This window comes from Phaseolus vulgaris, chromosome 3 (genome assembly GCF_000499845.2).
Source record: "Phaseolus vulgaris cultivar G19833 chromosome 3, P. vulgaris v2.0, whole genome shotgun sequence".
Classification (NCBI taxonomy): Eukaryota; Viridiplantae; Streptophyta; class Magnoliopsida; order Fabales; family Fabaceae; genus Phaseolus; species Phaseolus vulgaris.
In genome coordinates, this window is record NC_023757.2 from 51,669,137 (window position 1) to 51,733,757 (window position 64,621).

General features: G+C 31.1%; 6 protein-coding genes across 15 annotated transcripts; 1 reads left to right on the forward strand and 5 right to left on the reverse strand.

Annotated features, from left to right (window-relative positions):
• Window positions 1–10,668: 10,668 nt before the first annotated feature.
• LOC137808619 (protein BREVIS RADIX-like) lies at window positions 10,669–17,206 on the forward strand. Of its 2 annotated transcripts, none has more exons than XM_068609823.1 (6): window positions 10,669–10,901; window positions 12,189–12,336; window positions 15,167–15,564; window positions 15,911–16,040; window positions 16,186–16,502; window positions 16,777–17,206. In XM_068609823.1, exons 2-6 carry the CDS (start codon window positions 12,226–12,228, stop codon window positions 16,853–16,855), a joined length of 1,035 nt encoding a protein of 344 aa, XP_068465924.1. In that variant the 5' UTR covers window positions 10,669–10,901; window positions 12,189–12,225; the 3' UTR covers window positions 16,856–17,206. The 2 variants fall into 2 exon arrangements, with proteins under 2 accessions (XP_068465924.1, XP_068465925.1); XM_068609824.1 differs by lacking the exon at window positions 10,669–10,901 and adding an exon at window positions 11,212–12,057.
• Window positions 17,207–20,294: 3,088 nt separating this feature from the next.
• LOC137808620 (cyclin-dependent kinase F-4-like) lies at window positions 20,295–26,734 on the reverse strand. Of its 2 annotated transcripts, XM_068609826.1 has the most exons (20): window positions 26,567–26,709; window positions 26,157–26,239; window positions 25,128–25,388; window positions 25,006–25,057; window positions 24,332–24,912; window positions 24,164–24,242; window positions 24,020–24,088; window positions 23,859–23,948; window positions 23,637–23,775; window positions 23,268–23,370; window positions 23,118–23,170; window positions 22,917–22,983; window positions 22,510–22,618; window positions 22,228–22,293; window positions 22,054–22,122; window positions 21,881–21,941; window positions 21,673–21,789; window positions 21,231–21,262; window positions 20,823–20,901; window positions 20,295–20,731 (listed from the first exon to the last, which is right to left on the reverse strand). In XM_068609826.1, exons 5-20 carry the CDS (start codon window positions 24,337–24,339, stop codon window positions 20,526–20,528), a joined length of 1,347 nt encoding a protein of 448 aa, XP_068465927.1. In that variant the 5' UTR covers window positions 24,340–24,912; window positions 25,006–25,057; window positions 25,128–25,388; window positions 26,157–26,239; window positions 26,567–26,709; the 3' UTR covers window positions 20,295–20,525. The 2 variants fall into 2 exon arrangements, with proteins under 2 accessions (XP_068465927.1, XP_068465926.1); XM_068609825.1 differs by lacking the exon at window positions 26,157–26,239 and having other exon boundaries at window positions 26,567–26,734.
• A 5,592-nt stretch (window positions 26,735–32,326) lies between these two features.
• Window positions 32,327–39,681, reverse strand: LOC137808621 (mechanosensitive ion channel protein 10-like). The gene is made up of 6 exons (XM_068609827.1): window positions 38,806–39,681; window positions 37,136–37,826; window positions 34,235–34,358; window positions 33,811–34,104; window positions 33,524–33,726; window positions 32,327–32,801 (listed from the first exon to the last, which is right to left on the reverse strand). Exons 1-6 carry the CDS (start codon window positions 39,323–39,325, stop codon window positions 32,531–32,533), a joined length of 2,103 nt encoding a protein of 700 aa, XP_068465928.1. The 5' UTR covers window positions 39,326–39,681; the 3' UTR covers window positions 32,327–32,530.
• A 3,702-nt stretch (window positions 39,682–43,383) lies between these two features.
• Window positions 43,384–47,348, reverse strand: LOC137808623 (uncharacterized). 2 transcript variants are annotated; one of them, XM_068609828.1, is made up of 3 exons: window positions 46,873–47,348; window positions 45,025–46,157; window positions 43,384–44,121 (listed from the first exon to the last, which is right to left on the reverse strand). In XM_068609828.1, exons 1-3 carry the CDS (start codon window positions 47,207–47,209, stop codon window positions 44,053–44,055), a joined length of 1,539 nt encoding a protein of 512 aa, XP_068465929.1. In that variant the 5' UTR covers window positions 47,210–47,348; the 3' UTR covers window positions 43,384–44,052. The 2 variants fall into 2 exon arrangements, with proteins under 2 accessions (XP_068465929.1, XP_068465930.1); XM_068609829.1 differs by having other exon boundaries at window positions 43,384–44,117; window positions 46,873–47,340.
• Window positions 47,349–48,613: 1,265 nt separating this feature from the next.
• Window positions 48,614–54,488, reverse strand: LOC137808624 (probable methyltransferase PMT20). 5 transcript variants are annotated; one of them, XM_068609832.1, is made up of 9 exons: window positions 54,268–54,488; window positions 53,598–53,624; window positions 53,119–53,407; window positions 52,879–53,027; window positions 52,468–52,663; window positions 51,827–52,037; window positions 50,724–51,396; window positions 49,953–50,030; window positions 48,614–49,096 (listed from the first exon to the last, which is right to left on the reverse strand). In XM_068609832.1, the coding sequence occupies exons 3-8, from the start codon at window positions 53,383–53,385 to the stop codon at window positions 49,976–49,978; spliced, it is 1,551 nt and encodes a 516-aa protein (XP_068465933.1). In that variant the 5' UTR covers window positions 53,386–53,407; window positions 53,598–53,624; window positions 54,268–54,488; the 3' UTR covers window positions 48,614–49,096; window positions 49,953–49,975. The 5 variants fall into 5 exon arrangements, with proteins under 5 accessions (XP_068465933.1, XP_068465934.1, XP_068465931.1 ...); XM_068609833.1 differs by having other exon boundaries at window positions 54,314–54,470; XM_068609830.1 differs by having other exon boundaries at window positions 54,194–54,416.
• Window positions 54,489–56,102: 1,614 nt separating this feature from the next.
• Window positions 56,103–60,667, reverse strand: LOC137808625 (probable methyltransferase PMT20). Of its 3 annotated transcripts, none has more exons than XM_068609836.1 (8): window positions 60,451–60,667; window positions 59,041–59,329; window positions 58,803–58,951; window positions 58,501–58,696; window positions 58,188–58,398; window positions 57,041–57,713; window positions 56,773–56,850; window positions 56,103–56,685 (listed from the first exon to the last, which is right to left on the reverse strand). In XM_068609836.1, exons 2-8 carry the CDS (start codon window positions 59,305–59,307, stop codon window positions 56,463–56,465), a joined length of 1,797 nt encoding a protein of 598 aa, XP_068465937.1. In that variant the 5' UTR covers window positions 59,308–59,329; window positions 60,451–60,667; the 3' UTR covers window positions 56,103–56,462. The 3 variants fall into 3 exon arrangements, with proteins under 3 accessions (XP_068465937.1, XP_068465938.1, XP_068465939.1); XM_068609837.1 differs by lacking the exon at window positions 60,451–60,667 and adding an exon at window positions 60,305–60,450; XM_068609838.1 differs by lacking the exon at window positions 60,451–60,667 and adding an exon at window positions 59,901–60,154.
• Between the last annotated feature and the right edge of the window lie 3,954 nt (window positions 60,668–64,621).

Consider the following 64,621-nt stretch of genomic DNA (forward strand, 5'->3'; position numbering starts at 1 on the left):
TATCCATTGCATAAAAATAGATTAACGTAAATGAAGTATGAATATGTTGATGAAAGTAGCATCTCTCCACGTAAAACTCCTAATATCACCCCATAACTAAGAACATGCATTGCCTACACCTAAGATCTTCTTCTTTCACTACAATGAAACAAAATCAACATCTTAATCAAATTGCACTAAAAGTTATCTTTTGTGTAAGAACTATAGTTTATGAAGGGATTGGTAGCCAATGAGTAAACATTGGAGAGGTTAACACGTGCAATTTTATGGCTATGTTCAATACCTAATGTCTTTAAGTTTCATAGCCACTTATTCATCTAATATTTCCCTTTTCCCCTTCCCTATGGCTACCCAAGAAAAAGAAGAAAAAAAAACTACAAGTACATAAACAAAATATTCGACATTTGAACATAGCCTTTGCAAAATCGATTTCCCTGTATGTACGATTTTGCAGCAATTCCGTTTCTTGTCTTTAAAGAGATTGGTACATGAACAATTTAAATGTTGTTCCTGGAAAGACAACCAACGGAACAAACATACTAAAGTGTCTTATCTGATGTTTTCCTCTTTGTTCAAAGAACAATTCAGGCACACATTTTTTTCTTTCTTCTTTTCTTCATGAGATCCATTTTCACCCTTTTCTCACATTCCCATCATCACTAACTCAAATGAACCTGAATATTCACTTTACCCTTCTTTCGATTTCCCTCTCCAACCCCTTCCCTACATGTGAGATAAATCAAGAAACAGTTTTTCTGAAAGCTAGATCCACCCCATCTCACAAAAACTTTTCCTTTTATATTTTTCATATTCATCTTCCCTTTTCAATCTTATTCTCACAAATCAGATTCCAATTTCATGTTTCTAATTCAAGTATTTAGCCGTTAATCAGCAGAGTGTTCCCTTAAGCACAAGCAAACCCCTTACAACACTTTACCTGCTTTGTTAAGGTTACTTTTCAAGGGGCCACTGCATCAATTGGGTAAGAGTTAATTCCACACACATACATGAATCATGCACTAAGGTGAGATTCTTGGTTTGAATTCCCATCATGGCACCAAAATGAGTGAGAAATGAAGTGAATTTATGTATAAATAAATGAGGGGTTTAAGTGCATAGGAAGTAAAAGTTATGATAAACAGTATTTGCACAAGACACCCCACTTGTGTCTCTTCTTTTAACATGGGTAAATAATGGTTTTATTCTGGAGCAAGAAATCAAAAGAGAACAACCTAATAACCAAAGTAATCAAACCCCAAACATTGGAAACAGGGAAAGAAACACTTGGGGATTGAGATTATGGAGATCTACCTTGGGAGAGGATTGCTGAATGGGAGCTTTATGATCACTTTTCAAAGCACATTATTATATGTATGATAATTGCCTTATGCTTGCTTATTCACTTCAGAAAAAACAGAACATTCCTAACGTTAAAAGTGGTCTAATCTACCCCATGCTTTCATGTTTTTTAGTTTTACCTTTTCTGCAGATTTTTGAATTTCATGAGCTGAACCTGAACAAATTTTTTTGAAGGGCATGTGCCAAATGGAATTTGTAACTGAGACAATAGAAGCATGAGAAAACAAAATTTGTAAGGGAAAACATGGAAGGGTGGTCTTAATAAAAAAAATGATCCTTTTAGCAAATGACAACAAGAGGAATAATTGTGTGTTTGCTTGGACTGAGCATAGGCTTTTGTTTGCTAACATTTGTGTCTTGTCTTTTATACATAGATTGAAGATAAAGAGAAGTGAAAAAAAAAATAACAAAGATGTGATTAAAGTGTGGGATATTTTTTGAATTCTCTTGAAAACGAAAAACCCAAGTTGGGAAGGAATGAATGGCTTTGGACCTTGACTATGCTTTTCTTACTTAACAAGATCTAGTGAGAACATGTCTTTAGGTAAAGCAAGGCCCCCAGATTGTGACACGTGGAGTTCCCATTTTCAGATAGGAAAAGAGAGAGAAGTGTAGAGAGGGAGAGAGAGATTGTGTTATAGTTTTTATAGTGTGGTTTTGTTGTCCCTCCATTCCAAGCATTCTTTGCTTAAAGAGAGTTTAGTCCAGGGAATAAAGCCAAGAACCAAAAACAGTAGAATGGGTTAAAGTTAAAGCACATCATCACTTGTTCCTTCACCATGACAAGGCACCAATTTCTGACACACTCTCTTCACTCCTTCATTCAGACAAAACAATCAACACAGTAACAAAATACTATACCATGTATACATCATACACCCACTTTTACTTCTTTCACAAAACTTTGTCTTTCGATTTTACAACTAATGTTTTTGTTGCCATTGTTGTATGGGCACGTAGAAACCATTCGGTGAGCAAAGAAAGCAAAGTTTGGTGGAACTGTAGTTCAGGAAACCAGCAGGCATAATAACATGTCTTTAATGAAACGTCTTATTTTCATATCTGACTATTTCCAAACACTGCACCCACTTTTCCCACTCCTACTTAAAAGATGCTTTTTTTTTATGGCTAATTCTTTCATTTTATCTTCAATCTTATGTTATACTAAATTGAGATAGTTTTAAACTTCACTTCTAAATATGTGGAATGAAAATATTTTCGAATTTATTCTAATGAGAATTTGTTAAATTTATCAGATCATTTGCTATCAGGTTGTTATCAGATCATTTATTGTATAGTCTTACACACAAGTTGATAACATCGACGTGAGTGATGTGTTGGAGATCTCACATCGCCTAACATTTAGTAATATATAAATTAGTGCAAACTTCACCTTATAAATTAATTTGACAAGGTTGAATTAAGCTTAAAGTTTACTTCTTAATAAATATTGTATGAAGTTTGGGCCATCTATTGTATAGTCTTAGACAAGATGGTAACATCGATGAGAGTAGTACGTTGGAGATCTTACATCGACTGATATTTAGTAATATATAAGTATGTGTAAACATTACTTTATAAATCAATTTGATAAGGTAGAATTAGGTTTAAAGTTCTTAATAAGTGTTGTATGTTGTTATACGAAGTTTTGACTTAATGAATGAATTCACATTTATTTCACTGAAAAACAAGCTTCAATGGACTCGAACCGAGATGCTCTAACAGTACTTTCTAAGAGAAGCGTGTCTACCAAATTCACCATAGTAGCTTACTCGAAAGCAAAATTGGAGTCAATTGTCGAGATTCAAAGAATCAATTCAAATACAATATTTGTTTACTAAACATTTAATAAAATAATTTTAAAGAATGATCTAAAATATAATTTATTTTATTTGAATTTTTAAAGTTAAAAACTAGATGATAAGACATATTATATTAATAGTCATTTTTTGTTAATTTGGAAAACTGTGTTTATATTGTTTAAAAAATTAATACTACTAAAATTTTGTATAATATTTATTTCAATAACATTTTAAATGAATTTGATATTTTATATATTAATAGTGAAATTTTGAAAATGTTTAATTGCAAATTTTGATTAATCGAAATGAATGAAAAGAAAATAAAAAATAAGTTTAAAGCGAAAAATATATTAATATAATCAAAATTAAAAATAATTAAATAAAATATATTTTTAACCAATATCATTTAAGAGATAAATTCTTCTCAACTACTACAAGAAAGCGATCCACAATAAAAGTAAAAATCGAAGCTAATTAGTCAATGATATTGAATTTGTGTTCCACATACAACAAACTCTCAAAATATAATCTTTAATTTATTAGCACGACTTTTGAAAGCTAACTTTAAGTAGTCTTAACCATTACTAAATTTTAAATTATTTTTTAATTAAAGTAGTTTAGTATTGACCAAACTCACATTAATGTGTTTTTTATTCTAAAATATATTTAATTTAACTTTGGTTTAGTCGACACTAAATAAAATATATTTTTAATATGATATTTTTAATATGATAAATATTCAATTTAGAAGAACAAGTATTACCATATTTTATTTTTAGTATAATAAGAAAAAAATTATAGTCTTAATACAAAAACTTTAATTTTGTTTGAATCTTATCCGTGATTGAGATAAATAAAAATATATTTTTTCTTTAGTAATAGTTATGAATGTCTACTTATTTATTTTTAATATTTATTTCAGTTAATATTAATTAGCTAACCCTAATCAAACACATTAACTTAAATAAATTTACTTATAAAAAATTAAAAATAATAAAATTATTTTAAAGTTGATTAATATGATTGTATTAACGTCTCCAACTTTTTATTAGCATCAACAACACTAACATTAATATTTATTTTTAAAAAATTAAAAGGATTCAACATTAACTTAGAGTTTTCTAAACTGGTTTTATGAACAATTAAATTATTTAAAAATGATTTAATATTTTTAAAAATATCAACTAAATAACACCACAATTTAACTGAAGGTAAAATTTAAAAAATAATTTAATATTATATATATATATATAAATCATTAAATAATAACTAAATTTAGAGAAAAATAATAATTTGTCACTATATTGATTAAATTAAATACTATTTTATAAACTAAAAAAAAATTAGTATCTAAAATGGTTTCTATTATTAATAAAAATTTATAAAATAGTTTCTAAATTGGTATCTAAATTAACTACCAAGGTTTTAGCTACTAATGTTTTAGATATAAATTAGTCTCTAAAAGACTAATTTAGAATAAAAAATAGTAAGTAGCTAAAACTTTAGTAGGTAATAATTATATACCAATTTATAAACTTTTTTTGTAAATTTTTATTAATAATAAAAATTACTTTAGATACCAATATTTTTTTGTAATTTATAAGATGGTCTTTAATTTAGTTAATAGTAACTAACTATTTTAGTCTCTAAAATTAGTTTCTATTTAATAATTTTCTTGTAGTATATATATAAAAGACATCGATGATCTACTAACCATTTCCATATTAGTTAATTTAAACTAATTTAAGATATAATCATTCTCATCAATGCATATTCTATTAACTTTAATTGTATTGCAAAATAAACCATGCATAAAGTAGGTCATATAATGTTATGTAGGGATTTGTAATCACATAGTATAATTTTATCTTTTAATTGTATCCTGATACAATTTTAGTTAAAATTTGATATTACTGAAATCAGGTTACCTTGATACAATTTCAGTTCAAATACATTAAAAGTCATTTTTTTTATCAGCAATGAATAAATAAAATTAAAGGAGATACTTCAGGGGTATCCCAACCCATATACATTATCCAAAAGTGGATTTCCTAAAAAAACCAACATCGGAAACCACCGACTACACCTATGGGTAACACCGTTTCATCGATCGGCGATCATGTTGACAGGACGCCACTTCATCAACCGGCGATCATGGTGACCTTTGCTTACCTACGACGACCACCGACTAAGCACATGGTGATCACCGTTTCATCGACCGGCGATCATATTGACCTTGTATAACTTCAGCAACCTCCAACTACACATAACCAACTATACATTAAAGTCATTAATACTAATTTATTGAAAATATGTGTCAGATGACCCATGAATCAAATAGTCCATTACCAAATATTATAAATAAGCATTATATGAAGGAGTAAGGTTCATTTGTATCAGTTTTATATCATATACTCTTAATACAAAGTACTTACTTGATCGTCGTCAAAGAACCTTCTACAGGTTTACTTCTGACTGAACGCTAAATAGTTGAAGAATTGAAGAGTTGAAACATCAAGAAGCGAGAGGACTGAAGTAGAAAGGAGGAACGACCGAATATAAGAGAGTGATTACAAAAAGAACGACCCACAATCTCAGATACTATCTAGGTTCACTTTGTCTATACAAGTACATCACAAATTGTAAAATTAAATTGTTTGTTAAAACTGTAAAATGGCGAATTAAACAACCCAAAATCTTAAAGAAGTCTATATATAAATTTTACGTGTAAGAGAAAGTCTTTGAAAAGAAAAAATATAGTATATATTATATAAGAGTTTAAACTATATGCATATGCATGTATTCACCACACACATTCCATACCACTAATCACATTGTGATCACGTATTAAACAACATATATACAATGTTATACAGAACTTTATAAATAAAACTTCACATCTAACAGAAAATCGATTAAGACATGATCATTTGTTGAGAGTTTCTGCATATCATCAAATGCATTCTACTTAACAAAAGTATTTTATTATTGAACACTATTCATGACTTAGACTATTAGAGAAATGATTAGATAAATGATGTTCTATGGTGTTGATGATAGCATTTTGCAGAAGCAGAACTCCATGGTGGATTGATCCAACTACCACTGCAAAATCTTGTGTTGCCAAACTTGCATTGTCCTTGACCCACCATTTCATGTACTCTTGGGCACAAAGAAACATGAATGGGTTGGCCTAAAGCCCCTTGTTGAACGCACTATGTTGCTAATTGTGGAAGCCTGAGTGAGACAGAAGGTGCATTGTGGCACACCCATGCATGCACGTTCAATCCTCCACCATAAACATCTCTCTCGTCTTGAACCCACCATGTTTCCCTTTCGCACACACTCTAACTCACTGCACCTGCTTCACACCATCCTCCATCAAACCCTTTTTCCATTCTTGCCGGAATTCCTAATACCATCTTGACCCAACCTCACCCACTCTTCACCTTCTTCTCTCTCTCTCTCTACAAAACCTACCCTTTTCATGCAAAATGTGTCTTCTCTAATGAAAATAAACTTCTGATTTCGATTGATGCAAAAGGTGTGAGATTGGTGTAATGTCATCATGGACCCTTGCAACTTCTCTTCCAAACATTTCTTCATAACAATATCCTATTTTCATTGTGAAACATCACCTCTCACACCACTTGCTTACCTATTTAACACAGAGTGAGAAAAGGAAAAATAAAGAGAAGTATAGATATAACTACACATTTTAATTTTAATTTGAGTATAGGGAGATGAGGCCTACAATTTTCTAAGTATAAAAAACTCTACCTCTTTCTTACTAATAATACCTTTTATACTATTGACTAAAATCTACTTGTACTACCATAATATACTAAGAATTTCAGTGTAGATGGCTGATTGAATACTCTTTTTCTGACGTGACCAACATACTTGTCATATACATAACAAATATCTCTTAAAAGACAAAAAGATTAACATAATTAAATTTTAAAATTAACCAATAACTTGTTATAATCTTCATCCGGTGTTAGAGTCTCATCATCATCTTATAAGTGTGCACAACAATCAAAACAAATTTACGCATTAAATAATATTTATTATCATCACGTACTTCATTTTGAACTCTAATTTAAATATTGGAGTACTTAATTTCGAATGTACTTCATCCACACGGACAAAAATCAAAGATCTCAAAGTATAATTCGTCAAAAATAGTGATAGTGCAAGGAGATAAAAGAAAAAATTAGACCTTCTAGTATTTTGTAAGAAGACTATTAAAAATTAGAAGAAAAGAAAAATCATTTAGTTGTTGATCCCCCTCTTCTTCTAACTTTTATTTCTCATTCATTTCCAATCGGTTACCTCTCTTTTCTATCAATTTTTTCATAAACACAAATGATTGCTATATTTTCTAATACAATTTTTCTTAAAATCACAAAAATGCAACATGTGGTAAAAGTGGTAAACAAGAAGTTAAGAAGATAATGATGTAATGAAACGTAAAACTAACACAATGCATGGTAAGCGACCCTGAAAATGATGAGAAGGAGGACACATCATGAACACGAAACTTGAAGAAACAATTAACCTTAATGTTTTTAAAGTACTTTTCTTTTCTTTCATTCAAGTCTTAGAACGTATAGATAAGGATTTCCATTGTTGTTTTCGTTTGCTTCTTGATCATCGTAATGTTAGATTATGAAAATGTTAGTAATTACCTATAAAAAAAACTAGCACCAAGTATAAGTTCGACCTAAGTAGACTAGAAAATTCTGACACTAAAATAATAAAATTAAATATATTATTTTATGTTTGTCAAATTAATATCAAATAAATTTATTCTTAATATTTAGTAAAGTTAGTCTCAAAAAGTTAATTTTATTAAATGTTAATATAGGTTAATGTTATTTAATTTTAATATTTATACATTTGACTACATAGAAAAGAGAGGCATTTGGACATACACGGTCAAGTTTGCATAATTTTTGTATACTAACAGTGGGGACCTGGAAGCTATTTTGGAGGATAAATGTTCCATCAAACAATTTTATAGTATTGTGAGAATCATAAGAAACAAATTACAAATTAAGAATAAATTGTTAAAGAGAAATATACAAATATGATTACAAGAATGTGCTTGCTCTTTTTGCAATCAAGAGCAAGAAATTAGTAGTCATCTATTTTTTCATGTAATTTCTCTTCTCCATATGACTTTCATGCTATTATGTATCTTAGGGTTTTTTTTTTCACAAGAGTAGTGTTCCACATTTTTTATAACAATTTAATCACATCCAAGGTTGTCAGAGAAAGGAAAACTTATGGTTCACATGGTTTGTAACAATATGGTTAATTTGATGAATAACATAATTTTAGAGAACAAGATGCAAGTACTTTGTGTAACTGATGATATAACACATTATGTAAAGTATTAGTAAGATGATTCACAAACAATCTTAAGTTAATGTTATACTTCACAAAATTCTTTATAACCTTAGTTTGAGTTGTAAGAAATGTTTCCATCTTCATGTCTACCAAAAAAATCTCATAAAGTTCTTGTCTACATCTCTTGAAAAACCCACTAAAGTTGTTTTAGCCAACAAGCATCCTAACACTCCTTATGTCAATAATCCTATAAAGACTATTTATTGTGTGCGTTCTTTTGTTTTACTCTAATTTGGATGAAAACTCTCATGCCAACTATCAACATGTTAAAGTAAAGAAGAGATAATCATTTAATGTTGTATGAAACACATTTAATGCATATTTGTGTCTTAATATACAATTCAATCTTCATTTCTTGTGTCTTCATGCTTGTAAAAAAGTACAGGAATTTTAATTTTCTTTTATGAATTGGTCATTAAATTCTTTATCATGTCTTTGCGCTCTATGATGTATAGATACAATTGTAATACATATTTATATACTCCCTTTAACTTATATTTCTTTTAAGACACACATGCACAAATACGTGTCTACAGAACTACAAAGAATTACATGCATGTCTTTCCAACTCAACTAGGAACCAACAAATTATAGTGAAAAGAAAAAGGAAGAACCCAAAGTTACAATGACTATCTTAAAAAATAACATTTATGAGATAATAACTATTTTTTATAAGCAAGCTCATACGAGGGCATGTCCTTTGATCTTTTAGCTTTCTATAAATAGCTCTCTTTAGTATTCATATTACTTTCATATTAAATGAAAGGAGCACATGTATTCATTTGTTAAAACGTTCAACTTAAACCTATATCGTATTGCTTATATTTGAATATTTGTCTTCAAAATTCTTTCTAAAAAAATTTTAATGTATAAGTCAAAGTTATTTGTCAAACAATACTTGTTATAATTCATTTCTATATAAAATTTAAAGTATTTTATAATAAAACATGTTATTTGGATAAATAATTTAAAAGAAATTAAAATTTTATAAATTTACAGAAATAATTTGATTATAATGAGATAATTTCAAATTTTACCTAAAATTTAAAAGTTTGAAAAATTTTATACTCTTTTCGCTGTTAACTATGTGTTTTTTATATTATTTTTTCGGTATGATCTCGATAAATATCGACAACCCAACTATTTCTTAATTGTTTGTTCAGTTTTGTCAACCAATATTGAGAATTTTTTTTTTATTGAAGTACGTAATCAGAGATTTTTTCTAATCGATGTTATTAGTGTCAGTGATAAATTTTATATTTGATGATAATTGAAATACTATCCTTAAATTAAAAATTAAAATTTAATAAATTCAAGTTAGGAGACAAAACAAATTTGAAATGAAACAAAAGAATTTTAAAATGAAAGTAATTTGAAATTCAATGTAATTGAATTTCTTTTTTAGAAAATAATAAATATTCAAATTGATTCTTGAAATATGAGTTGAAAATATATTATTCTTTACACTAATAAATTAAAAAAAAAATACTTCATTCCAAATATCCTTCTTTTTATTCAGAAGGAAAAGCACTTAAATGGAATAATTTTAAAGACTCATTATGAGTCTCCAAAAAAATCTTGGCATTAAAATAAATTAAACTGTGACTCATTTAAATTTTAAGAAAAAAAAAGTTTTTGGATAATGTAATTGAAAGAAGTGTTTAGGTGAAACATGAAACGGTATTTTGAAAATACAGTGACGTTCGATAATTTGAGTTGGCGAAAAGTTGAGTTATGATTTTACGATATGATTATTAAGAGGTAACGAAGGACATGAAAGGCCTGATGGGATTGTTCCCAACTCTGTCATACTAATCCCACCCACTCAACACCTCCATTACATCACTTCCAATCACGCTTCGCCACGTGTCATGTTACGTACGCACGTTAAAGATCCTTCTTCAGTGTTGCATTGCATCACCATGAACATGTGGACCCCACTGTCTTCTACGCCCTCCAACATCGTTTCCGCTGTAAAAAGACAAAATCAAAATTCCTCGTTACGTCTTCCCTACTAACGCCAAACATTTTCCGTCTAAACTAACGCCGTCACACCTCCCCCTCCGTATAAATACCGCACCCTCAACCTTCGCCATCTTCCAAATTTTCGGGCACCGATTCCAGATTCTCGCATCCCGTTTTCTCGCCGAAATAACCAACAACGCCACTCATTGCTAAGCACCGCTTCGTCGTTCTTCGCTGCTTCGGAGCTCCAAAACTGGAAAGCTAAATCGAAGGAAAAAAAAAGTGAATATCACATCACATCACATCATATCATACTCTATCGAATCCAATCGAATCGAATCCACCGTTCTTGTATATAAGGTAAGTTTTGATCTCTTTGGTGTGTGGTTAGGGAAATTAAAGCGTAGATAGCAGTAATTAATAGGTGTATGCATTGCATTAAAATGCGTTTCAGATCCCAAACGCAGCGCATTTAATTTGATTGATAGATTGTAGTAAGAGATTTTGATTTTGATTTTGATTAAAGTGAGAGAGAGAGAGCGTTGGAGATATGAAGAAGAAGAAGGTGTTGAACGTTTGCTTGCTAAGTCGTTTTCGAATAGTAATGACTGACTCTATTTAATTAATTCTGCTTTTGCAGTAAAGCTAGAATTATAATATCCCAATCAATGCACTAACAATTTCAATTCCCTTTTCTCCTTCATTCTCTTTCCCTGTCCAGTTACCTCTCTTCGCACCCTCCGACAAACATTGATTCCTCATTCAAACCCATTCTGTTTTTTTTTCCGCAATCCCAAAAACACGTACACTCTCTCTCTCTCTAGGTCACTCAGTCAGCCGCTTTTGGTTTTCGGGTGTGCCTCGGAGAACGGGGATTGATGTGATTTGCACAAAAGATAAAGAGAGAATCGAGAGAATATATTATAGTATGTCATTTGTTTTTTTATTATATCTCACTGTGCAATAGTACCTGTTTTTGTATTTGTTTTCAATTTTTCTCTTTATTTGAGGCGTGAGAAAATGTGTTTATAATCAATGGGGTTCATTTGCTTCTTTTCTTTTTAAGGGGTGTCAGAATCTTCCTTCGGCTTGGAGGTTCTTCTTTTAAAATTGAGAATTTGTGTGCGGTAAAGCAAAGCAGATAGTAGTAGTGTAGTAGTACCCCTGGCCATTCCTTGCCCCATTTTGTTTCCTTTCTCTACTTTTTATTATTGATCCCATTTTCTTCTTTTGAGATTTTGAGATCGCTTTCGATCTTGCTCTGATCCCGAGCCTCCTTCTCAAGACCGCTTTTCCTTTTTCTCTTTTCCTCTCTTCTGTTTCCCAACGAAAACGAAAGATATCATTTCTTAGACCACCAAAATTGCAAAATTTAAATACCCTTTTCTTTGTCTTCTGTTTCGCATTCTCGCCTGTGCTGTTGCTGCACTTCTTCATTCAATTGGGTGCTTCACTGGCTGGTGTTGCTCTGTCACTGTTTCATTCAATGAAAGTGATTGCCTCAAGCGCGTAACCAGTTATGTCCTTCATTACTCTTCCACGTCGTCCTCCATCCCAGTCCATCCAAACCCATTATCATTATTACTATTATTAAAAAATTGAGTGGCTCTTTAATATTTATCTAACTATTTTGGATTTGTTGTGCAGGTAAAAACCAAGGTATCATTAAAAAGAGTAAAGAAAGATGTTTACGTGCATAGCGTGTACGAAGACGGATGATAGGGATGAAGAAGGAGGAGTCCGTGAGAGTGGCACGCCGAGTACAAAAGAAGCTGTCAAAAGCCTGACCACACAGGTTCTTCATCTCTCTCACACACATTCTTTCTCTCTCTCTCTCTCTTGATTCACCCATAATCTTTGCTTTTCCATCTTGGTGAAAAACAAATAAAATCTTCACCCCACTTAGGTGCACTCATATATGAGGGGGACCACCACTATTTTACCAACACTTGAATATGGTTTTTGATAAATTTCTATTTCTATTTTAGAATAAATAGTGCAGGTATGTAATTATTTCGGTCTTACATTTGTTGATTTTAACAAGTTACCGTCAAAGCTTAAAAGCCATAATTACGTAATTTCATGAATGCTTTTGATAAATGCTTCTTTTTAATTTAAAGTAAATGGTCTATGCAATTTTTTCAATAACACGTTATTATCGATCTATGGGGACGTTACTGATTTTAACAATATTGATATTATTACCTTTTAATAGTATATCGAAATTAAATATTTTATTTTACCAATATATTTATTGATATTATTCTTCTTATTAATAATTTCTTTATTTGTTAATTTAAAAACAAAAATATTATTTGACCAAGATTGAACCGAGTGGCAATAAGTTAAGACACGCATGGTTTTGGATGACGCAGTTTTGTTTTGTTCTGTTCTGATATGGACCCTTTTGATGTTGGCGGTATGCTCCCTATCGTGTACTATTTGGTCTATTTTATTCGTTTATTTAAGTGATTTTGGGCATGTGGTGTTGCCATTTTGCTAAGCTGTGGAGGTGCAACATGGGTTCATGATTAACCAATCAACCCATGATTATCCACTTATAATTGAACATGAAAGGAGCATCAAGGTGCTCCGCAGTTTAAAATCTATAATAACCATGCAAACATCAACGGATCAATATATATTTACACGATTCCGGTGATGTCTCGTTACTTTCTAGTACTCTATATATAACTTATTTTTTAATTTAGAAAATAATAAAGAATAATACGACGAGATTTTAGATGCGGAAGCTAACTTATTATATTCATATAATCTTGTTTAATAGTGAACATTATCAATTAATTTTTTTGCTTTTATCCAAAATATTAACTTGGTTTTCCTAGAAAAGCAAATGTCTCGGTCAATTATTCTAAATGTGTAATGAGAATACCAATAGTGGGAACATGTTTCATATTCAACATTTGAGTTGATGATGAGAAAAGATTCCTATCAGAGGAAGGGTCTGCCACATTCCTATCCCTAGTGTGGCCCATCCTTGAATTCTTGTCGATACAATGTTTTTCAAAAGTTTTCTATTATTACCAATGCAGAAAAAAAAAAGCAAAAATAGATAAGTGATATAGCCGAGTATTAATTGTTTTAATGGCAGAAAAGTATATCTAATATAGCGGCCCTTAGTATTTACTTTAAGAACAATAGACATCTCTTTCTTAATGTCTGCTTATGCAAGTGATATACCTTTATTTTGATGCTCTTTATTTTTTCTTGTAAGTCAATGTAAATGCAATTTAAGCTAAACACTCAACTCTCTGTTAAGACGATCCAATATTGTTCTAATTAACAGAATAGTGAACTTCTCTCAAAAGTTAAAATTTTGGTGATAAAAACCTGGTTAGAAATGATCTGAATTTTCTTCAATTAGGAAATGTTTTCCATTAGTGGTAACAGAGTTCGTGGTAGCATATATGTAAGGATTTTGTCATCCACTTGTATCCTCAACCCAAACACATTCTCCACAAGTCCAGCTGTAAAGGTTTTTCTTTGAAAATGACCAAAGACTGAAACCTTAGCCTCCATTCAGTTTCTTTCAAATTTACTTTTAACTTATACTTCAGAACTTGCACAAATGGTTTCCATCAGTCCTTCCTTGTGTGCCATTTGACGAACACATTTCTGCTATCGTCTGTCAATGTTCAATGTGTTTATCTTTAAATTATTTAGATCTTTAATTATGGCTTTTCTCCCTCTTTTGTTTCCTCCGGTCCAATTCCAATAAAAAATAATAGTTTTTTTAATCATGGACAATTTTTATTTGCTTCTTCTAGCTAGTAGACAACTAGTTCTCTGTCTATACTTTTCTCTTTTCCATCTAGTGCATCATATTTTAGACAATAATAACATATTCATGATAAAAGGAAAGTATCAAAGCAAAATGAGTAGGTGGATAAAGCAAGATGCCACTCAGGTGTTTATGAAGGCTTGACACATTGCTGAGGTGTAATAATAGAATTTTAAACTGTATCCACTCCCCACTTAGAATACTAATTGTGTCAGTCAGTAACCGAAATCCACTTAGACACATAATATATTATTTAATATTCGACAATCCCAATTTAAAATAGAATAGAACAGTAGATGTTATGTGAACAATGAAAGGAGAGTTACTTGGGGGGTCGTTGGACCAACATACGGTACTCCTTTAAGATAAAAGGAAGTGTGATATAATTATATATTTCTGGTTGTCGTGAAATGTTTTGTTGTATTATTTCCATTACAAAGCAATGATTTAAACATATAACCACGTTACAACTTCATTTATTTTATCAATCTTCTCTCCATATTATTATCTTATTATAATATAGTTGTTAATTATTGAGTTGTTTTGGTGGTTAGAGTATTATTTTCCGTTCCGATTACTCGTGTCTCGCGTCTAAATAGCTTACTAATCAATTTTTTCAACTGAAGTTGTCTTATGTATAAATCGGTGAAAAAGATTGGTATTAAGATAAAATTGCAATATCTTTTCTTGCAATTTCACTCGTCCTGAATAATTTACCCTTGTAGTAGAAAAAGGCTCTTACATTTATTTTCTATTATTTAAAATTAAATAATTGAAGCCTCTAATGCATTGGTGTTAATACGGTTATATTCTTTATATGCAGATAAAGGATATGGCACTAAAGTTTTCAGGTGCTTACAAACAATGCAAACCCTGCACAGGGTCCAGTAGCTACAAGAAAGGACATAGACCATATCCAGACTTCGATACCATCTCAGAAGGGGTTCCATACCCTTATATTGGGGGTGCAAGCTCAAGTTCAACCCCCGCTTGGGACTTCACAACCTCTCACTACCCTAGTGGTAGATCAGACCCACGATTTGCTGGGGCATTTGGTGGTGACCGCACCCCTAGAGGACGTGACTCGGCGTCAGTTTGTGATGTAGTCTTAGAGGACGAGGATGAGCCTAAGGAGTGGATGGCAGTGGTGGAACCAGGGGTTAACATTACTTTTGTGTCTCTTCCTAATGGGGGAAATGATCTTAAAAGAATTCGCTTCAGGTATAGTAACGACTACGCCAATAATTAACAAGTGATTTCAGTTACAAGTTATTGCAAAATTGTTTAATTTTCTTGTGCTTGTCCCGAAAGTAATAATTAATGAACCAATTAAGCACTAAATAAATTTGTCCCAGACTGCGCTGGCCTAACAATGGACTATTTGCTTGGCACTGCACTTGTTGGATCAAAAGATTAGCTGAAATATGGAGTTTACATTCTGAAAAGAATGTGTACCTTAGGCCTTATTATAAATATTAAACAAAATGTATGGGATTTTTTAGTTGTTGAGAACTTAAATTATCCTGTAGGAGAAAAGACTGACAATACTTAGCATTTGAATTTGAAGCCGAGAGATGTTTAATAAATGGCAAGCGCAAAGATGGTGGGGTGAGAATTACGACAGAATCATGGAACTTTATAACGTACAGAGATTTAATCGACAGGCACTCAACACTCCTCCGAGGTCTGAGGACGAGGTAATAATCTACATTTCTTTTCTCGCACTCCCTAAACTTGTCGCTTGATAATATCTTTCCCATGAATTAAGTAAGAAGACAACTCTATTCAATGTTCAAAAACTATATCGTTTTCGAGACTAATCTGTATCATTTGTTTGAACAGCCAAGAGATTCTACCTACTCAAGATTGACATCTGCACAGGAAAGTCCCATGGCCTCAAACAAGGATTGGACCCCCAGGAGTCACTATAAACCTTCTGGGAGCAGAGGATATTACCCCTCTGAAGCGTTGGATCATGGTGAAGGTGGTGGGCCATCCATGGAACCAGCAAGGGATACCACTGCTTCTAGAGATGAGCCTTCTATTAGCAATGCCAGTGAAATGGAGGCAGAATGGGTAGAACAAGACGAGCCTGGAGTTTACATTACAATCCGGCAGTTAGCTGATGGGACAAGGGAGCTTCGACGTGTCAGATTCAGGTACTATATAGTACAATGCATCTCCAGAAACATGTTCCCCTTCTTTTCCTTCACAGGGAAATAATCCTAGGAGCATGTATTACTGTGAAATAATATTCACACAAATGAGAGCCATGAAAAGAAGAACAAATCGTAGCTAAATGTCAAAATAGTGATGATCAAGATATTTTTAAGTAAAACAATCCTTAGCATCTATGCATCATAATATAATCCTTTAAAAGTTATTATGTATACTTGGTTTTGAATTTAACAGTTATTGAACTGATGTTTGCAGCCGGGAAAGATTTGGTGAGGTGAATGCAAAAACATGGTGGGAAGAAAACAGAGAGAGAATACAAGCTCAATACCTTTGAAGTGTATTCCTAAGAAAAATGGTGGAATCCCAATTTTGTCTCCCAAGAGATTGTAACGGTATGACTCCAGATTAAGGAGTGGAGTCAGTGCGATGGTTATGGTCTCTGGTGTTAAATTCACATTACAGTGTGACAGAAGAAGATAGTGCAAATGAAATCAGGGATTTAGTTTTGTGGTGATGGTGACTCCATTTTTGCCAAGGATCAGTCGCCATTGGATTCGGAGGTCTAATCTTTATTACATATCCTCCTAATTTTCCTGCCTTGCTTTCTTTTCATCTTAAGGATTACTTTTTTTCTCATCACAGTTGCTGTTATTACATTAATTTATCACCATTTGTTTATTTTTTATCTCTGTGTTCTACCTGCTTACCAAATGCTTGCCTTTTATAACGTGAGATTAAAGAAATTAATGCATGATTTTAGGCTCCATGAACTCGGAACTCATATCCTTTATTTAACCAAATTAGATATTCTAGTATTTGGTTTTGTTTAAACAAATTTCTCTATAAATATTTGTAGAGAAATGAAATTGAGCTTTTCAATTAAATTTAGTTAACTTTGATTTTAATTTTAACTTACAAAAGACGTTTAAATTTCCGTTCTTGTATAAATGTCCGTATATGAGAGTTTGGGAGAGGTGAGTTAAAATTATTTTAAAATCAAGTATTTGATGTAAATTTGAAATATGTTTATTGCTTAAGTTTGCTTTTTGAATAGTTTTTTTAAAGAAAATCTTGATAAATTATTTTTAATTATTTTGTAAATGCTATAAAAATAGAAGATTATAAAGATAATATCTTTAAGAAAATATTAATAATTTGAAAAATAATTATTTTCAAAACTCAAATTATAATAAAATTTAAGACCACATGAAGTAGAAAATAAATCTAACATGACTCGTAATAATAAAAACTATAAAATAAAACTAAATACTCAATTTAGTTCATTAAAGATTTATCTTACATTTAAGTCATTCCATTATAACATGACATTTAAATGTCACAGTGACACCTTTATCTCTCAATTATCACTCTGAAGTTTGATGCATTATGGAATAAAACTTAAATGCATGAAACAAGTTCATAACTAATCCACTATCTTTCATCTAAATTCTTCTATAAACAACTTTTTTTCTCGATGCTCAATAATAACACTTACACTAACACTATCATCCCCTCCTCCAATAAACGTAGAGAATGGGAGATGAAGAAAAGAATGCTTGCAAGCTTTCATTATTGAAAAATAGTATCCAAAATAATCTTGAAGAAGCATATCTCAAAAGGAAGACAATGTATTTCTAATTGGAAATCATAACAAATCACAAAAGCAAGCAACCACAAAAAAATGAAAATGACGGATAAGTTTTTCCCTAAATATAGACACTCACATTGTAAAATAGAGAAAAATAAATAAAAAAATCAACTAAGGAATTTTTACTTGGATTTTAGTTTCTATATTTCATTTTTATAAAATTATCGTTTTTTAAAACTTTTTATGTTTTCGAACTATTATATGTTTTAAAATATCTGTACAAATCTTTGGAAAAATGATTACTAAAAAAGTGAATAAAATATAAAAAAATGCAAATAAATAATATAACAATGAGAAATGCAACTTACCCCATGGCTAGTGGATGGTGGTCGTTTATGAATTTTTGTTGGCACACATAACCTATAATTCTGTTATTGGGTCTAACTGCATTGTGTATCATCTTTGACACATCGCTATTTTCTTTAACACCTCTTTAGTATACGACATTCTCATACCCAGTGTTCTTCTGTCATTTCTTTATATCCTACATTATTTTAGGTTATCAAATTTAAATTTGATTCCTTTATAAGTTGTAATATGATTATAGAAATACATAAAATAAGTTTCAAATCCATATTTTAACATAGGGATCTATGTTGAATAAAGGAAGGATTTTGGTGAAATTCATATTGATGGTTGCTAAAGAAGCTCCACACTCAATATTTCAAGTTCTACAGATAATCGTACGTTTAGGAGTCCAGTGGGTCTTTAAGGGTGATTACTTCCCCACCCCTATATATTTCCTCCTGCACCTCCACAAATAGGAAAGTTTTCATTATTTTTAACTTTTGGATTGCAACTGAAAGTCATTTGACTTCCATCCTAAATTCATTTGGATTATGCAATCCATAAACTAGAATGCAAAAACATGAGTTATAAAATACTAGCTGCCGGTTTACTTCTACTAAAACTAATTGATTACCATAAATTTGAATGTATTAAATCAGCCCAAACCACATTTATGGCGTGAATCGTGATCTTCTAAGAGTGGATTTTTCAAAATCCAATTTAGATCCAATCCAAATCTTTGGATTTAAAATCCATATCCACTTTAACTAGATCAAATATATTTGAATTTTTTTTAAATCCATTTAAAGTGGATTAAATCTACATTAAATTCACTTATTTAATTATATTAAATCCACTTTCAACTAGATTAAATCCATTTTGATATAGATACAAACTAACTTGGCTTGAACTAGGCCTAAGCCAACTCAACCTCGACGCAGACACACCCGGCTCTACATCGGCCCAGACCCGGACAACTCGACATCAGCTCGGGCCCGGACAACTCAACGTCGACCAGGGCCCAGACGACTCGACATCGGCACGGGCCAAACAACTCGACATCGGCCCCGACCCGAACAACTCGACATCGACTCGGACTCGGAACCGAACGACTCGACATCAGCCCGGGCCCGAACAACTCGACATCGACTCAGAACCGAACGACTCGACATCAGCCCAGACCCGAATGACTCTACATCTGCCCGGGTCTCGGCTCGACAACAGCCCAGGCACGCTCGGGCCCACTTGACTCGACATTGACCCGGACACACTCGAGCCAACATCAACCTAGACCTGGACCTGCTCAAGTCAACATTGGGTTGGGCCCGCTCAACTCGACATTAGCCCTGGCCCAATCGCTGGATATCGACACGGGCCCGCTCGACTCAATATCAGACCTGAAAGACTCAACTCGACATTGGCTTGAACCGACTCGACTAGACAATGGCATGGGCCAGCTCGGCTCAATATCAATCCCCGTCGACTCGGGTTGATTCAATATCGGCCACTCAGCTCGAAGTGGACTTGGGTCGACTTTGCTCAACCTGGGCCCGAATTGTCTTGGCTCAACCTGGATCAGGCCAAGTCAAAATCCAACCCAAAATGCAATTTGGATAATCCAAAAATGTATCCAAATTATATCTAATCCATGTCCAATTAAATAGATTGGATTTGGATTTGAGATAAATCCAGAGTTTTTGTCCACCCTTATTCATGAGTTATATCCTAAGAGTAAGCTAGTCTCATGTAAAAATAATGTCTAAAGTTGAAGATATTGCCTCCTATTTCTCTAAATGAATACATACCATAATATCAAGTAGAAAATAATTAAAATGTGTAAACGATATAAAATGTGAATGGATTTATTTGTGTGAGATTTAGTTGGGAGTTGAAGGGTGAATCTAGTATTAATGAAGAAACTTTTACTCAAAATACTAACACATCCGCAAAGAAAAGTATATGAAAAAGCCGTAATAGTAACAAAAAAGCATCACCAAACTCAAGAGGGCAGGTGCAAACCCATAATTGAAAATATGGATCTATGAATCAAAGATTGTCGAAAGTGATCTCAGCCTGCAACTTTTCTTGTCAAACTTCTCTCAGTTGGATTTTGTTGTCCGGACCTGAGTGATTCAGATATCCAATTGGCTGTCTTCATTGGAGGCGGTGGACGGCTTTGTCCCATGGACTGTCTTCGCGTACCGATGGACATATTTGCCAACTTCTCAGCGCTTTCTGAAACCCCGCGTACACTCCTCCCCTTGTTCATACCAGCTGCCAAACACATGATTATATTAATGAGAATCAGCTTTAAGTAATGTCCTTATATGAAATTGGTTATTTATTAGAGGACTAAAACCCTTACTCGGGCTATCTTTTCCTGTAAATCGATATTTTGATTGTGGAGTAGTAGTCTTCAATGGCTTCTTGTTCTTAATTCCATCCTTCAGAAGAAACAAAAAAATATTAGCAGAACAAAAATTGACAGCAAATAATTTATGGGCGAACCACAGTCCAACATAGTAACACCAAAAAGGGGCAACTCTATAAGGCCAAAAGGAGTCAGATTTGTGAGATTTTTAACTATCTCAATGCCTGGCACCACATATTCAAAGAGTAAAAAGAGGGCGTGGGTTGGCACCAGATTTTCAACGTGTAAAAGGCATGGGTGGGAACCAGAGACTCAATGAGTAAAAAGAAGACAGCATGGGTAGGCAGGGCATGATTTAGTCAGCATAACGGGAAAGGACAAAAGTAGAAAGACAGAACTCACCTTGGTTGCCAAATCCAGCTTCCGCTGCACACCTGTAATGTTCAGAAATAAATGAGTACCAAAAAGAGGGGGCCTATTTTCTCCACTTTTCAAGAACATAAAAAATCTCAGCTGCATTTATAATTTCATCGCTTTGAGACTGGAAAGAAGAAATAAATAGGAAACTATATATTCAAAAGAGTATGACTTGTGTTTGAATAGAAGATCAAATGCGTGGAATGTAAGTTTAGTTGGTGGTACATTCGATTTAAACTTGTGAGAACTGGAGATCATACCATACCAAACATAAACGATGTAATATCTGATGGAGATTTCCCAGCTTAAACACCAACAGATATTTCTAACTATAATGAATAATAATACAACTCAAATCTACAAATACAAGAATAAAAAAGATGCAGCATGTATTAAACCTAAATATGACTGAAACCAATTATATCACCTGAAGTTACAGAAGCATGTAATTTTTGGGAAGAAAAATTGTTTGTGATTTTTGTATTAGGCAAAGCACTAGAGTATCTCTTGAGCCCCTGCCGATCCAATGAACCCCTGGTCCCAGCTGAAACAAAATAGACAACAAGGAGTTTGGTATCCCTTCCAATTGAAGCATAAGTCATTCCTTATAAAACAATCTAAATTAAACTACAAACCAGATGGAGGAGTTCTGGTCACGGCTCTTGTGCGAAGGGACGGAGGGATGTAAAAGCAACTCTAAACAAATCAAAAAGCAAAAATATTGAAGTTAACATATAGTCATGTGATTAAAAGATAGAAGACATTTTTTACAAAACTTATCTAAAGTAAGGATTGGTTAAAAAACAACCTGAAAGAAAGGATGTTGAAGAGCCTCTGATGCTGTTGGTCTCTTGCAGGGATCCCATGAACAAAGTGACTACAGAAATATAATTCAAACAGAACATGAATACATAGCACTCAATAAGTTTTAAAAAAAGGGGCCAAGACCGAACTACTGAGTGATAAAAGTAAAACTACTCACTGTAACAAGGCTAATTGCACTATCACTTCTGGATGGGATAAGAGCAGAGAGATGTACACTAGCATGCTGCAGAATTTATTTAGGGAAGAAAATATCCATCTTAATATACATAATATCAAAAGACAACAGGTTAAGGGGAAAAAAGACTAAATAAAAGACTTTAAAATTATCCAAGCAGACAAAATAGCACATTTTTAATTGCTTCACATGTCACAGTCACACATTGCATAATAATTAGTATCTAGCACTCTCAAAGTAAAACAGAAAAAGTACAAAAAGAACCTGCGGAAACTGATAGTTGATATCCCTGGCAAGCTTGAGTCCATCAGCCCAAGATTCAGTTGTTGGACTACCTATTACACTGCATATTTTGTAGATCTCATCTGCTTCACTGCATGTACAGAAATAATGGAACATGTTAATTCAAAGCTCAGTCACTAAACTTGATGATGTCTAGAAGTATGCCACTAATATGGAATTATAGATGTTAAGCCATAAACTATTAACAATTTGAAACCAAATAATTTGCCAAAAAGTATTCAGTCATGTACTTGGATTGGACATCGTAACTTGTTCAGAGTCGAACCAAGTATCACAGATTTGTGAATTCCCTAATAAATATTTATTAGCTTTATCTAACTAAAAATATCATTACGGGAAGCTGCATAACTGGAGAGAAAAGTTAATACCTGGTACCAGGGAATAGAGGACGTAGAGTGAACAACTCAGCCATAATAGCACCCATTGCCCACATATCTACAAGATGAAAGAAAATCCATAAATGTATGGTACTTGACACTTGAGTAATGTATTGTCTAGACTCTAGACCATAATATTTTTGTAAAACATAAGTCACCATAAATGACAATTATTCAATATCAGATACTTACCAACTTTAGGTCCATATAAATGGGATTGAAGTAGGACTTCAGGAGCACGATACCTAATCAGAGGTTATAATACATATTAAATTAAATGCATATGAAACAGTGCATCATACATTAACAATAACAATAAAGTATTGAGTAGAAAAAACATACCATCGTGTGGAGACATACTCTGTATAGGGTGGTTGTGAACTGATCTCTCGGGCTAGGCCAAAATCAGCAATCTTTATGACATCCTTAGTGACCAGCAAGTTCTCTGCAAAAAGAAGTGTACCTCGAGTCAAGACAGCAGAATTTTGTAGCAGAGTAATAGAAATATGTAAATCTTGTCATGATATTCAATTCAATTATCCAGCAAGCAACATTTAAAAAATATTTTTAAAATAGACAAAATGGAAAAATTGGCAATAAGAGAATAAAATTCTAACATTATATCCATTCCAAGCTGTATAATATAAACGGAACCCTATTACTCCATCATACCACATACTAACACAATGGTATAATATGATAATCATGTACCTGGTTTAAGATCACGATGAAAGTATCCACGCTGGTGCATATAAGCTAAACCTTGGAAAACTTGAAAACACCAATTTCTAACATCATTTTCAGAAAACAGCTTTTCCCTGTTTTTCATAAGTTGGTACAGGTTGAATTCCTACATTACCCAATATTGACTTAAAACAATTAGTATTAGGCTTTACATCAGCCGCCAGTATGCCACAAAATCCAGTCACTCACCATGTACTCAAAAACAAGGCACAAAGTGTCACATTCTCGAATAACTTCCTTCAGCTTCACAATATTTGAATGATTCATTTTCCGCAATGACTGCCATAGGAGAAATTAGAGAATAAATATAGGGAGAATAAAAGCAAGGAAAGATCAAAGGGATGTGATACCTTGACTTCTCTCAAGTTTACACACTCCTCCCAAGAGTAATATTTCTTCTTCATTTTCTTTATTGCAACCTGGAATTTTATGACAAATTAGATGAAACAAACACAATGCAAATTCATATATCATTCTACTCAAAACATACTTACAACTTCACCACTTTGCTTATTAATGGCTCTCCAAACACTCCCAAATGTTCCATCACCAACTTCCTTAATTAACTTGTACCTGTGTTTAGGGAAGGAGAAAAAAATTGAATATATTAAAAAGTAAAAAAGAGGGAATAACAACTTCTGGCTTGAGAAACAAATACTCACCTCTCCATTTTCCCACAGAACCCAAAGCAGCTCTTATTCAAAAAGAAATGACAAACAAACTAAAGATAGATGGCATTTATCTCTAGCAAACAATGTCAATAAAAGGGTAGAAAATGTTGACAGATATTAGATGATCCGGCAAATTTCACTGTCAATTCGCTGTCATGTCAATGAAATAAAAAACATAACTTTTTTATGCAAGGGCAGCATAGCCTTATTGATTAATAGACCCACGGCTTCGTAGTGGTAGCAGGATGCATCTGGTAGAATCAAACAAGTCCTGGAGAACATACTATCAACTCCCAGTCCAACCAAAAAAGATTGATCAAAGCAACATTAATCTTCAGCTAAACTCATCATGACCCAAGACTTGAGGACTTCAATAGTAGTCACTTCATCTAATCTAGATAGTTTTAGAATTGTCCGGTAAATAGTATTTTGTCACCACCAATGTCCATTAGAAACAACAACGCAGTGATGGTAAATAAGTACTGACTACACTTCTTCAACGCAGTTGCTTGTCTAATACTTGAGAAGCAGGCAGCATCCAAAATTCACACATTAATCTATATACTTCAGCCCTGTGAAACAAAGAAAAGGTTCAGTTAAACTTTAGTAGGTGAAAACAGGTGAAGGTGGAGAAGATAAACAACTGCTCCCTGAGAATCTCTTACCCCAGAAGTGGATTTTTCAGATGTTTCAACAGGATGTCGGGTCAGGAATGCACTGCCAAAGGAACACTTATTAAGAAACAACATTTTTTACAGGTTTCAGCAAAAGACAAATAAGTTCTTACTTGTATGTGTTCCCTAAAGATGCAGCACTGGTCTCAGAAGAAACAAGCATTAAGTACACTGTGCTGATCATCAACGTAGAACAAAAAACTAGGTGCAATTGACAAAAGAAACATGAATAAAATCTCCACGGACGAAGAATTGGTGGTCAAACACTTCTTGGAATAAAAGCAACCAATACTGGAAGCAACTTGGCAAGAAGCAAATTCTTTCCATGTCTCAAAAAATGTATCCGGAACCTCAAGATTCAAATCAAGATCACCCTGCAATCAGAAAACATGAGAAAACATCTGATTAGATTAATAATCTACAACATATTATGAAAAATGGCCAACAAAGATAGAAATCTCAACAAAAACAGAAGAAATGACAGGAAATGTGATAGACTTCAACGCTATAAGTAAATCAAAATTAAAGAGTGTGTACCATCAATGCCCAATTAAAATACACTTCATTTTTACTTTCTAATTCTAATTTGTGGCTAAAAGTTAAAATTTGAAATCCTACAGAAATTTCAATTTTTCCAGTGGTAGAAAAAATACCAGACAGTTAAACCAGCATATCAACTAAAAACTAAAACTCTGTTCAAAAATACAATCAAACAAGTTACAGTGGAGGGAACAAACATAATAACTAATTTGCAAGTCCCAAATTCAATTATGATTACAGGTAGAATGTAAAATATATAATTATTTCAAAAACCATTTCCAAACATCCGTATTAATCCAAACAGTTACACTCCAGACATCATCACACGTCAATTTACCTACAAAAAAAACATATCGTCCAGGAAATTCAAGAAGGTATCAAAATTTAAAAAACTTCACCTAAGACACAGAACTAAGCTTTCAATGCGCCTCAAAGACAAACCCACTCCGATCTTTAACCCAAAAAATTAAGCATCACAAGGATGAGGGATCCAATCATAAGAAGCCCTAAACATATCATAAAGACCAATCACATTATTGGCAAATCCTACCAACGCACGCAGAACGCAAAAAAAAAAAAAAAAAAAAAAAAACAATCAATACCATTCGAATCAAGCCCAAAGCAATAATCCAGAGAATTCAGGACCCGCCAATTCATCTAGCAAACAATGCGCCCATTAAATTCCCTAGATAATATCGAAGTTGAAAAGCATTAAAACCAACAAGAATGAAGTTTCAAAAGAGAATCCAATCTCGAATCGGAACCCTAATTAAGCCATAAAAATACATCAAGAAAACCACACTGGGCCTCCTCTACAAAATCCCACAAGAATGTTGAATCAATCCCACAGCATGAAACGAGAACCAATCTCAAACAATAGAGGGGGCTTTTATATTGATTTTTTGCTCTGGTGAATTTTGAACAGAAAATTGCAATGATAAGAACGAATGGGATGAATGCAATTAAGGTAAAATGGGATCTGAAAAGCATAGAAGAATGGAAAAGGAAGAACCTTAAGAGGTCGAAGGAAGAGGACCGTCACGAAGGACGGGAAGAGGTGGAATCCAGAGTTTCCCTCTCTCTCTCTCTCTTTCTCTCTCTCTCTCTCTCTCTCTCTCTCTCTCTCTCTCTCTCTGCCACCAAACCCAACGCAATGATGCAAATAAAGTCAATGTTTCCCAAAATTCAATATATTTCTGTGGAGTAAAGTACACTCCAATTTTACCTCATCTTAAAATATAACTTTGTAATTAATATTTCAAATATTTCTTATCTTTAGTTCAAATAATCTTTGGTCCAATTCATGATTAACAAAATCTTAAAACACTGCAGGTACAAGGACAACAAAATAATTATATTTTTCTTTGAGAAACATGAAAGAAAAGAATATATATATACATATATTTCATATAATAATTGAAAAATTGCTAAAAAACTTTTAGTATAATAATAGTATATAAAAAAAATTATAAAATACTAACACACAAAGTTTTCACTAGTTTTATCTTGTGAAGTTCAAGAACTAATTCTTCATAGGTGAAAAACACTAAATAATATTAAGAGGAAAATAGAAAAATAAGATGAAGAGACAATTTCTAAGAATGAAAAATAAGTAAACGATTAAGTGTTTTTTTTTAACACATTTAAGGTATATATATACTCTACTCTATAATTTGAAGTAAACATCATCATCAGTCTAAATATGAGCTCTAATTAGGATTATAAGTCCAATTACAAAAATTTAAACTAAAACAAGAAAAAATGAATTTGTATGGGTTTGTAAACAAAAATCCAACAAATATATCTCGACTTCAAAAAAATAATAGAAAATAGTCGAGGATTCTAAATTCAAAGAATCATATGTTCATTTTAAAGTTCCGAAAATGTGGAATCCAATGCAACTTGAATCAGCAAAAAAAATGTTGTCTACGAAAAAGTTATAGTTAAAACAATAAGCAAAGGTTAAATGAGCAGAAAATACAAAATTAAATATGTAATTTATTAGTAGTAAAAAGGAAATGAGTAAGAACTAAAAATAAAACATATGAAAAGTATTTTCAAGGTACAATAAAGTTATAAATGTGTGTTCAAAATATTTGTCGTCGGACAACAAGCAAAACATGTTTGTTACATGACATATCTAAAGTTTGGTTGAGTGTAATTGTGACACAAACTCACATTACAATAACTTATATTATAGTAAGTTGGGTTTAACAATAGGTTTTGTATCAAGATTAAGAACTTGTTCAGCTTCAAGTTGTATTAATTGTTGATCCTCTTACTTATGTCGATGGTGGGGAGAAGAATTAGATAAGTAATTATTAAATCAAATAGACTTAAATGAATAAGATGAGGAAGAATGCATTTCAATTGAGAGTGAAAATAACAATTATTTTGATGATAGTGGAATCTTTAAGGCAATTCATGCATTAAAATTGACTACCTTGTGTTAATTATATATTACATTTATATTGTGGTTTGTAATAATTATTTATAGTGAATGAGAGGTAAGATATGTGATTTTTTTTTTTGTAGAAAACATTTGTTTATTGAAAATCTATTGTTTTAAAAAAAATCTTTTTTCTTGCATGTTACATATGTAATATTTTTGTGTGTGTTGGTGGAGGTGTTAGTGGGAGATCTTCACCCACCATTAAATCTCTCACTTCTTCTATTTATGCCTTAACTTGAAGTCTACATTTATTATCCCTTAAATGAGTCTTAGTTCATTCAAGAGGACTTTGAATCAACCTTTCTATAACACAAGAGTCTCTTACGCATGAGTATTCACATCTTTTATAGTTTTACAATGTAGTTGATCAAATGTTTTGGCTTCATGTAGAAAAAGAAGAGTGAATAAACTTTAATTTAATTATTATTTTTTGTTATGCCATTATTTACTTATCATTTTGACCATATATGTTCACACAAGTTTACACTAGTAAATATTCCTTATAATATAATCACATGGATCATTAAGAACAATTTTAATAAACCAAGTCCAACCTGGAACAAGGTACAACTTGAACTTCAAAATAAATTATTTGGAGAGTTTAAGCTAATTTAAATTGTGGTTCAATTTAAAAGGGTTCTTGTTATGCTATATTTGTGTTTCTAAACATTTTCATGTTGAAAGAGTATAGGTGAGAAACACAACATGAGCAAGTCATTGTCTATTTGATAAAAAAGTTACATATTTAAAAAAAATGCAATGAACAAGGTTATGACTCCTCATGATAAGGGGATCTAGATTCCAAAAAATGTTCAAGCAACCTTGGACTAATATTGGACTTCTACAAAATTCTAAAATAAGAGCTCCATTTGTAAGACAAATTGAGTTATTGATAAGGAAGCCTTAACCTATTGTGGCGGCTCCATATCTACTACAACTCACTTTGAGAAAAAGACTATCTTATAACATTTATGAATAACCGATTGAAATGTAATATATTTTATTTAAAGTATAAATTTTAACTTATGGATAGATTTATGTAAACCAATGAGCTTGAATGAAAACCAACTACTTCGGAAGTGGTGGAAAAAACAAATAAATTAGAGGCTAAAGAATGAGTTAATGGAAAGATTCACGACCTTGTTGTATTTTAACCTTTTGACCTTGTTGTATTTTAACCTTTTACTTTGCAATTATAATTTAATGTTATATGTTTAGTTTGAAAAAAAAAATTATATTATGACATCATTTTGAGAAGATGTATAAAAAACATCAAGAAAAAGGTTCATATTATGCCACATTCAAAGACATATATTCAATGAGAGTTCCTTTGTTGTCTCCATTTAGAATAATAATATATATTTTAACATTCTTGGATGTGAAAATATAAAGGAGATATGTATGGACTTAGTTCATTGAGCAAAAGGTTCAACAATCGTGCACTGTATTCATATACTTCAGTCTTAACTTATAGTTCACTACAAGTAAATACATATTTAGCGTAAACTTTTAATTTAAACTAACAAGTAAAAGTCATTGATAATTAACTATCAGCATCGAATTTGTGTCGCACGTGCAACTCACTTTAAAACCATAAACATTAATTCATGAGTGTCAACTTTTGAAAGTTGACTTTAAGTAACATCAAATTCATCACTAATTTTTAAATTTATTTTTAATTAAAGTAATTTAATTTCAAATAAGTCTACGCTATGTGTTTTTATCTTAAAATTTATTTAATTTAGTGTTGATTAAGCTTATGTTAAATAATTTTTTTAATATTAATTTAATTTATGTCAATTTGACTGACACTAATAATGGTATTAAAAAAAGATTTTCTTATACCAACTTCAGCAAAATAAAATATAAACAAAAAAATAGAAAAATATTTGTAGTGGATGAAGGAGATGTTGGTAAGAGTGTGGATGAAGGAGATGTGTGCTGATGAAGCATATGAGTGTGGATGATGGAGATGAATATGGATAAAGAAGATGAGTGGAGATAAAAGAGATGAGTGTGGATGAAAAAGATAAGTGTGAATGAAGAAGATGAGTGCGGATGGAGGAGACAAGTATGAGTGAAGGAGACGAGTGTGAGAAAAATATTTTTTTTAGAAAGTGAGAAAGGAAAATTGTGAGTGAGGAGATTTGTCATTAAGCCTTTGTTTGGATGAGGGTGGGAGTGAAAGGGAAAGAAGAAAAAGAGAGTGGAATCACTACAATACAATCACTAAATAGAAACTAATTTTAGATATAAAAATAATTAGTTGTTATATAGACTGAATTAGATAATATTTTACAGACTAAAAAAATATTAACATCTAAATTAATTTCTATTATTGTTAAATAGTATCTAAGTTATGTTGTTTTGATGAGTGAAACATGAATAAATTTGAGTTGAAAGATTATAGATCATACGACTTATGTGAAATGTAAAAAATAAAATTAATTGACCAAAATACCATTGTCATGAAATTGTGAAAGATTTGAATTAAAATAAAGATAAATGTTTAGATATCTATATTTATACATATATATTTCTATAATTGGGTTTGAAATAAAAAATAATATTAATAATTAAAAGTATAAATCTTTATATAATTATTATTGTTTGAAATTTGTAATTAAAAGAACAACTGTAACGCTTAAATATTTTTATCCAATATTTTTTAGTAAAGACAATAATATTCCTAATCATAATGCATACTGTGGTGAAAAAATCGTAATATACATGCATCAAGTTGTAAAATGTAAGAGAATAAGTGTCATAAAAATGATTTAACAACACAAGTAAAATGATATTAAAACATAAAAATACATAATATTTTAATTATTATAAGTAAATGAGAAAAAATAAACTAAAAAGAAATATATTAAAACAGTATGTATTATTTTTGTCTGAAATTTTAAATATTTATTATAATGCAAAGATGATAATTTAATTTGAATATTTACATATCAAGTTCATGTGTTGTTTTTAAACAGTTTTACATACAAATTAAATTAGTGAGTTTAGGTAGAAGAGAAAAAATAATGTTGAAAGAAATATGATATATATTTATTGCATTTTTAATATAATATACCTTTTTATCGTAAATTTGACCAAATAAATAAAATAATTATAAAAAAAAGTTTAAAAGACCTTTGATGTACAACACAGACTAACATCAAAATCTTGAAGTCCAAAATGGCTAAAAGTATACACTTTAACATTATCCTTTTTTAAAAAAAAATATATTATTTGAATCATAACTAATGACCTTTAATTAAAATTATTTTATGATTTCTATTCACATGAATTCATAACATAAAAATTAACATCCAATTTAATAAAAACTAACTTAAACAAATAGAAATATTAAAAATAAATAAAATTAACATCAACACTTTATTTTTAATATTTATTTTAATTAATATTGGTTAAGCTTATATTAACATAAATATTTTTATTTATTAAAAAAGTTAAAAAGAATTAAGGTGTCTTATAATTGTTTAACTTGAGTCTATTTATGTTTAATATTAAGCAAATTTACATATAAAGTATTTTTTGTGAGCCCTATTCTGGTGACGTATACATGACACTAACGATGACAGATGAAAGGCTCATTGATTTTAATGCCTACTTATGTCATTATTACTTAGGATGTTTAACACTTTTCTTTTTATAATTATTTTACTTTCCTTTTTGCATTGTGCCAAATTTGTTGACTCTTGTTTTAAATTTTAAAAAATTACTAAATAGTAAAGAAATTTAAAGAATAAAAATAATTAATTTTTGACTAAATTAAATATTATTTTAGAGATTAAAAAATTCATAGTATCTAAAGTGGTTTATATTACTAATATAAATTTATAAAATGATTTTTAGATTGTTATCTAAAGTAACTACCAAGATTTTAAATTAGTTAAAAAAATTAATAAAAATTAATTTAAAATATATAGTAGTAAATAGTTAAAATCTTGGTAGTTAATGATTAGATACAAATTTAAAAATTATTTAATAAATTTTTATTAATAATAGAAACTACTTTAGATATTAATATTTTTTAATTTATAAAATATTTTTTAATTTAGTAAAATAGTAATTAATTATTTTAATTTCTAAAATTATTTTTTATTTAAAAGTTTTCTTATAGTGTTATATTACTTAGGTTGTTTTTACTATAAATTATGCCTTTTTTTACTATTATTTATTTATATTTATTAATCAAGTAAAAATATTTCAAATAATGAAGAGACAAAAACAATTATGTTGTTTTTACAATATTAGTAACCAGATTTGTCAAGTGTCTTACTAATTAAGAGGTATTTCAATAAGGTATTAACTAAAAAAACAAAAACAGAAATATATATATAAAAAAATAGAATTCATAAATTAATAGTGCACACTACCACAAAGGCACTCTATAACATAAACTTAGATGATACAGTAGAATTGATGTTTGAAAACAATAAAATTTGAAAGTAATTAACCAAGTGATGTTGTTGGGGTAGTTATTTTTCTGGGAAATGCAAGTTGTGTTGTTCATGATTGAAAGAGAAGTTTTGCAGGGTCAATGTTCATATGGGTGATTTGGATCTCCTGAGGAAGAAGATGATACTTGACACCATGGATTTCAAAGATCCTCTTCAGTTCAAAGAAGAGGTCAGTCATCCTAACATTTCTCTCACTGTAGTTCTGATGGTTGATAGTATGTTGCACACACAAGGCAAATTTCAGCTTGTCCATATTCTCAATTCCTTTTGCTATCACACTGTGTTTTGGATTCCAATAGTTGGGCTTGCTCTCAATGTACCTAAACTCATAATCATTCATATCAAATATTAACAAAATCAAAATCCTTAGATTTGAGGAATAAATTAATTTGCAACTTTATACTGAAGTTTGTTAAAAACAATTTATCTTACCAAATTAAATAATTTTATAGGTTAATTACTAAATTAAGTAAAATTATAAAAAATTGACAAAATTGATAAGTTGTGACACTTTGACACAATTTTAGTGTGATCAGATCAACTAATACTAAAATTGCACGACTTTAAGTTGAAGTTTAATCACACAAAAAGTTATGTTATATTATAACAACTTCAGCTCAAATAGAACTTCAGATCAAATAGAACTTCAGATCAAATAGATTAAAGTCATGTCACTTTGACACGACTTACCCAATTTGATATTTTTTTAAAAATTTATCTATTTCAATAATTAACCTATGAAGTTATCCTATTTTAGTTAAATATCATTAAAAAGAGGTGTTTAACGAACTTAAATATATACTAATTAAATCAGATTTCAACTAATAGTATAAAATCGTGTCAAAGTGATACGACTTGAGTTGACAGAAACCGTGTTATTTTGTCACAACTTCAGTTCAAATACACTAAAGTTGTATTACTTTAACACAACTTACTTATTTCAATAAATTTTCAAAATTTTATTTATTTTTGATAATTAACCTATGAAATTACTATACTTTAGTAAAAAAATCATTAAAAAAAAGATAGTTATAGAACTTACATTTGTATTGATTTCTTGAGGGCAATGATGGTCTCCATGGAAGTTGAAACATCGACAGTGAAATCAACTGCATCCCCCATCTCTGGACTCCTGTAGAAGTTGCTTATGGGCTTAGAGAGCAAAACTTGGTTAGGGTAGTATATTTTCTCATTGTCATATCGAAGAAACACTGTTGTCAAGATATTCATCTCTTCCACGATCATCTGCATGTGAGTGCATGCATGCATATGTTATTAGCAGATGATTAAGCTGAGATGAAAATGGTGAAATGAAGAGTGTGAAATTACATGAACTCCATCAATGACGCATCGGTCTCCAATATCAAAAGGGTGCATGACAAAGACAAAGATGATGGCTTCCAACACAGTCTTGCAGGTACCTTGGAAGGCAACACCTATCAGAACTGTTTGTGTGATGCAGAATAATATTATCTTGAGTGTGGCCACCTCCATCACCAAAAGCATCACAATGATTATTATCACACTCACAATTGCACTTGCTATTTTGTGAAGCTGTTGCACTGCTGTTTTCGTATCATTCAATGACTGTGCTAGGGCTTTTCGTTCATAATATGCTCGAATCTGCTCAAATCAATCATTTTTTTATACTAATCAAAATGTTAAAAGTGTCTAACCCAATTTTAATTTTTTTTAACCTATAGTTGAAAAAAAAGTTAGGTTAAAAAAATATAAACAAAACAAAAGAACTTACCACCCAATTTCTGAATGAAGACCTGGTGATTTGTCCTGTCTCAAGAGCACCTTCAAATAGTGGAAATATGGTATGTATCTCAACCCTTTTCAAAAATCTCATCAGATCTTCCTCTTCAATATACCTTCATTCCAAATCACCATATTTTAATTCACTCTTCAAATATATCTATCTTGTTTTTTTTATCAACAAAGATTAAATAAAATAAAAAAATATTCTAAAAATATTTCAACTCTTATATAAAAATGGTCAAATCAAATTCAATAATGATTAAATCAGATTGTTTAACACCATCAGACTTTACGGAACAACAAACCAATTATCAAATATATATATATATATAAAAAAATTGAACAACCCTAGTAAAACCTCAGACTTTACAAAACAACAAACCAATTCTCAAATATATATATAAAAAAATTGAACAACCCTCGTAAAATCTCAGATTTTACAGAACAAACAAACCAATTCTCAAAAATATAGATAAAAAAATTGAACAATCCTCGTAAAATCCCATTCATATGTGTATTTTAACCCACCAAAAATATTAATAATAAAAAAATTTATAAATAATTATAATAATAAAAATATTAATAGTAATAAAATCATAAAAACAATAATAATAACAAAAAAACTAATAATAATATTCATAAAATAACAATAATAATAATATAAATAATAATAATAATAAGAAACTTATAATATTTAATTAAAATTGCTTTATAGCAACGAGAACAATTTGATCGGTTTTAAGGATATAAATTTATATATTTTTTTAAAAATTTATTATATTAATAAAATCTTTCACTAATTTTCCTTATAAATTTTTTTATTCCCACTCTTTAATTTAATCAACTTCACCTTCTATTATTTATTTATTTTTCTTTTTGGTTCCTGAAATTCAATTATGATAGCCTTGAATAAGAAGGGAGCAAGAAAGATGTTGGTGGGACAATGATGAAGAGTGCTTTGCTTGCGCACTAAATTTAGAATATTGCACCAGAATGGAAGATCTTATAGCAGAAGCTTCTTGTTGGGTTGCTTTGCTGCAAAATAATGGATCTCACACACCACTATTCTGCACACACTAAATAATAACTCTTTTTCAAGTGTAGCAAACTTGGTAGGTGGTCAACACCATCTTAACAAAAGAATGTAATTTAATTAATTATTAATATTAAAAGTGTTAGATCAGAAATAATTTGTTAAGAAGTGAGCCTTAAGCCTAACTCAACCCCATAAAACCGACTCATAAGGTTAAAGTTTGCACCCATTTATATACAATGAAATGTCCTAATCTCTAGTCGATGTGAGATTTTCAACATACCCTCATGCCGAGGCTACCAACTCGTGCGTGGAGATATATGTTATGGGTGGTCCGATAACGGTCCGATAGCGGGTGACCTGCTAAACCCAACAAATACTCGCTAGGATAGGCTCGAAATGACTCTCATACCATATAGGAGATATATAGGGAGTTTCTCTCCCCAAATTACAATCTAACTAAGTAGGATACTAATCATGAGATTCTATAATTATTAAATTAATTGCATATAATTGGGTACAATATCGTCAAATATTGCATACAATGATTGCATATAATTTGATAATTATTATTTCTTTAATATAATTGTTTATTTAAAATATGAGTGGTGAAGTTTTTTTTCCTATCACAGGTTAAAGTTTAGTCTTTGATCTATTAAAGTTTAGTCTTGGATCTCTTTAAAATATCGTCAATAAATTTTTTATTCTCTAACTAATGTCTATAACTTTGGTTCTCTAACTAGTGTCTATAACTTTAGTATGTATGCATTTAAATTAAAATTACTATATTAAGGGGTTGGGATTGGTTCTTAATCTTATGTTGTTTTTAGCTGGTAGTGTCGGAATAGGCACAGTGTGAGTGTGAGTGTGTATTTTTGTGTTGCGGCATGATGAGGAGTTGGCACTGAGAAGAAATTGCGTGTTAATGGACCACTCACACTGAGTACGGAATCAACCACCAAAATGCTTCTGCTACCAACACCTCATAATATGGACCACACAAACATAATAAAACTTTCTTTTCACATACAAATATTTATTACACTCAATTTTATCTTTATTTAACCATTTTTTTTTCATACACAGAACCTAAAATGGAATGATGGAAACATTGTTAACAAACTTAGTTATATGTAGACCTTCTCAATAGTTAGACATGTGTGACTCAAAATCTCATATCAACTCAATCTTTTAGTCCTAAACAACCACTACATAATATTTGTGAAAAAAAAAATCTTGTGTGATAAATAGATTCTTTTTGGAAGTCAAGTTGGAGAGAAAAAATATTAGTTCAATCACTATTATGAAATAGACTTTAAATTTAATTCAATTCCATAAAACCAGTTCATAAAATTGAGGTTTGCACCCACTTATATACAATGAGCTATTTTCATCTCTAGTCGATGCGGGATTTCCAAAAATCACTACTTCTGTTTAAAAATTAGACATTTTAAAGAAGGTCGGTGTTTTATCACAATTTTATCTTTAAAAGACATTTTGGTGAGTTCAGTAAAAGAAAATCATTTAATTGAAAAAATTATATACTATTTTAGAGATTAAAAAAATTATTGATATTTAAATTAGTATCTAGCTAAAAGACTTATGCAACTAATTAGATATCAATTTAAAAATTATTTATCAATCATATAAATTAATTTAAAAACTAATAATTTTTTTAGTATCTAAAATAGTATATAATTTATTCATAGACTAATAATTTTTTGTTTTTAAAATTAAATTTATTTAATGATTTTTTTAGTAATGATAAGATTATATAAAATCTCGACTCCCGAGATGTAGGAGTATATTGAAAACTTAAAGTAATAGAAAATGATAATTTGAAGAAGATGAACTTACTTGGCACCAGGTTTGGCAACATTCTTGAAAATCCTCTGAGCACAGTTTCTAGCTTCCCACTCACTGCTAATCTCAGACTCAGCGTTGCCAAAATCATCCACAGTCCTTGAAATGGTGGACAAGCCAGAAGATCTGACATAGTTAACAAGTCTCTTCACACTCCAAGCAGACGCAGTGCTCTCCATGCTCAGCTCTCTCAGCTTCTCCATGTCGATCTTCCTCGACCCAAACCTATTCGACTTGTACAACTTCTTCGCCTCCTTCATCTTCAGCCTCGCCGGCATCGACTTCGACCCCTTCAGATGGTGCTGCCGCACTATCTCCTCCGCGTCTTCGAACGGCGGACTCGACAGTGCATCCAAAATGTAGTGGTGGAAAACGCTCTCCTTCATTCTGTCAAAGTACGTGGTCACGTGGAACGACGACGCCAGCATCTTCACCAGCACGATCTTCACCAGCCATATGGTTGCGCCCACCAAAACCGCCACCAACGCCTGAAACATCTTGTTCAGAAACTTGTGGTTCTTCTTCTGGACATCGTCGAATACCAAGCTCCAATAGGAGAGTAACACCAGACCTAACCACAAACAGTTTCTTATGCTCTTTCTGAGCCCGTATATGAAGTACAACACCTTATCCCTCAGCATGAAGTTTCGTTCCAGGAAGAACACTATCACACCAACTAGCCACCCTGTTTGGATTGCATGTAACATCAATCAATTTCTACATCACACACCAACTAAATCATACTTATAAGAAAAATGATACATTGATCCTTCATTCAACTCTCTTTCTTTTCCTAAAATTTCAACTTTTTTTATGAAATGATAAAATTATCATATTTTTATATCATCAATTAAAGGTTGTATACTGAAACAAACTTTTCCAACACAATTTAACAAATTACAATGAGAATTCAAATGAGTTTTTTCTTTACTTTACGTTATATTTTTTTATCAAAAAAATAAATAAATTAAGAGCAATGATATGGTGACATCTTGCTCTATTATACAACTCCTTATTAATGATATAAAAAAAAGGGTATTTTTGTCATTTTATATAAAATTTTGAAATTTTAAGCATAGAAAGAAGGTTGTATAGTGGAACAAAAGTTGTCATTCTATCATTTTTCATAAATTAATTAGAGAGATTTTAAGGATACATCAATCTTTATACAAAGTTAGTTAGTACCAATCCTCAAAATTCCTTATACATATCATGACACAGAAACTGAGGATCATAGCTAACTGAAAAACGGAAACAATCACATACTTTTTCTAAGAGATCTCATGCATAACAAAGACTCAAAACACCCATCAGAATGAAAAACTTACCCCCACAAGCTTTTGAATTTATCAATAACCATACCTTCACTTGCATCATAGTAAAAATTTCAATATGATTTATTTAGTCGCTTCTAAAAATCTTCTTATTCCTATGTTTACACATCTCTACTACCATCAAATTTATATAGAATGTTTCTAAAATCGTAAAGTCAATATATACATTTATAACAGTTACACCAGTTCTTGGGTCTGTAATGGTGTAGTCTTTGGTGTAAGAAACCTGAGAAAGTTTGATTTTTTTTTCAGAAGGAAGGGTAGTCGTGTTTTGTATACGGGTTGAGATACTCTTGAAGTATAAAAAAGAAATGCATTTATAAGAGTTACCTGAAACGAGACGACCGCTGAATGTAACCATCATCATGACACACCACCTCCAAATCTCCAATCCCAGGACGTGCATGTTGGTAATGGAAGAAATGGTCAAAGAACACACCAAGCATGCCAAGATATTGAGAAACAAAAGCCACTCCATCACCGGCCTCCACTTGATTTTGAACTTCCTCTTTTGGTGCAACTTTGTGTTATGCTCTGACCCCTCTTCTTCCGTCTCTTCCTTGTCCCATTTCCAGTCATCTTCTTCCTCATCGTCTTCTTCATTGGAAGTGAGCTTATAGGTGGGTTGGATAATGTCACCTTCTTCAGAGGTTGCTAGTTTGTTGCGGGGAACATAGTTGTACTCTTGGATTCGGGATTTGGGTTTTGAGAAGTTCAGACGGTTCAGAGTTCTCACTTTTAAGGGTGGCCTGAGTTTCTCTTGATGATTTTCGGCTTCCATGGATGATGGTTTAGGGTTATGTTGGTCGATGAACACAACAACTTGGTCTGAACTCCTTGATTTCTCCATGACTTGGGATCACAAATGTAAGGAATGTAATGTTGCTATAAATTTTGCTACTGCTGGAAATTATGCAGATTTTTGCTGCATAACTATGCCATATAAAGCACTAACTAAAGGATATATTGCTAGTTTTTGTTTGTTGTTGAGTGATGTGGGTTTTATAATTGTATAAGGGTTGAGACAGTGGCCAAAACTCTCTTGTTTGAGTGGATATGAGAGAGATACTCAAATCCAAACTTATAGAGAAGCTTTATCTTATCAAATTTGATAGGGTAGAATATCATTTTTTATTCATGAAAGTAGAATACAAGGTCTCCTTTCACAGTGTGTGAGCAAATAAACACTTTATAGGAAAAGAGTCCATGAAGAGTTTTGAAGTGGCTAGAGGGAATAAAAACCTAAGATTAATAATCATGTGTTGTAATATCATTGTTAGGTATTTTAAGATATATAAATCTAGAAGAAGGGACATCATTGAGTCATGACCAAACCCAATATAAGATATTAAAACACATTTAACTTCACAATAAGTTTGTAAGTCTTTTTATATTGATTAATTTGTATTTTTTTACTTTATGTGATACTCGAATTTCTATACTTGCAATCTTAATAAATTATTTTAGTAATTTAGAAAATACCTTTAAAATAGTTAAGAAAACGTGTTTTGTACAGAAGATGAGAAGAGAAAAAAATAGAAGGAAAAACATGAATAGAAAGAAAGGAAAATAATTATCAACAAAGAATAAATAAAATAAAATAGGAGATTTAAAAAATGTTTCAACTTTTATAGAGACATTTTAAGGGTGTCGCAACCCTAATACAGAAAGTAATCAAACTTATTCAACACCTGACCTACAAACATACTTCCGACTCTGTAAACTACCAAACTAATCATCAATTGAAAGACATCACATCATCAACAGAAATCATCATCTATTACAAAACAAAAAGAAGGAAAGAAATAGAAAAAGAAAAGATATATTAGATATTTATGAGAATTGAATTTGTGTAGGTTAGGTTGAAAACTTAGTAAGTGGCTATGGAGGATTCTCCTTTTTCTAGCATGAGAATGTGTGCCCACAGCGCATACAAGCACTTTCTTGAATGCAACTTGCCTAAATTCTTAGTTATTTGTTGCTAAAGTCTAACTTGCACACATTTGTGATGATTATGTGACAAAAAAATAGGAAAACGTTTATGATGGTTTTGGGCACGTGGTTTTGTTTTGGAGTAAATATTTCATTAAATAAATTTTTCATTACAAGAAAATCATGAAATAGAAACTAATTTTTAGAGACAAAAAATAATTAGTAGTTATAGTGACTAAATTAGAAACCATCTTAGAGACAAAGTTTTTGCTATCAAATTTAGAAACTAAATAATTGGTAGTTAAAACTTTGGTAGCTAATTAAATACCAATTTAGAAACCATTTAACAATAATAGAAACTAATTTATAAACCCATTTTTGTTAGTTTCTAAAATGGTTTCTAATTTAGTTACTGTAGCAACTAATTATTTTTGTATCTAAAATTGGTTTCTATTTCATCTTTTTCTTGTAGTGTTTAGTATTTTTAAAGTAATTTTGTAATGAATATCTTTAACTTTTTTTAAATTTTATATATTTAACATGTAATTAACTTTTATTATTCTTGAATTATTTATGATAATGTAATTATTTTAGTTAGATATTTCTAAATATACTAATATATGCATATTTAAAATTAGCTAAATCTTTCAGAAATTCGAAGTCAAATATTACAAAATTTATTTCTAATCAAAATTGAGAAAAAAAAAAAAGAGCTTCATACATTAGTTTCTATTATTACTCTAATAAAATTATTGACTAAAGCAAAATTTGAAATGTAATGACTAATTCCATTAGTAGGGGAGTCAAATTCTTATTTTGAAATATATTTGACCGGTTTTCATGGATAAGTAGAAATTTTCTCCTTACTATAATTAATATATCTGCAAAATAAAAAGAGTTTGTATGTAATCAAATACAGTTTTTGTTTCTTTTTTATAAAAACTTTGGTTTGTAGATTTATATTATATTAATAACTAAACTTTAAATCTAATTTAATCTTAAAAAATAATTTATAAAATGCGATTTGTATCTACTTATATATTACAAGAAAATTATTAAATAAAAATTAATTTTAGAGGTAAAAAACAATTAGTTGTTATAATGACTAAATTATATACTATTTTAGATACCAATAATATTATTGGTATTTAATTAGCTACAAATTTTTAGGTATCAACCTTTTTTGTCAATACCTCATCCAACTCTTGTGACTCTATAATATCATATTAAGGAGTAAATTTTAAGTATAACATAAATCTTCATTCTTTATTTCATATTCTTGAAGTTTCTACACATGAAATTTTGTTCACAAAGTAAATTGTTAAAATATTCATTATTGTTGAGGAACGATTAAAATACTTATTTACTTGTATTAAGAGATGTTTTGTCTGTATTATATTTTACCCTCTTTTGACTAAAGATTGGTAGTAAAGATCCTGGTAAAATAGTTACTAAATTCTTTTGATGTGACCTACAATTCCTTTTCTTTCTTGAGGATTGGTTTAATGATTTGTAAAGTCTGATGGATGTTTGTAAGTCAGGTGTTGAGTAGGTTAACATTTGTCACTTTCTGGGTTGAGACATCGAATGTCTCAATTTATTTTATTTATTCTGGACTGATAAAAAGAATTCATTCAAAATGTATTTATAATAAAAGTATTATTTTTTAATGATAAAATATATAAAAATTGTGTAAAGGATATATTTATCTGAGTTAGTAAATTGTGCAGCTCATAATGCGTGGATAGTGAAGGGTGGTCATGCGCATGAAAAGAACACCATGATGAAATGAAATACCCTTTCTTTTTTGGTGGAAAAATGAAACACCCTTGCTTTCCATCATATTAAAAATGCGTGTATATATATTATATTATGATATCGACCTACAAAGAAACAGGTGTACGAGGTCGGAAAAGTGCCCCATCATGGACAGTTAATTTAAGGTTTAAACACATGAATTATGGTTAAAGAAAGTATAGCATTATAACAAATAGTATTAAATATTAAGCCAATATAGGAACATGATGAAGCTAGAAAAAAGGAACGTGTTCCATCTTTGTATCAAGGAAGTGTTTGACTCACAGCACCTTGGTGGAGGATATCCACTAAGGTATAGTGAATGCACACTTTTAAATATATAAAAAATGATCGAAGTTCACTATATTCTCCTAACAAAGCAACACAAGGAGAGAAGACAAGAAGATAGATGCACCATTAAAACAACAAAGCACACCACGCATCACTCACAACTAAGAGTTGTTATTATCCCACAACTACTCTCTCTTAGCTTTTTCCCACAAAGACCACAGTTTTTTCATCTTCTGAAAAAGTAGAGGGATATAAGTGAAGGACCACTTTCCTATTTGAGATCTTTTGAAAGTCCTGTTTTTAAGATAAAAAATTTATTCTTACTAAAAAAATTAAAAACTAATTAGAATTCAAGATCAACAACTGTTTTTCAAATGCGAAACTATAAGGTGATCGAACTCTAAACTTCAAAAATCAACAATATCTCTAATGTATATTGATTCTAATAATGTTATCTCAAATATCTCCAAGTTTAAACATTATGTTATCTCAATATCTCTAATGCAATTATTGATATTAATTTTAATAATGTTATCTTAAATATCTATAAGTTTAAACATTGATACTATATGTGAAAATGGAAAAAAGTACTCTCATTTTTGTTAGACCTCAATTGTTTCAATAAGTTCACTAGTTTCATACCGTTTAAGAATCAAATCTAAAGACAATTTAAATAAACATTATTTTCTTAACACTCCAAGATGCTTTATACAACCCAAACAGTAATAAAACTCCAAACTCCAAAGCAAAATATACTTTGAATATGGTAATTAACCCTAACAATATTATCTAAAAGGTTGGATACTCAAGTTTATCATGCATATATTGAAAACAAATAGACTTTCTACTGTAATTCTGAAAACATAAAAAATGTGAGAACAAAAAGAATTGAGTGACAAATATAAATCAGGTAGATATCGAAGATATTAACTGTGCAAATTATGTCCAACAGCATTATAGTATGTGTCCTTGTTTCTTTCCTAGCTTGAAAAGTAGACATTAGCACAAGAAATAAAATTCCAATAACGTGCATGCATTCACGTCTATTTATCAGAAAATAAGGAATGCTACGCTATATGAAATACTCAGATATTTTATATAATATGCCACTAGTGAAGTGATCATGGAGCTCGAGAATTATAACTAGCCCCAGCATGATCTTCATAGCAATCTGAATGATCCTGGCAATGTTGATGTGATAGAGAAATTCAGACCATATGGATGACTGCCCATGTTGCCAATCATATACGATAGTAGCAGTTTATGAAGTAAAGTAGCAAAGCTTCTTATCGCTTCCATTCCAGATCTTCGCAATGAACTCGAAGTTTAATGCCTTTCAGGGAGTTCTCCGGTTGGCTTTTCATGTTTACGTTTCAGATACTTCCCATCCCCAGCAAGTCCAGTATATTTAGTAAGAATCTTCGAAATGAAATACGAAATTCCACGACAGATTCAAGAGTCAGAGCATGCTTTAACATGAAGACGAGGGATGAATGATCTTGCTACTCAACAGTTTGGAGATCATCATAGCATTTCTCATTGGTGGGGACCAAGACCTCATTTTTTTAAAAGCCATGTCATCCACCTAGACAAGCACTGTCTATGAAGGTACTCTGGTAAATCTGCCTAGAAAAATAACACATTAAATAATCAGTTAACAGTAGAGTGATGTTTTATTTCACCTTTATCAAGAACAATAATTAGAACAATAATTTTATTTTATTTTAAACAATAAATATTATACAAAGAAACACATATTGGATGCAGAGGGGCGTATTCAGTTCAAATATGATATTTGAGCGCCGATAATAAAAGGATAAAATACTTGAATCAAACATATTTAGAAGTAATAGCCAAAATATCTATAGCAATTCAAAAAGCAAGGTTTGCCAAAAGAGACAAATTGATCTATTCATATAAACTAGAAAACATTGATAAACAAGACAAGGGTCATAATTAAGGTATTACACAAACATAGAGATAGGGTACATTATCAAAATTCTAAGACATGGTTATGATAGAATGTGTAAAATTAATATAAAAACAAAGCTAAAAATGAAAAAGAGAATTGACATTTTGAAAACGAGCAAGTCATTATAGGCATTGTAATAAGCCATAATCTATCTAATTATTACTGTGATATATATATATATAGACACACACACACACTCAAAGTGTTCAAGAAGTAAAACACATGTACAACACAACACAGTTACTATTTTGAAATGCCAGTGCTTCCTCAAATCAGACTAAAATTCAATCAAGATATTCAGTGATTTTAACAACCAAAACAAATACCACGGACATTTTTAATTTGAAAGCAACCATGCAGTTCTATGTCCACAATCACTGCTTCAAATTCTACTAAGGAGATTCTCGTTTTTTCTGGTAACTTAAAATCTCATCTATAGGCAGAATCATTATGATCAAAATCCAATAATTTTCACCTTAAATGTTGCAGATACGATTCCATCCACTAATGTTTATACGCCTAAAAGTTTATTCAAAGATATGGATTATGGAACTTACACTGCTCAACCCTGAAGAGTATCCATCAGTTGAAAGCAACCAACTTCTAGTATTTGACAGAGAAACTAACTTCTGGCTAGCAGAATCATAATCTAGCAGTTCATCATCGTCACCATCTTCATCACGATAATAGGTCCTCTTCTTCTTTCTAGCCTTCTTTTTTCTTCTACTTTTTACTCTAACTGAAGAACTGCTATCAAAACCAGAACAATCTTCTTCTGATGGTCCATCCCGCTCTGGCAATGTATGTTTATTAGAGTTACGAAAACCAATTTGATTATTAACAAACAAAGACTCCCAAGACTCGGGGTTCTGGCATTCTCGTGACAGTCTATAGTAAAGAAGCCATGACAGAAGTCCCACATACTTTATCACTTCAATAGTTTTCATCTTATATTTGTTCTTTAAGATTGTTGTCAAGATATTAGGATTGCTTGGGATTGCAGACATCTTTGACACAATTTCATTGATTTTTTCTTGTGGCTCCCAAGCCTCTTCATCACGTAATAGGCGTAGAAGCTGCCTCCGCTGTGCAGTGACAGCATTTAGCAGCAGTAACTGGTCAATAGATCCATAAGCACCACATTTAGAAACTAAAATCGCAAACAAATTACTGATGTCATTGAATTGTTGAAGTTCCATTCTTGGGCCAAGAGATTCACAAAGCGATTCCACAAGGTAGCATAAGTCTTGATCTTCAAGAACAATAAGAAGACGTCCACACAGAGAGGAGAAGGGCTGCTGCCCAAGGAATTCATTTACAACATCCCATATGTCTTTATATTCCTCCTTATACATTAAATCAATGAAATATTGCACAAAGAATGACCTGTCAATGAAAAAAATATCACCATCCTTCACTGACTCAGCAAACTCATCAGATGACCAAAACTCAGGTACATGTTCTAGAAAGTTTTCTACAGTTTTCTGAATATCCAAATCCAGAAAATAATGGGGCTTAGTAGCAACTACTGCTGGTGACTGCCCGTGCTTTCCTTTCCACTCCAGCTCCTCCCAACAAATATCTCTATTTTTAAATGCAAACTGGGACAGTGCCTTGAAACCTTTCCCCTGCTCTAGTCCACCGCCAGAGGAAGAGCAGGAAAACCACAGCAATACTCGCTTGGGATTACCTGCATCCCATACACAAGTTATACAGTCAAAGAAAGAACTGCTCCACACACTTGTTTTGCTATCATCACGAATTCACAAATCATAGTAAGTCCGATTTAATGAATACAACACCCATCACATATATATAAAGTTCAACCAGAAACCATTCAAAAATTCACAACAAGATTAAATCAACAAATATTACACTGTTTGAAACATAGAGCAACAAGGTATCGCTAAAAACAACCAATGATGCATTCAGGATACAATACAAGAGTATAATTAAGGAGAAAGGCCCAATTTTCTCCCCTCGAATATGCATTTTTCTTCATTTTTTGTTTCTTCCCTGACACAACCTACTACTAACCACCAAAGTTTCAAATTGCAGTCATGGTTTGAAAAAATAATCCGTGACCACAATTTCAACCACAATGTCCAGGTTTTTGAATTCAATGTAACAGCCTTTCGACAGCAACCACAATTTCAACCACAATCACCAGTATTTGCCCACAGTTTCCTATGACATGATCGCAACGAGGACATGATCACAATTTTAAAAAACCTTGAAATTGCGACCAGCAACCGTGGTCACAATTTTATGGTTTCAGTCTTTAAGAGTCAATACAAATTGCAACACAACCAAAATTCAGAGCTCTCGTTCCCAATTTACAGCAACTTCATTAACTACTCCCAACAGCAGTTTAAAAGAGTAAAGAATGTGCAAACGGAACTAACCTTGAAAAAATTTCTCAAGCACGTGACTCCTCCGAGCCAAAACGGAACCAAGTTTGTGGGGCGAGGTGTCGAACATGAAATGCAGAAGCTGAGACGCCAAATCGCGCTTCGTCCTTGGTGTTCTTAGCAAAGCCCGAAACAGGTCACGCTGATGGAGTAAAGTGACGCAGTTGAAACCCGCGACGGTGTTGCAGAGCCATAAACGCGCCTCGGCGCGATCAACCGCGGACCAAATAACGGTTTCCAAGTCGGTGAGAAGGGACATTCTGGATCGAATTGAATCTTGATCGTCTACGACGTCGTTCCAATTGGGCTTCGTCAACAACAAGTCGATCATTTTCTTGCTCTGAATGAACAAACCCTACGAACTTGTTTTGGGAAACTCTGAAAACCCTAACGCGATGGAGCAAGCAAAATTGCTACGCAGCTCCGAACTAGCATGTCGCCAACCTATCAAATATCTATCTTAGAAAATTGATTTTTTAATTGAAAAATGTTTAATTAATTACTACGAGACTTTTTTTTTTTTTTTTAATAATGTCTGTGTATGATACACTTATTGGATTTTACTCTTGTACATTCATAAGACTGTTTAATGATATCTATGCTGGATACACATATTGGATCCTACTCTCGTACATTCATTCATAAGACATGATACACGTATTGGATTTTACTCTTGTAGATTCATAAGACATGTTAATGATATCTGTGTCGGATACACGTATTGAATTCTACTCTCGTACATTCATAAGACATGTATTGATAGTGTCTAATTCAAAAACTATAAGTTGTTTTTTGGATAACTAAATTCAATATCAATCCTTTATAATTTATCATTTGATTATTTGATTATGATTTTTATATGTTATAAGACTTTTTTTATTTATAATAATGGCTTGAAAAATCATATTTAGGATAATTTTTAATTGATTAATATAAAAAAATTATGTATCAAAATTAAACTTATTTAAAAAAAATTAGTAAATAATTTTTTTATTATTTAAACAAACAAAAAATTCAAACAAGCAATAAACTACAGTAATTCTTAAATGACTACTCCTTATATTTCAAAAGACTAATAATGATATACTCAATTTTCGACACACTTTAATTGATGGAAACTTATAGAGATTTACTAGATTGAGAATGCAAATTATAAAATTTGTTAGTGTAGCGAATTTTACTCACTAAAAAAGTGAGTTTAAAATAGAAAAGTAGATAATATACTACCATTTTAATCTTAAATATGTTATTTTAATTATCTTTAATCTCAATTTCTAATTAGACATATATAAAAAATTACTACCTTTTGAAAAATAAGAACTAAAATAAGTAGTACCAGTTGAAAATAGAATGTTAGATAATATATTACTAGCATTCAAAGAAAAACGTAAATAAAAGAACTATCATTTGATAACTTTAGTGTAAAATGATATTTTGTAACTTTGAAGAGTTAATAGGTTGTTTAACTATTTTATGCATGATACATAGAGAGATTAGGGTATATTAAGATAAAAACTTTCTTGTTTATTCGTACGAACAACAATCTGAAAAGGTGATATTTGAACCAAAATGTCTTTTTTTTTTTATCACTAATAAAAAGTAAATAAATAAGAACTACTTTCAGAGGTGATCTATGATACATAGTGTCTTGTACTACAGAATACAAATAGTATTATATAATGAAGTTCTTCATTGTGGGGGCATGTTGTATCAGATACTTATAGAAACATGTAAATTTAGGCAAATGTATCATGGTGCATCAAAATCATGTAAGGTTCTTTAAGCTTAATCAGATATTTGGTTTTCAAATACTGAGTTTGCAGCATTAAATATGCTCTTCTAACAGACTCAAGTAGAATTGTCTCCAAAAAAATATCACTGTGCAGTTTCACATAACTTATGAACACTAAAACTATAACCTTTAAAATTTAGTAGAGACTAAACTTAAAATTGAACATTTAGTTTTCCAAAACAAAAGATTGTATCCATAATTTGTCATCTTGAATGATGGTTAGATGAATACCATAAGTTTTTGTGGCATACTAATATCTTCTGAATGCTACTTCCATTCTCTGTATCTTCTTTATGGCATTCCCAAAGCATACCCTTACCAATGGTTGTGATAGCATCCGAAAAGTAAATGGATTCACGAATAACTGCATACCCATTAGGTCTTAAGATTCTATCCATTTCCAGCAACACGTATTTCATTTCACACCTGAAACATAAAAATATTTAGATGCAAAAATGGTGTACAAAAAAGGTTTTTATCTCTCCATTGTAGAAGAAATTTTTGGTTGAAGGGTTCACAATTTACTTCAGTTGCAATAAAGTCAACTTTATGGAACCATTGTAAGTGCAACAATAGTTATTTTCTTGATAAAATTTTAACTACAAGAGACACAAACTCTCATGTATGTGTAAATTTATCTTAGTGAGTAAATTAAAACATGTCAAATGATGAAACTGTTCTCTCCAATGTTGTGCGGCTGAAGAGGGATAGAAAGAAAATATATGAATGCAGAGAATAGTCAAGGTTATTTAAAAAATGTGAAGTTATGATTTATTTAAGACTATTTAAAAATTTTAAAATGATTAAAACCGACTTTTTACAATTAATATAGAATTATTGCCTCTTATTTCAGTATGGTTTTTCTAGGAGAGCCAAATTCTGATTTTAGTCGGAGAACCACCAGAATTCGATTATCCGTAAACCGAATTTCTAAGTGATTTATTTTTTCATTTAAAACAATGGGAAGGGGTGAAATTTTGAGAATTATGCTGTAATATTTTGCTAATTTATATTTCTTTATAATATATCTATTTATAACCATTTATTTCTGTAATTTTTAACTTGTCTAAATAATTATATCCTACACATATACTAAACATAATTAATTTTCTCAAATTGTTTCTTCTAAATTCATTAATTTTTATTTTTTTCCAAAATTTCCCCCATTTCCAAATAGAAAAACCATGCTATTCCTTAATTAAAAAGGCACAGTATGTTATATATGTGGAAATAAAATCGGAATCCATGCTGTGTCAGTCAAAAGTTCTAGAAAATAACTCACCTGTGGCTTTCTGCAGTGAAGAATCAATCAAGGTGAAGCAGGTCATATGTTCGAGGATATGTTGAAAAAGCTTCACACCTACCATTCAAGAATCGAATGAACATCAGTTTAACAAGCAAAACCATATTCATAAATAAATTAAAATTATGATTTATATTAAATGATAAATATGATTTTATATAATATTTTAGATTTTCAGTTGTAACTACTCTTTTAGCTGTAACTACCTAGGTAGCATGTAACATAAACATAAGAGGACACTAGATACATATAATCTCTAAAATATAGGACACAAAACAAACACGGATCTGTATATTATATAATTATGAATTATATAAATTGACAATAAAGATTTATGTGCATAAGTATGTTTCAGCCTTTTTTTTTTTGTAGGAGAAAGATGTTTCTCAAGACAGGTTCAAAGGGATTTCTTCCTTATTTTTATAATCATAATAAATTTTATACATTATGTTTAAGTTTTTAGAAAATTAATGTATTTCTTCTTCTTTAAATTATGTTAGAACCTAGAATTGTATGAAATCTAACAAATATTTTTTGAATTGGAGACTTCACCAAGTCCTACAAGCATCGTGTTCGATACATGAGTCCGACACGGACACACCATTTAAGAGACATGTCCGAGCCTCATTGGTTGTAACTACTTCAGCTGTAAAAGAGTTACTGTTGAAAAAGTAATTACAGCTGAAAATCTAAAATATTATGAGTTAATATTTATCATCTAATAGTTCATATCAAACATTTTCAAATTACCAGTCATGGAAGGTTCCAATAAGCCCTCGATCAAAAATCACAGGAAGTGTATTGGGAGCATAAGATGAGACCACGTTCATGACCCATACAGGATCATTGATCAAGGCTGCAGCAAAACCTCCATATGCTGTGTTCATGTCCATTATATTTCTTATCTTCTCTGTCCCAAGCTCAGGGATCAACTTCTTGTAGTACGCACTCTGCTTTTTCCATTTACTGTTATCCTGTTTGAAAGCTTTAGCACTCCCACGATGAACCATTGAAAGCCGTTCTGGTGGAACGTTCAACCGCTCAGGCCACTTAGAAATGGATGGCAGGCCTAATTTCCTAAACTTAGGATCTGGAACCACAATGCAGGGACGAATTGGAGTATACCATGCTGAATCTGGTTCGATCCCATCATCACAGCTAGGTGGATAGGTATCTCTAACCAGCTTATTGTAACAATTGTTATCTTCAGACTTCTGCCATACTGCAATGTCACCCTTTTCCTTGAACATTTTAAAGCACATTGAAGTTAGCAATTCCTGCAACTTCTCATAATCTGATGTTTGTGCTTCAATAGTTGTGTTCCATCCACGCCACCTGCGCTTGTAATTTACTGGTGGCCCAGACAAGACCCAAAATCCTCCGGGACGAACAATCCGGTGTATTTCGAGGAGATATGTACCACCTAAAATCAGATATCCATCATAAAGAACCGGAATTTAGAGTGAAGTTTTCAGCTCTAAGCAGAGAGAGATTAGAAGAAAACGAATGAAAAAACCATCATAAACAGTAAGATTAGAGTATACTATTTGCCATTTTATGAAATAGCCACACTTGTTAGGATAGGAAAAACAACTAAAATAGTCACATCACAGCTTCACCTTTACTAAAAGCAAAGTAGTAAAAGTTTCTGATTAAGGTCTAAGAATTCAGCTGTTCATTGAAAACTAAATGGCAGCATATGAAAGAACTCAACGTGTTTACAACAGATGCATTAAGTCCAAAATTTAGGCAGCCACAAACTGGTCATTACTGAAGGTCATGATCACAAGAAGAATTGAGCAAAAAAAATCTAGTTAAATACAATAAGTTCAAAATCCCTAGAAAAAAAGTACCAAATTCTGTCCATGGGATTAGACATCTGGAGCAATGAGCCATATCAAAGGAGTTTGATGGGAATGGAAGTCTCTGTGTAGAAATGACACCAAGAATTGCAGGGATACCACGCTCTAGAGCAAATTGAATCTGAGCTCGATGGTTATCTCTTGGTGCAAGAGAGAGAGTTAGAATCCCACGATCCAACAAGTTACCACCCCAGCTAGCAACCTAATATAATATAAATTTGAGTTATGTGGTTTAATTGATGTAACTCATGCTTATAACATCTATGAGTAATAGGACAGGACCAGAAGTAGAGTCAAGAAATAGGAATTACAATACTGGCACTTTCCAAATCCCAAGTTTGTGTGAGGAAGATACAATAACAGTGATGCAAGTGAAGAATACAGCGAAAATGTTTTAATCCCCCATTCCTCTCCTTGAGCTTCTACTTTAAACCATCTTAATAGGTGTTTTACATGCACAATGAAATCAATTGGTTCTTTGTTTTGGGGTACAATACAAAATAAATTGATTTGAAAATATATTCATGCAGCAGTTAAAAGAGCACAACTAGTCAGCATGTGCAGTTAAACTAGAATCATAGGAACTTTGAGAATTCCTATAAGCAGGCCACTAAAAAAGATGAAACACTCACCCCACAGCCAGTATCAATGGCAGTTCGAATGGTCCCATCTTTCATTTCTGGGATCAGATCTTGCATTAAATCAACATATTTTCCAACACCATTGGGGAACATAGTACCCCCACCCGGAAAGATAAATTTCTCTCCTTCCTTTTTCAACCAATGCTGATTAGACTTCTGCTTGTTAATCCACTCGTTTGGAACATTGCTGTAATTATACATAACACAGAACACTTGAAGCAGTGGCAAAATATCTATTAAAGGAAATTTCAATTAAGCAAACATTTTATTGATAGTAACAAATGATTGTTGTTATTTGAGGTGTTAGAGTAGCAGAGATGTCAAATTGCATAGTGATGTTTAACCTGAAAGTTTTTATAAAAAAAAACATTTTATTGATAAGCTAAAAGACATTTATTATACCTGTACCAACATTCATCTCTGCTCTTAGGCCATGTAATTGGAGTCTTATACCCATCCGGGGGAGGAACTAAGCATTCTCTCCTCTCAGATTTTGGAGGGCAATGGCGTTCCAACAAAGTAGGCTGACGGGAGATGTACTTCTTCCATCTCTGTTAAGTTTAAGCATACATAATCAATCAGAAAACTTTCTTCTGCAAGTCCTATAACATAAAAAAAATGGACTACTATTAGTAACATTACCCTTGGATCTGTGCATGGAGTGTAATCTTGAAATTCAGCACTGCATTCTGGAAAACTAATGTATTTAATTTGGAGAGGATTTATTGATGACTCCTTGGGGGACCCAATGGATATCTGACCATATATTGACAATAATCTGTCCTTCTCAGAACAAAAGATTATACCCATAAAGAAAGAAAATCCACATAGCACCACAAATATGATTGTCACAGGGACAATCATGCTCTTTTCCTGCTGGGTGACTAGTATTCCATCTTTGTTGTTCATTGTCTGAGAAATGATAAACTATCTGGAGACAAACAATGAACTCAATATCACAAATATAGAAACATGCTCCCCCAACTCATATATCTTTCAAGGAATGATAAGCCCAACAATTTAAAAAAAAAAAATCATATTCCATTTAAAATAGTCAGTTATTAACATTTATCAAACATAGATAGATAATCACTGATGAAAAAAGGGCACTCGGAACTCACGAGTTTCAACAGCCACACTCTAACCACCTGCCAAGAAACCAAGTTCTGTTAGTTCTCTGTTTTACCTCTAATAATAATAGTTATAATAATACTCTAGAAGATGCTAAAATACTTAAAAAGGGTGAAAGTAACATCAGTTTTCCTATCTGCTACATAAATCAAACAAGCATATACTATAAGTCATGCAGTATGCACTAAACTCCACAAAAAAAAAACAATTTCTCTAAGTTATCAATCCTAGTTTAACTACTTAGGTCAAAGAAGAACGAGGGATGAACAGAAATCAGCAATCTGTAAAGGGGCTATCGATGTTTATATTCACATAAAAAATACTTAAACACCAATATCAGAACCACACCAATGCAAGAATACACAAATTCCCATGATTGCTCGGCATTGTGGAACCAAAAAACTGACAAAGAGAATATGAGAGTGCAACATTTCATAAAAGGGCTAAAATCAAAGAACCCTCCAATCCAAGTTTCACCGATTCAGTTCAGAGCAAGAGGGCATATAATAATGTATTTTGTCCAATAAACAGTAAGAATTGAAAGTACTTAAAGCCCATCTGATTGTAAAACGGAAAATATAAAGACCTTGAGAAGTCATGCAGAAATCAGATCTGTGGCAGTAAAGAATGAAAAATGGAAGAATCCATGCAGCAACTCACTCAGATCCTAATGCCATCACTAACTAGCTCACTCATTATATAATACCAAATCTCTGCTGTTTTTGTCCCATGTTTGCGTTCAATTCAACTTAGTCCATCATAAACCTTTTTATTCATTTAAATCACCCAAATGAAAAAACGAATTTTGTGAACCAAGGATTTTCGTTCTTCATATTTTAACTGTCTCAAAATTAGATCTTTCCGATGTTTGTAATTATAATAATTTATCTAACAAAACACTCATATCAATATTAATAACAATACAGTAATACTTATAATTTTTAAAATAAAAATATTGTAGAAGAGATACTAATAATTTTTAAAATATAGTAGAATAATGTTTTTTATGTCTAGATCAAAATACTTATTCCTTATTTTTATAATTAATTAAAAATTTATACAATAAATTTAATTTTTATAAAATTAATATATTTTTTAAAATTATATTAATATCTTATAATTATCATAAATTTAATAAATATTTTTTAAATTAAATATTTTTTCGATACCTATCCTACTAATGGTATGACTGTCGATATCCAATACATACTTTACATAAATATGTCGTAGAAACCTCATAACTTATAATCAGCTTTCACGAGCTCAAATTTATCCAATCCTAAAGTTATCAATTTGTTCAAAAATAGAAAGACATTTTATTTATTTTTTATTCTTATCTTAAAAACAATTATTTGCTCACGACCATTCTCGACTAAACAATAGATCACTGTAATTCAGATGTTTTTTGTTTTTTTTCTAGCAAACCGTGTCGAGACAGCGATAATGTTACGTCCAATTTGTATCACTATTTTGGATAATTTTTTCGTGAACATTTTTAAATCTTATGAGAAATAAATTTATTTAAACAGATCTTAAAATTCCATTGAATATTAAAAGCAGTTAAAATGCAGAGACTTAATTATTCATAAAATAAAATAAAAACTATCTTCTCTAGAAATAAAAATTATACAATTTTTCTTGATATACACTTCTGGAAAGAAAAAAAAGTAAAAAAAAAAAAAAACAATTTGGTTATGACTTGATTGTGAGTGGATGTGATATTGAGAGATGAGGCGTTTACTCCTTATTCAATGGACATTCAAAATAATGTCTTACAAAGTAATTTTAAAATATTTAAATTTTTTAAAAATTAAGACATTTTATAATATATAATTAGAAATAAATCTTATCTTGTAAATTATTTTCATAAGATTAAGTTAGTTTTAAGACAATATATATATCATTTGTTGGATTTGGAATTTTTTGAACTTAAGGTTGATTTGTTGAATATTTTTGAGATATTAATGCTATAATTTTGATGAATATTTAATGAGAAATTAATGCAATAACTTTGGAATTGGATCTCGTACTTTAATTAAGATACTTGATCATTTATCAGTTATGAATTGACTATGCACATATTAAGAGACATGATTAAAGATCTTTCTAAATTAAATATAAAGAAATATTATTTATATATATAAATATAAATTTTATAAATTTGATTAAGTCTACTTGTTATACTCACTCATTTTACTTCTATAATTTTATCTTTTGGTCGAGGTTTTGTGATTAATTGAAGACCAGGTACCAAATTGTTTGAATTTGTTTATTATTAAAATTTGGAGCTTGATAATTGATTTAGAGGAAAATTCGTTTACTATTTCCTATTCTGTTTCGATTCAAATAAAACCCTCCTTTATTTCTGTTGATGAATTCATATGCACTGTAAGTATTTGATAAAATGTTTTAACAGTCGTTGATTCCATAGAAATGATCTAAGTGTGTTCTTATCTAAGTAACAGTTTAAATACCAACTCACAACAAACACAATATTTGAAGCTTGCAGAAAAAAATCATAGTATTACTATACTGTTCTCAGCATTAACACAAGTCCAGTGTTGTTCTCCGTAAACAATCTGTACAAAAACATCATCGTCCTTGCCGTGGAGTTTGATTCCTTCACAATGGCAGCATTTGGTTTGGATACAAAAACATTTTGTTCTGTTTGAAAGGAAGCAGGTGATACATAATTATGTATATAGGAAACTCTTCTCTATAAATTAACAAAATCAGATTTGTGGGTTGCCACTTGTTCTTTTGACAAAGTTGAACTTCAATGATTCTTGGCTCATCCCTGAAATCGCTTTCGTTTTGCCTCTATACTACTACTCATGTTCAAGTTCCATAGTTTGTCATCTTGAACCTTGTTTGGATGAATACCATAGCTTTTTCTGGCATACTAATACCTTCTGAGTGTCACTGCCACTCTCAGTATCTTCCTTTCGGCATTCCCAACGCATGCCCTTGCCAAGGGTTGCTATAGCATTGGTAAAATAACTGGATTCTCGAAAGATTGCATAACCCCAAGGTCGCAAGATTCTATCCATTTCCAGCAACACATTCTTCATTTCACACCTGCCATACAACAACCTTTGTCAGAACAGTCAAATCAAGTCATGTATACACACACTGCAAGTTGAATAAGCAGTTCAATTCAATCACCTGTGGCTTTCTGCTGTAAACAGACCATCAAGATGAAGTAGGTCATATGTTCGAGGATATGTAGAAAAAGCTTCACACCTACCATGAGAAATGAAACCAACATCAGATTTTACAAGATAAAAGGTATTAAGATGAACTTTAAACTTAACTCAACCTCATAAAATCGGTTTATAAGATATTTGCATGCACATATATACTATGAAATTTTTTAATCTCTAGTCGATATAAATAAAAATCTTGTGTTTGATATCCAGTTATGCAAAATTACCAGTCGTGGATGGTTCCAATAAGGCCTCGATCAAACACCACAGGAAGTGAATTGGAAGCATAAGATGAGACTACATTCATGACCCAAACAGGATCATCAATCAAGGCGGCAGCAAAACCTCCATATACTGTGTTCATGTCCATTACATTTCGTATTTTGTCGGTACCAAGTTCAGGGATCAACTTCTTGTAGTACCCTACATGCTTTTTCCACTCACTGTCATCGTGTTTTAAAGTGCTATCACTCCCATGATAAACCAGTGAGATTCGTTCTGGTGTAACATGCAATCGTTCAGGCCACTTAGAAATGGATGAGAGACCTGATTTCTTGAACTTAGGATCTGGAACCACCACACAAGCACGAAGAGGAGTATACCATGCTGAATCTGGTTCGAGGCTATCATCACATTTAGGTGGAAAGGTATCTCTAGCTAGCTCATTATAGCAATTGTTATCTGGAGACTTCCGCCATACAGCAATGTCACCCTTTTTCTTGTACATTGTAAAGCACAATGAAGTCAGCAATTCCTGCAACTTCTCATAATCTGATCTTTGTTCTTCAATGGTTGTGTTCCATCCACGCCACCTGCGCTCATAGTTGATTGGTGGACCAGACAAGACCCAAAATCCTCCAGGACGAAGAATCCGATGTATTTCAAGCAGATAAACTCCACCTATTATCAGATACCCAATAAGAAAGAATGAGAATCTAGATTCAAGCGAACATCTCAGCTTCACATTGATTAAAGATTAAAGGAAAATGTTACTTTGACAACGGTATATTAAAAGACATCAATTTACAACTCTGATTTGACTAATACAATTTCAAAATTGTTTCATTTTAGTAAAAATTAATTTCTCTTTCCAGTTGTAATCTGGTGCAGAGTTGTCAACATATCACCACTCTTGATTAAAATCCAAGTAGTAAACAAATTTCTGATAAAGGTTTTAAAATCCTGGTGCTCGTTGAAAACAAGATTTCAGCCTGTTTTGAAAGAACCTCGTGTATTTACAGCATATGCTGGAAATCCAAAAGTTAAGAGGCTACAAACTGGTAAGTATTAAAGATCATGATCACTAGAGTCTTGCATAAACATGAATAAATTCAGTTTAGATACTAAAAGTTCAAAAAACACAGGAAAAGGTACCAAATTCTGTCCAAGGTATGAGGCATCTGGAGCAATGAGCCATATCAAAGGAATTTGAAGGGAATGGAAGTCTCTGAGTAGAAATGACACCGAGAATTGCAGGGATACCACGCTCAAGAGCAAATTGAACCTGAGCTTCATGGTTATCTCTTGGTGCAAGAGAAAGAGTTAGAATCCCACGATCAAGCAAGTCACCACCCCAGCTAGCAACCTAAAGTGTAGAGTTGCACAGATTTATTGATGTAATGTAAGTCTTGGCTATAACATGTTTGAACAGTGATGCACAATAAATGAAGAACACAGTGTAACTCACCCCGCAACCAGTATCTATGGCAGTTCGAATAGTCCCATCTTTCATTTCTGGGATCAGATCTTGCATTAAATCAACATATTTGCCAACACCATTGGGGAACATAGTACCCCCACCGGGAAAGATAAATTTCTCTCCTTCCTTTTTCAACCAATGCTGATTAGACTTCTGCTTGTTAATCCAGTCATATGGAACATTCCTGAAATTATACACAGCAGAACACTTGAAGGAGTGGAAAATTATCAATTTCAGGAAATCTGTATTATTGTGAACATGTGTTAACTTATATAAGACATATATTGTACCTGTACCAGCACTCATCTCTGCTCTTTGGCCATCTAATTGGAGGCTTATACCCATCTGGGGGAGGAACTAAGCATTCTTTCCTCTCAAATTTCGGAGGGCAATGGCGTTCCAACAAAGTAAGCCGATAGGATCCAAATTTTCTCCATCTCTGTAAATTTAAGCATACTTAATCCATAAAGAAACTTTCTTCTACAACTTGTGTAGCATCAGAAAATGGATAGTGTTAGTATTACTTACCCTCGGATCGGTGCATGGAGTGTAGTCTTGATAGTCAGCACTGCATTCGGGAAAACTGGTGTATTTAATCTGCAGAGAACTTGTTGATGATTCCTTGGGGAATTCAATGGATTTCTGGCTGTAAATTGAGTCAAAACTATCCTTTTCAGAACAAAAGATTATACCCATATAGAAAGAAAATCCACATAGAACCACAAATATGATTGCCATAGGGACAATCCTGCTCTTGTCTGGCTGGGTGAGTGGTTTTCCATCTTTATTGTTCATTGTCTGTGAAATAATCAACTATCTGCACAAAAGCAAAAAACTCATTCAGCATCACAAACATGGAAACATGCAACCTCCTCCCCTTTTAAAGAATGATAACCCCAATTCATATCTCAGACATAGATATAGTCACTAACAAAAAAGAGCATTTGGAAGCACTCTAACCACCTGGCGTATTAAAAGTGAAAATGCCATCAGTTTCCTATCTACTCCAAGAACCAAACCAGCACATCGCTTACCTACTATGAGCTCATTCAACTTGGACAAAACCATTGTACCTAAATTATCCAATCATCCTAGTTTCACTACTGAAGTTATAGACGAAAAATAGATTAACATCACTGGATTACATCAATGAAAAAAGCAACAAAAACAAAAGAATCAATAAACCGTAAAGGACAAGCAATGTCGCTACTTACAAACACAAGACTTAATCAGGATTACCACAATCAGATCAATGCAAGAATACCCAAATTCCCATTTTTTATCCGAAATGAGGAACTAAAACATGACAAAGAGAATATGAAATGATAATTGAATTCCAGGTGGTCAATACTCAGTGATCAATCACAGTTCAAAGAGCAAAAAGGAACCTATAGATCATGCACCATGCTCTGTGACAAAGGAAGAAAACACAAACGTAACACAAAGAGCATCAAACAACAGGGATATAATAATCATTTCTTGGTATATGTTGTCCTCACTCAAACCGATGAATAGTTTTTCCCTGAATCATAGTTGTGTGAGAGTGAAACATTTGGGAAAAAAAAAAAAGCAAAGGTGAAAGAACCCTCCAATCCAAGCTTCAGTGGTTCACTTCAGAATAATATAACAACGCACTTAGTCCAAGAAAAAAAAACACAACAAGAGTTAAAAATGATTAAACCTCGTCTGATTGTGGAACAGGAAAAAGAATAAAACTTTTTGTCTTGTAAAAATATAGTAAAACAGGAAATTTAAGCCCAAAACAAGAGATGAAAGGATGCAAAGAACCCACATGCAGAAATCAGATCTGTGACAGAAAAGAATGGAAAGAGGAAGCATCCAAGAAGAGCAAGAATGAGAAGTATGGTAATAGAGAGAGATCTGACAGAAGAAAAGAAGATGGGAAAGAAGTGAAAGACATGAAAGAAGGGCACGTACATAGTCCTTGTGTGTGTTATCTCAACGTTTGGAACAATGAAAAGTGAAATCCAAACAGTGATCAGAGAGAGAGAAAAGATGAACTAAGAAGAAAAAGAGTCCATGCAACAAGCAGTCAGATACCTAATGCTGCTATCACTAATTTGCTTAGCACTATATATAGCATAAGTACAAAACCATGTGCTCATGTTTCTTTCTCTTCAATTCAACGTACCTTATCTCACTACTTTTTTATTCTACTTGTGACAAAACTATATAAATACAAGTTGTGTTTTAAAATATAAATTTCATTTTTTTTAAATGATATTCTTAATTTTTCAAATTGTTACATGCATTAAAACATAATTTATAAAAAAAATAATATTCTTAAACGAAAATGGTATCAAGAGCCCGATTAAGACTTCTATTAAAAAAAATTATTAAAAAGATTAAGAAAAAAAAAACCATCATAAGACAGGACTTTATATTGTCGATGTTGTCAAAGCTGTGATCTAAAAAATAAAAATTCAATATTTAAATAAAAAAGATGACTTTTACTATTTAAAAATAATGAAAATGACGTCGAATTTTCAAACACGAATTTTGTATAAAAACACAACTCGTTATTTTCGGTGACAAATTTAAAAATACCATTTTTATTTTTTTTAAAAACATATTCCATCAGATAAAAAAGTCGTCACACTCGATCTGTTGAATGACTTTAGAACATAGAAACTTAATTATAAATAAAAGAAAATTAAATTTTTTTATTATTAGAATATATTTAAAAATTTAGTTAAAAATTAAAAGTACTTGTGTTATTTTATGTGAAAAATTATGTGGGTTAATTTTAAATTGTGTGAATAAAAAAGTGAGAGCAGCTTTTAATTTTCTTTTTACCACTCTGTTGTGAGAAGTGTGAGGTGAATATGTGTATTAAAACCCTAGAAATTATGACTTTTGCTCAAACAAAGGACCCGCCACTGTCATTCTTTTTTAATCAGCTAAACAGAGTTTGCCACGTTCACAATTTAATCACCATCTTATCCCTAAATTTCTTTTTCTTTATTTTTTATTTAAATACATTTTAAAGATAAGATCGTGACAGAGTACGGATATCTAAAACAAACAATATTTCATATAGGTGATTGACTCTTGAACTGAAAGTCGAAACAAGTACAATTATGATTGCATCTCAAAACTCAACTTCTTAATTTCTACAATATACTACAAGAAAAACATACAATAAAAATTAATTTTAGAAACAAAAAATAATTAGTTATTATAATAAATAAATTAGAAACTATTTTAAAAATTAAAAAAAAATATTTTTAAATTGATTTATATTACTGTTAAATGATTTATAAATTGATATTTAGTTAGCTATCAAGGTTTTAACTACCAATTATTTATATTTTAAATTTGATAGCAAAAACTTTAGTTACTAATTAGATACCAATTTAGAAACCATTTAACAATAATAAAAATTAATTTAAAACCAATTTTTTTTAATTTCTAAAATAATTTCTAATTTAATCACTATAGCAACTAATTTTTTTTATTTCATAATTTTCTTCTTCTAATGATATTATCCCACATGCTTAATCATTTTGTAAAAAAGTATTTAATGGCACGTTGAGTATGATATTGTGTTGTGCATAATAATGAGAAGTGATGAACAACTAAGAAACAAACAAATCCTTAAAATGGTTATAATTAAAGTTCATGAAACATAGTAATGCTTCGTGCTTGCAATCATACCAACCATCATCTTTTATTAACTTCCATTAGTTGAAAAATTCAGTATGACACACAACACATCACCATGCATCAATAACTATCATCATAAATTCTAGTTAATGCAAAGTAGTTGCATAGTCTTCAAAAAGTGGAACTAAAATATGCATAAACAGAAATCGATGTTAATTTAACACCATCATCAATATTACAAGAAACTTTGGTGCAACGATGGAACATTTCAAACCACCATTTTTCTACTTTTGGATCATACTTTCAACTCTCTTTTTTCCTAAGGAAGGAGATGAACTCCAATACCAGAATCTTTTTAACTAATTTACATAATATTCAGCTAACACAACTAATTCCTAATTACACATAATATTCCATTTGGTTCTTTTTATAATAACCAAATAAAGTCATCCTTTTCATAAAATATGAAGAAAAAAAATTCTTCATTGCTAACATGTCTTTTTTGTGAAGTTTGGTGAGGTAGGTAGGTACACGACTTTATTACCCCTTCTTTCAATTCTCCATACTCTGTTTTCAATGTAATTTTATTAAATAATAAAATAATATATTTAAGATTCTGTATTTAAATAAATCTAAAAATAAAAAATACTTTTGTTGGACATTGTCTGCTTTTCAATTGTTGATTTTTGAAAAAAAACCCTTTTGTAAGTTGAAGGATGAATGAATATATAAACTATCATTGATCTCGACTTCTTAGCGATGTGAAACTATATTGTTCGTATCAAAATATAATCTAACCAGTTTTATAAGATTGATAAAATAAAAAACATTTTTTTTACATTGTTGGAGATCCCACATCAACTAGAGATTAAGACATTTCAGTGTATATAAGTGGGTGCAAACTTCAACCTTATGAGTAGATTTTATGAGGTTGAGTTAGATTTAAAGTCCACTTTCTTAACATGGTATCAGAGTCATTTCGAGCCTATCCTAACAAATATTTGTTGGGTTTAGCAGGTAACTTGCTATCGGCCGACCACCAATAATAAGGATATTTTAAAAATATATAAATTAATACATATTAATTAATTTTATAAGATTTAATTACACTCAAAATTAATTTCTTTATAATTTTATTAAAATATAAAAAAAAAACTTATTCTTGTAAGATTTGTATTAAAAAATTATAAATAATATGATATAATCACAAAAAGCTAAATAAAACATATGATATGATTTTGGATGGTCTAATAAATGATTCTAAAAAGGAAAAATTAAAGAGGGCACTTTCTGATTGTTGACTTTATTAATTTATTGTTTTTGTTCTTGTTATTCCATTATTGCTGCTACTGTCAAAGTTGAGCACGTCGATGTCACACAGAAGAACGTGAATCACCCACTCCCATTTATGCCACAAGCAATCAAAAGTATGAACAAAGTTGTGGAAAAATTCCTTGCTTTGAAAATCGAGATTTAATATCAGTCACGTATTCAACTTTCTACGAATTTTTTGTATTAATTGTTCTCACACATATTAAGAAAGTAATAAATGGTTGAAGGAAAGTAATAATTTACAACCGAAAGTTGAGTTTTAATTAACAAGGTTTTCTAATTTCTTTAAGATTACTTGCTTTTTTTAGTATAAATGTTCCATTCTTTTTGCTTCAGAAGAAGATGGTACAAAAATCTGGCTACAATTAAAAGTCAAAACTTAAATGCATTTTCTGAGATACTTTGCTCATTGTTCTGCTACTAAGAATTATAATTTCATTTTGATAATCTATATAATAAAAGTTTACAATAAACAACGACATAAGTTTATAAAAGTCACACTCTAATTTTAATTGGATAATCATAGTCATAGTTTCAAATGTCTAAGAAAAATAAGCTAAACTTTTTTTTTCTATAAAAGCTAACTCAAAACACTTATAATTGGATGATAGCATAAACTATATGTTCTTTCTTCTTTTTTTTCTACTAATGTACCACTTTATTATTTGGACGCGAGTCATAACTACTACATTGAGGTGGATTTTTTTCAAGTATTACATATTATATGGTATTAATCAAAGGTATGATTAGATAAGTTTTGTATGAGTTTCTTTTAGTCAGAAAAATAACATAATAAAAAAATATTTTAGCAATTATGTTACTAAACAACTTAAATAAATTAACAAACATTAAATTATAACTTTACAAGGTTTAATATATTGCAAGCTCACATGTCTTATCATTGACTTATTCTAATTATTTTGTTTTTTCTAAAGAATTGGCTATCATTCAAGCTCCCTGATCAATATATATTTAAATATAAGATAAAATTTAGTACCTTAAGTTAATAAATTATATTTAAATTAAATTTACAAAAATATAATTTGGAATTGTCATAATAGGTTGAGATTCCCTTCTCAACAACTCAATTTGCCTTAATAATGATATTCTTGCTCTGAAAATTTTTGGAAATTCAATGTAGGTCCAAAGT

Bases quoted from the DNA above. Each gene is read 5' to 3' on its own strand.
- LOC137808623 (XM_068609828.1), bottom strand. From the start codon at position 47,209: ATGATCGACTTGTTGTTGACGAAGCCCAATTGGAACGACGTCGTAGAC. The intron at 46,158-46,872 runs GTTAGTTCCGTT...TATGGGATGCAG, and splicing joins GCTTGAGAAATTTTTTCAAG to GTAATCCCAAGCGAGTATTG. The intron at 44,122-45,024 runs GTAAGTTCCATA...TTATTTTTCTAG, and splicing joins ACTCTTCAGGGTTGAGCAGT to GCAGATTTACCAGAGTACCT.
- LOC137808621 (XM_068609827.1), bottom strand. From the start codon at position 39,325: ATGGAGAAATCAAGGAGTTCAGACCAAGTTGTTGTGTTCATCGACCAA. The intron at 34,359-37,135 runs GTAAGTTCATCT...TTTGGAATGAAG, and splicing joins GTTGCCAAACCTGGTGCCAA to GTATATTGAAGAGGAAGATC. The intron at 32,802-33,523 runs GTAAGTTCTATA...TTATGAGTTTAG, and splicing joins CTCAAGAAATCAATACAAAT to GTACATTGAGAGCAAGCCCA.
- LOC137808620 (XM_068609825.1), bottom strand. The intron at 22,984-23,117 runs GTAAGTATCTGA...TTCATCTTGTAG, and splicing joins TTTATATGGACCTAAAGTTG to ATATGTGGGCAATGGGTGCT. The intron at 21,942-22,053 runs GTTGTTTTTTAA...TGATTTGTTTAG, and splicing joins TTCAACATCCTTTCTTTCAG to AGTTGCTTTTACATCCCTCC.
- LOC137808619 (XM_068609823.1), top strand. From the start codon at position 12,226: ATGTTTACGTGCATAGCGTGTACGAAGACGGATGATAGGGATGAAGAA. The intron at 15,565-15,910 runs GTATAGTAACGA...TTGAATTTGAAG, and splicing joins CTTAAAAGAATTCGCTTCAG to CCGAGAGATGTTTAATAAAT. The intron at 16,041-16,185 runs GTAATAATCTAC...TTGTTTGAACAG, and splicing joins CTCCGAGGTCTGAGGACGAG to CCAAGAGATTCTACCTACTC.
- LOC137808625 (XM_068609836.1), bottom strand. From the start codon at position 59,307: ATGAACAATAAAGATGGAAAACCACTCACCCAGCCAGACAAGAGCAGG. The intron at 58,952-59,040 runs GTAAGTAATACT...TTAAATTTACAG, and splicing joins CTCCATGCACCGATCCGAGG to AGATGGAGAAAATTTGGATC. The intron at 58,399-58,500 runs GTGAGTTACACT...TCTACACTTTAG, and splicing joins CCATAGATACTGGTTGCGGG to GTTGCTAGCTGGGGTGGTGA.
- LOC137808624 (XM_068609832.1), bottom strand. From the start codon at position 53,385: ATGAACAACAAAGATGGAATACTAGTCACCCAGCAGGAAAAGAGCATG. The intron at 52,664-52,878 runs GTATAATAAATG...GTATAATTACAG, and splicing joins AGAGATGAATGTTGGTACAG to CAATGTTCCAAACGAGTGGA. The intron at 51,397-51,826 runs GTACTTTTTTTC...ATCTGATTTTAG, and splicing joins AATCCCATGGACAGAATTTG to GTGGTACATATCTCCTCGAA.